This window comes from Bos taurus, chromosome 1 (genome assembly GCF_002263795.3).
Source record: "Bos taurus isolate L1 Dominette 01449 registration number 42190680 breed Hereford chromosome 1, ARS-UCD2.0, whole genome shotgun sequence".
NCBI classification, from domain to species: Eukaryota; Metazoa; Chordata; class Mammalia; order Artiodactyla; family Bovidae; genus Bos; species Bos taurus.
In genome coordinates, this window is record NC_037328.1 from 10803864 (window position 1) to 10875952 (window position 72089).

General features: G+C 41.0%; 1 protein-coding gene and 1 non-coding gene across 2 annotated transcripts; one reads left to right on the top strand and one right to left on the bottom strand.

The window, feature by feature from the left end:
- Positions 1-19473: 19473 nt before the first annotated feature.
- Positions 19474-35219, top strand: MRPL39 (mitochondrial ribosomal protein L39). Its single transcript, NM_001080730.2, has 10 exons — positions 19474-19552; positions 20322-20528; positions 22307-22446; positions 24137-24236; positions 25628-25695; positions 28489-28601; positions 29874-29939; positions 30858-31011; positions 32937-32984; positions 35117-35219. The coding sequence occupies exons 1-10, from the start codon at positions 19489-19491 to the stop codon at positions 35162-35164; spliced, it is 1008 nt and encodes a 335-aa protein (NP_001074199.1). The 5' UTR covers positions 19474-19488; the 3' UTR covers positions 35165-35219.
- A 9567-nt stretch (positions 35220-44786) lies between these two features.
- Positions 44787-44849, bottom strand: MIR155 (microRNA mir-155). Its single transcript, NR_031030.1, has one exon. It is a non-coding gene; the product is annotated as a microRNA mir-155 (primary transcript).
- Positions 44850-72089: the final 27240 nt, after the last annotated feature.

The window sequence follows — 72089 nt, forward strand, 5'->3', positions numbered from 1 at the left end:
TTTCCCAACGCCCTTTCCCATGACAAACACATTATAAACTGAACCATGCAGTATGTGATATCTTGTGATGGATGGCTTTCTTACATTTGGCATGTTTTCTAGACTTATCCATCTTATAGCACATATCAGTACTTTACTCCTTTTTACTGAGGAATAATATCTCATTGTATGAATGGACCGCATTTTGCTCTCCATCCACTATTTGATGGACACTTGGGTTGTTCCTACTTTTTGCCTATCATGAGTGATACTTCTATGAACATTCATGTAATATTTTTTGTGTCTGCATGTATGTTTTCATCTCTCTCAGTATACACCTAAGAGTTGAATTTCTGGGGTATAGGATAATGCTATAGTCAACATTTTTAGGAAATGTAAGCCTGTTTGCCAAAGCAATTATACCATTTCTTGAAAAAATGATTCTTTCCCTGTTATGTCTTGGCACATTTGTCAGAAATCAACTGATCATAAATGTAAGGGTTTGTTTCTAGACACTCAGTTTATTCTATGTCTGTGCTTATGTGACATTGTCTTGATTCTTGTAGTTTTGTAATGAGTTTTGAAATCACAAATATAAGTCCTACAACTTTGTTTTGCTTTTTCAAGATTATTTTTAAATTCTATATGAATTTTAGAAGGGGTTTGTCAGTTTCCTCAAAAGCCAGCTAGGATTTTGGTAGAGATTATGCTGGAACTGTGAATCAGCTTGAGGAGCATCACTATCTTAGCAATATTAAGTCTTCTGAACCACAAACATGGGCTGTCTTTCCATTTATTTAAGTCTTTAGTTATTTTCAGTAATGTTTTGTGATACTCAGTGTACAAGTTTTGTACTTTTTGCTAAATTGATACCTAATGTGTTCTTTTTGATGATATTATAAATGGAGTTATTTTATTAATTATATTTTCAGAATTATCATTGCTAGTCTATAGAAATAAAATTGATGTTTGTATATTGATCTTATATCCTGCAACCTTCTGGTATCTTTTATTAGTACAAATATTTCTTAGCGGATTCCTTAGGATTTTTGGTATATAAGATCATGTCATCTGCAAGTAGAGATAGTTTTACTTCCTCCTTTCTAATCTAGATGCTTTTACTTACTTTCTTGCCTAACTGCCCTAAATGTAACCACATGTTAAATAGAAGTGGAAAGAAGAGATACCCTTTTCTTTCTTGTTTCTGATTTAAGGGGAATTATTTAGTCTTTCACTGTTGTGGATAATGTTAGCTGTGGATAGTTGAGGAAGTTCCCTTCTATTTTTAATTTGTTGAGTACTTTTATCAAGACAGGGTAATGGAATAGAATAGAGAGCCCAGACATAAAACCACACACTACAGTAAACTAATCTATGGCACAGGAGGCAAGAATAAACGGTAGAGAAAAGATACTCTCTTTAATAAGTAGTGCCAGGAAAACTGGACAGTTACATATAAAAAACTGAAATTAGAAATTCACTAGCACCATATGCAAAAAATAAACTCAAAGTGGATTAAAGACCTAAGTGTAAGACCAGATCTATAAAACTCCTTGAGGCAAAGATAGGCAGAACACTCTTGGACATAAGTCACAGTAATAACTTTGACATGAATCACAGCAATAATTTTTTTGGTTATGTCTTCTTGATTAAAGGAAACATAAGCAAAAATAAACAAACGGGGCCGAATTAAACTTAAAAGCTTTTGCACAGCAAAGGAAACCATAAACAGAATGAAAAGATAACCTACAGAGTGAGAGAAATTATTTGCAAATGACGTAATTCACAAGGGCTGCATGAGGTATCACTTCACACTGTTCAGGGAGGTCATAATCAAAAAGTCCACAAATAATAAATGCTGGAGAGGGTGCAGAGAAAAAGGAACCCTCCTACACCACTGTTGGTGGGAATGTAAACTTATATATACACAAATATATGTATATATACATATATATATATATATATATAGAGAGAGAGAGAGAGAGAGAGAGAGGTGTTGTTGCTGTTAAGTTGCTAAGTTGTGTCCAATTTTCTTGCAACCCCATGGACTGTGGGGCCCCAGACTCCTCTTTACATGGGGTTCTCCAGGCAAGAATACTGGAGTGGGTTGCTAATTCCTTCTCCAGGGGATGTTCCTGACACAGGAATCGAACCCCTGTCTCCTACGCCTCTTGCATTGGCAGGCAGGTTCTTTACCACTGAGTCACCTGGGAAGCCCATGCCCCACCACCTACATATAACACAACATCGTAAAGCGACTATAAGCAACTATATCCCAAACAATATAAAAAAATTTTTTTGTAGATTATTGAATTCAATTTGCTAGTGTTTTCTTTTTAAATTTTTGCACAGATATTCCTAGGGGATATTGGCCTGCATTTTTTCTTTAGTTATCTTTTTCTGATTTTCAGAGTAATTCTGGCCTCATAAAATGAATTGGAAAGTTTTCTTGCCTCTCTTATCTTTTGGAAGAGTTTGTGAAAAATTAATATTAATTCTCCTTGAAATATTTGGCCAACTTCACTGGTAAAATCATCTGAACCTGGCATTTTATTGGTGGATCTTTTATTGGTCTTAAATTACAATGTGATCTCTTTACTTGTGATACACTTATTTTCTACTGAGTCAGTTTTGGTACTTTGTGTCTTTCTAGGAATTTGTTCCTTTCATCTAAGTTATCGAATTTGCTGACATACAGTTGTTCATAGCTTTTCTTATAATCCATTTTATTACATCATAGTTGGCAGTAATGTGCCTGCTCTCATTCCTGATTTTAGTAATTTGTGTTTTCTCTCTTTTTTTCTTGGTCAATCTAGCTAAAGTTTTGTCAATTTTGTTTATTGTTTCAAAGAACTAATATTTGGTTTCGTTGATTATCTCTATTCTGTTTTTCTGTTCTTTTTTTCATCAGTCTCCATTCTAATTTTATTATTTCCTTTTTTCTGTTGCCTTTGGTTTAGTATGCTCTTCTTATTCTATTTTCTTAAGATGTAAAGCTATTGACTTAAAATCTTTTTTAACACAGGCATTTCAGCTCAGTTCAGTTCAGTCTCTTGGTCATGTACGACTCTTTGCGACCCCATAGGCATTTAGAGCCATAAATTTACAAAAGACTGTGGACTGTATTTGGCCTGCAGAAAATACAATAGTTTGATGGAAACCTACCAATAAAACTGAATTATAATTTAGTTAATACTTGGATGTTTTAGCTTAGCCTCATTCTATGGCAGACAAACATCCAAAATGCACAGGTTATGTACATAAACTCCAGTGAGCTTTATTAATAACTCCAGTTACTGTTATTCAAAGAGTTCATAGAATTTTGAATCCTGAAGGGTGATTTACTTGATGACAATTGTGAAACATTCTCAAACCTGTCACATGCAGTAATTCTGTCTTCTGAGAAACTGTTAATGGCATTTGCAAGCGTGGCAGAAATGTAACAAATTGTCGCCAAACCATTTGCTTGTTTGAATGCCAAGGTTTCCTTCCCCACTCACATGTGGTGTGCTGCTGCCAACAGTTATCAAAATACTCCCACAGTTGTCACAGCGAGAATTGTTCAGGGAGTAACTATTTCTTTATTCTTGTTGTCCCTCTACTTCATTGCTTTTGCCACTTGTACTTGGAAAGTTACTTGAATAACTTGCATAATGTCAGTATAGAACAGTTAGACACTAAGTAAGGGATTAAAAAAAAAAAAACAAGACTATCTGAGACACAGCCATGGTGGTTTTGTCCCTAAGTCATGTCCGACTCTTGTGATCCCATGGACTGGTTGCCTGCCAGGCTGGTCTGTCAATGGGATTTTCCAGGCAAGAATACTGGAGTGAGCTGCCAGTTTCCTTCTACAGGGGATCTTCCTGACCCAGGGATCAAACCTGAGTCTCCTTCATTGCAGGCAGATTCTTTGCCACTGAGCCACCAGGGATGCCTAAGACAGTTCTAGATACATATACAGAGTGCAGCAAGATCAGGAAGGATGTTTTTCATACTTTACCCTCTATATGTTCCTAATGTTTGGATTTTTACAGACAGACTATGCTGTTTGTGTAATGTAAAGCTGCAATAAAGAAAGAAAAAGAACATAAAAATAGTTAAGAGGGAGTCTAGAGGAAAACACCAAGAAAAATCTGATTATATCAAATGATTCTAATTAAGGAGATACAGTTAGGTGGCCAAACCTTTATAATAGGATTTAGAGACACAATTCAGCCCTTTGAACCAAAGGTTGACAGAAGTTGAAACGATTGGCTCTGAGTTTGCATTTTCTTTGATGACTCCACGGAACAGGTGAATGCCTGGCCTGGTTAAAAAAGTGCTCTCATCTGAAACATAAAACGGGCAAGATTAGAGGGTATGACCTGGGACCTCAGCTGCGAATTTGAAGAGGCGGGAAAGTGTGACCCTTTACCACTGTGACAATATTTGCAACTATCATCTGGAATAAACATATCTCTGCTTCATCTTGTGTGCTAATGACTTCAGTGGACATTTTGGAAGCCCTTATCTGTCTTTCAAATGATACACGTTTGACCAAGCAGTTCTACTGCTAGGAAGCTCTTCTTCGGAATACTTACACCAGGGCACAGAGTTTTAGATACCTAGATGCTCACTGCTGCAAAATATTTCATTTCACAGTATACATCAAAGAGAGTATGGCTGTGTAAGTTATGGCCCAACTGACCCAAGGCCACAGGGCTAAGAAGTCGGGATCTGGGATCTAACTTAGGCTTTTCGTCCTCGAAATACCGAGTTTCCTGAGTTAGCCTGTGGCTGCAGGTGGCTCTGGGTGTTCATGACTCAGCTTGTGTATTCTTCCCAGGGCTGGTCAAGATTGGATGGTGGGGAGAGGAGAGAGGACAGGCAGATGTCACAGCTGAGGGATAAGGAATAAGACAGGGCAAGTCAAGACTTTCCAATAGCAATAAAGAGTGGAAAAAAGGCTATGTATAATTAAGGGAGAGCGATTCTGGGGGCAAGTATTCTGTTTCATTGAAAGAACATCATTGGGACCTCCCTGGTGTTCAGAGGCTAAGAATCTGCACTCCCAATGTAGGCTAAGATTCTGCACTCCCAATGTAGGGCACCCAGTTTGATATCTGGATGCGGGAGGCCCAGGTTCTATCCTTGGGTCTGGAAGATCCCCTGTAGAAGGGAATAGCCACCCATTCCAGCATTCTTGCCTGGGAGAATCTCATGGACAGAGGATCCTGGCCCGCTACAGTTCATGGGGTCGCAAAGAGTCGGACATGACTGAGGGACTCACACTTTCACTTTCTTTCCCAGATCCCACAACCGAGAGTTCAAACACTGCCACTAAGACCCGGCACAGACAAAATAAATGGGAAAAAAAAAGAAAAAAGAGCCTTCCCTTAGTTAACTCCCACCCCCCGCCCCCTGCCAGGAGCATGACCTATTTCCAAGTTTGTAGTGATCGTTCCCATTCTGAAATAGGATGTGAGGGGGCGGTACTGAAGGACGCGCTTACTTCTGGAGAAGCAAGCTTGTATCTGCTCCTTTTCATCAAAGAAAGTCCATATTAACATGTGTTTGAGGGATTAGTGCCTCTTTGAAACCCTAAGCAGATGGGAGAATTCTTGCAGTGTCCACCGCACTGTGAGCTGAAAACTTGGTGTGGCTATCACAGCGTGGGAGGATGCAGAACATTCTGAAGAACACATGCCCGTTTCAGGAGTCCTGACATTTTTAACATGCCCTGGTATCTCCAGTCATCCCCGAGGCTACACCCGCATTCTGTGTGACCTTGAGCCAAATACTAGCCTTTCTGTAACTCATCTTCTCTAGTTATTAAATGAGGTGGTGTGTATAATAAAAGATCCTTACTATCTCCTCAACCTCTGATTTAATTGACAGTTTTCAAAACTTTACGGAACCATTAGTATCTTAAATAAAAATTCTTTGGTATTTATTAATGAAAGTGAAAGTGTTAGTCATTCAGTCGTGTGGGATTCTTTGTGACCCTGTGGACTGTAGCCCACCAGGTTCCTCTGTCCATGGAATCCTCCAGGCAAGAATACTGGAGTGGGTTGCTGTTTCCTCCTCCGGGGGATCTTCCTAACTGAGGGATCGAACCCACACCTGCTGCACTGGCAGGTGGGTTCTTTACCACTGTGCTACCTGGGAAGCCCATTTACTAATGAGTCAGAAACAAACAGTGTTACTTAACACAGTTTATACACACACATATATACACATTTAAAAAAAAACATAAAATATTACATATGATAAACTCTATACCTTGATGATCTGTATCATTGGTTCTTTCTTTACTCTTAGGAAAAGAACTGTTAAGATTTTCTTATGGCGTAATGAGGAAATGGTGGTTTAAGGAGGAATGGCAGTGGAGGAAGTGAACTAGTGTACGCCTTTATATTCAACTGCATTTCATTTCTCCAGAAATCCATCAACGCGCACACACACACACACATACACACACACATACTCACACACCCTCCACCGCCACCTCAGCCCATTAAGGAGCTGGTAAGGAGTGATGCTGAAGTGAGGGGCTTCCCTGGTGGCTCAGTGGTCAAGAATCCACCTGCAATGCAGAAGATGAGGGTTTGATCCCTGGGTTGGGAAGATCCCCTGAAGGAGGAAAGCACAACCAGCTTCAGTAAGCTTGTCTGGAGAATTCCATGGACAGAGGCGCCTGGTGGGCTCCAGTCCATAGAGTCTCAAAGAGTCAGACATGACTGAGCAACTGAGCACACACACATACTCGATGTTGAAGTGAATCACCATTTAGCCCTGGGCTGCTTTCTCTTCTCTTGCTATTTCTCAGCAGCAGCTTGTCCATCCTCACTTGTCAGGCCAGGTGCAAGCTAGGCGTGTTAAGCCCTGATGTGAGATAATTGATAGAAACGTGTGTGTGTGTGTTTAACACATAGGAAATGTAAAATGCATAGCAAGTGCTTCTTTATTTAATTTCTTAGACACAGCTTACTTCATCTGGTTCCCAGATCTCCAAGTACAGGGGGCGTCCCTGACCGAGAGCCCCAGTTGCTGACTCTGAGACCCATGGCCTTGCTGGCAGCCGCATCATCCTCTTCCTACCAGTTGCTCCAGCCACAGACTGGGTGTGGCCGGGACACTAAGGCGGGTCCACTCCTGGGGCACTGGGACCCCGCTGATGGTGGACTTTGGCTCAAGGGTACCCCCACCCCCATGGCCTTGTGGACCCTTTTTTTAACCTCCTCTCTACCTTCCATCCTTCTCCCTTCTGTGCGGCATCAGCTTTACCCGGCTGAGTCCCCTTTTATCCTCACAGATGACCCCCCTCAGAAAACCCTTGATTGTTTCACTCTGTCTGTGGCTCTTTCCTCAGGGGACCCAGATGAACACAAACTGACTAAAAAAAAAAAAGTATAGGTTTTCAAGGCAAAGAACCATGAGTTTGCTTGGTTGCATTTTGGTTCAAAAAGGATGGAAAATAAGAACACCTACTTGAATTAGTGGACTAAGGACTCAAGAACTCTCCAGCGTAAGAAATTAATCACAGTGGTAAGATTGGTGAGATTTTGGAAAGAACCTGTGAATGGGGACAAAAGGTGAGAGGTACCTTTTCATGGTGTGTGTACTGTACAATATACATATTTTAGATTTTCCAAGTGAATAAATGTATGATCATTTGAAGACATAGAGTCAAATGTTTGGCTCAAAAAACATGTAGACCCGAGGAAAAAGAAAGCATCGGTTTTGGAGATGGATCTGAATTTGAGCTCTTCTCTTGATGGGGGAGAGTAAATGGGCTACCGGATTCCAGATTTCAGCATTCTGCTTCTGGAAGGAGATGTCTATGACCTCATTCTCTGACTCCATGGAGAAGGCAGATGCCTCCTGCTGGACACCACTGGACTTGGCTGTGGGACATGCTGGGTTAGGGGACTGGGAGGCTGAGAACCAGGTGGGTCTGAGTGGACGCTCTGTAGAGTCCTGAAAAGTCCTTGCTTTCTTTCCTCTCTGCCCCAGAAGTGCAAGTCCCAAGCAGGGACCGCTTCTGAAAGGGAGCAGGACCCTGTGGTCCCTGCCCCCAACCCCCCACCATGTCTGCTACCTGCCTTTTGTCTGTGGAAGAACTTTAGCCCAGGAATAACTTTAATCAGAGAAATGAGAAAAGGGAGAAACAAAGGAAAACAGTCAAAGGAGACCAAATAATAATTACATACTCATTAAGCATAGTCAAATGGCTATGAAAAGAAGAGAAGCGAAAGGCTAAGGAGAAAAAGAAAGATATACCAGCTTGAATGCAGAGTTCCAAAGAATAGCAAGGAGAGATAAGAAAGCCTTTCTCAGTGAGCAATGCAGAGAGATAGAGGAAAACAATAGAATGGGAAAGACTAGAGATCTCTTCAAGAAAATTAGAGATACCAAGGGAACTTTTCATGCAAAGATGGGCACAATAAAGGACAGAAATGATATGGACCTAACAGAAGCAGAAGATATTAAGAAGAGGTGGCAAGAATACACAGAAGAAGAACTGTACAAAAAAGATCTTCACAACCCAGATAATTGCGATGGTGTGATCACTCACCTAGAGCCAGACATCCTGGAATGTGAAGTCAAGTGGACCTTACAAAGCATTACTGTGAACAAAGCTAGTGGAGGTAATGAAATTCCAGTTGAGCTATTTCAAATCCTAAAAGATGATGCTGTGAAAGTGCTGCACTCAATAGGCAGCACTCAAATTTGGACAACTCAGCAGTGGCCACAGGACTGGAAAAGGTCAGTTTTCATTCCAGTCCCAAAGAAAGGCAATGCCAAAGAATGTTCAGACTATCGCACAATTGAACTCATCTCACATGCTAGCAAAGTAATGCTCAAAATTCTCCAAGCCAGGCTTCAACACTACGTGAGCTATGAATTTCCAGATATTCAAGCTGGATTTATAAAAGGCAGAGGAACCAGAGATCAAATTGCCAACATCCATTGGACCATTAAAAAAGCAAGAGAGTTCCAGAAAAACATCTGTTTCTGCTTTATTGACTATGCCAAAGCCTTTGACTGTGTGGATCACAATAAACTGGACAATTCTGAAAGAGATGGAAATACCAGACCACCTGACCTGCCTCTTGACCAATCTGTTTGCAGGTCAGGAAGCAACAGTTAGAACTGGACATGGAACAACAGACTGGTTCCAAATTGGGATAGGAGTACGTCAAGGCTGTATATTGTCACCTTGCTTATTTAACTTCTATGCAGAGTACATCATGAGAAACGCTGGGCTGGAAGAAGCACAAGCTGGAATCAAGACTGCCAGGAGAAATATCAATAACCTCAGATATACAGATGAGACAACCGTTACGGCAGAAAGTGAAGAACTAAAGAGCCTCTTGATGAAAGTGAAAGAAGAGAGTGAAAAAATTGGCTTAAAACTCAAGTAAGATCATGGCCTCTGGTCCCATCACTTCATGGCAAATAGATGGGGAAACAGTGGAAACAGTGGCAGACTTTATTTTTTTGGGCTCCAAAATCGCTGCAGATGGTGATTGCAGCCATGAAATTAAAAGACGCTTATTCCTTGGAAGAAAAGTTATGGCCAATCTAGACAGCTTATTAAAAAGCAGAGACATTGCTTTGCCAACAAAGGTCCATCTAGTCAAAACTGGTTTTTCCAGTAGTCAAGTATGGCTGTGAGAATTGGATTGTAAAGAAAGCTGAGCACCAAAGAATTGATGCCTTTTTTTTTTTTTTTTTTTAGCAATGTCATGCTATTTATTTATTTATTTTTTAATTTAATTTTATTTTTAAACTTTACAATATTGTGTTAGTTTTGCCAAATATAGAATTGATGCTTTTGAACTGTGGTGTTGGGGAAGACTCTTGAGAGTCCCTTGGACTGCAAGGAGATCCAACCAGTTCATCCTAAAGGAAATCAATCCTGACTATTCATTGGAAGGACTGATGCTGAAGCTGAAACTCCAACACTTTGGCCACCTGATGTGAAGAACTGATTCATTTGAAACGGACCCTGATGCGGGAGGAGAAGGGGACAACAGAGGATGAGATGGTTGGATAGCATCACTGACTCAATGGACATGAGTTTGAGTAAACTCCGGGAGTTGGTGATGGACAGGGAGGCCTGATGTGCTGCAGTCTGTGGGGTTGCAAAGAGTTGGACACAACTGAGGGACTGAACTGAACTGACTGAAGCGTAATCACCCTCTCAAGATGGCGCTAGTGGTAAGGAACCCACCTGCCAATGCAGGACATGGAAGAGATGCGGGTTCGATCCCTGGGTCAGGAAGGAGGAGAAAATGGCAACCCACTCCAGTATTCTTGCCTGGAAAATCCCATGGCCAGAGGAGCCTGGAAGGCTGCAGTCCATGGGGTTGCAGAGAGTCAGACATGGCTGAGCAGAGCAGCACAGGGTTTTCCATAATATTCTAAGCTATAGCCTGTGAGTCATCTTATAGATACCCAAATCCCCACCAGGTGGAGAAGTTAACTACATGATGACCAGACTGTAGCTGTGACATAAAGTTTGACGCAATTCCAAGAGTTGGCCTCCAAGAAATGCAAACTAACTGACCCTGGAACTGAAGATTAACTGTACTTAAAACAATTAATAATTGTTCAGTAATGCTGAAGAAGCTGAAGTTGAACAGTTCTATGAAGACCTACAAGACCTTTTAGAACTAACACCCAAAAAAGATGTCTTTTTCATTATAGGGGACTGGAATGCAAAAGTAGGAAGTCAAGAAACACCTGGAGTAACAGGCAAATTTGGCCTTGGAATACAGAATGAAGCAGGGCAAAGACACAGAAGAAGAACTGGACAAAAAAGATCTTCACAACCCAGATAATTGCGATGGTGTGATCACTCACCTAGAGCCAGACATCCTGGAATGTGAAGTCAAGTGGACCTTACGAGTTTTGCCAAGAAAACACACTGGTTATAGCAGACACCCTCTTCCAACAACACAAGAGAAGACTCTACACATGGACATCACCAGATGGTCAACACTGAAATCAGATTGATTATATTCTTTGCAGCCAAAGATGGAGAAGCTCTATACAGTCAGCAAAAACAAGACCGGGAGCTGACTGTGGCTCAGATCATGAACTCCTTATTGCCAAATTCAGGCTGAAATTGAAGAAAGTATGGAAAACCATTAGACCATTCAGGTATGGCCTAAATCAAATCCCTTATGATTATACAGTGGAAGTGAGAAATAGATTTAAGGGCCTAGATCGGATAGAGTGCCTGATAAACTATGGACTGAGGTTCATGACACTGTACAGGAGACAGGCATCAAGACCATCCCTATGGAAAAGAAATGCAAAAAAGCAAAATGGCTGTCTGGGGAGGCCTTACAAATAGCTGTGAAAAGAAGAGAAGTGAAAAGCAAAGGAGAAAAGGAAAGATAAAAGCATCTGAATGTAGAGTTTCAAAGAATAGCAAGAAGAGATAAGAAAGCCTTCCTCAGTGATCAATGCAAAGAAATAGGGGAAAACAAGAGAATGGGAAAGACTCTTGAAGAAAATTAGAGATACCAAGGGAACATTTCATACAAAGATGGGCTCGATAAAGGACAGAAATGGTATGGACCTAACAGAAGCAGAAGATATTAAGAACAGGTGGCAAGAACACACAGAAGAACTGTACAAAAAAGATCTTCACAACCCAGATAATTACGATGGTGTGATCACTGACCTAGAGCCAGACATCCTGGAATGTGAAGTCAAGTGGGCCCTAAAAAGCATCATTACGAACATAGCTAGTGGAGGTGATGGCATTCCAGTTGAGCTCTTTCAAATTCTGGAAGATGATGCTGTGAAAGTGCTGCACTCAATATGCCAGCAAATTTGGGAAACTCAGCAGTGGCCACAGGACTGGAAAAGGTCAGTTTTCATTCCAATCCCAAAGAAAGGCAATGCCAAAGAATGCTCAAACTACTGCACAATTGCACTCATCTCACATGCTAGTAAAGTAATGCTCAAAATTCTCCAAGCCAGACTTCAGCAATACGTGAACTGTGAACTTTCAGATGTTCAAGCTGGTTTTAGAAAAGGCAGAGGAAACAGATCAAATTGCCAACATCCGCTGGATCAAGGAAAAAGCAAGGGAGTTCCAGAAAAACATCTATTTCTGCTTTATTGACTATGCCAAAGCCTTTGACTGTGTGGATCACAATAAACTGTGGAAAATTCTGAAAGAGATGGGAATACCAGACCACCTGATCTGCCTCTTGAGAAATTTGTATGCAGGTCAGGAAGCAACAGTTAGAACTGGACATGGAACAACAGACTGGTTCCAAATAGGAAAAGGAGTTCGTCAAGGCTGTATATTGTCACCCTGCTTATTTAACTTATATGCAGAGTACATCATGAGAAACGCTGGACTGGAAGAAACACAAGCTGGAATCAAGATTGCCGGGAGAAATATCAATACCCTCAGATATGCAGATGACACCACCCTTATGGCAGAAAGTGAAGAGGAACTCAAAAGCCTCTTGATGAAAATGAAAGAGGAGAGTGAAAAAGTTGGCTTAAAGCTCAACATTCAGAAAACGAAGATCATGGCATCCGGTCCCATCACTTCATGGGAAATAGATGGGGAAACAGTAGAAACAGTGTCAGACTTTATTTTTTGGGGATCCAAAATCACTGCAGATGGTGACTGCAGCCATGAAATTAAAAGATGCTTACTCCTTGGAAAGAAAGTTATGACCAACCTAGATAGCATATTCAAAAGCAGAGACATTACTTTGCCAACAAAGGTCCATCTAGTCAAGGCTATGGTTTTTTCAGTGGTCATGTATGGATGTGAGAGTTGGACTGTGCAGAAGGCTGAGTGCCGAAGAATTGATGCTTTTGAACTGTGGTATTGGAGAAGACTCTTGAGAATCCCTTGGACTGCAAGGAGATCCAGCTAGTCCATCCTGAAAGAGATCAGCCCTGGGATTTCTCTGGAAGGAATGATGCTAAAGTTGAAACTCCAGTACTTTGGCCACCTCATGCGAAGAGTTGACTCATTGGAAAAGACTCTGATGCTAGGAGGGATTGGGGGCAGGAGGAGAAGGGGAGGACAGAGGATGAGATGGCTGGATGGCATCTCTGACTCGATGGACGTGAGTCTGAGTGAACTCCGGGAGTTGGTGATGGACAGGGAGGCCTGGCGTGCTGCGATTCATGGGGTTGCAGAGTCAGACATGACTGAGGGACTGAACTGAACTGAACTGAAAACAATTAAAATGATGCTTGGTCAGACCACCGATGACCAGTTTCAAGATGACTGTTGGAGCTGACTGTGCTGTTTCTGCATATAGACCCCTCCCTCAGCCTATAAAAGCTCTTGCCCCTTGACTGTCAGTGGGGGGATTCAGCCTTTGGAGACGAGTGCCCTGCTTCCCCCCAATCCCGAGTTGCTGGCATCTGAAATTAAGCGAACTTTCCTGTCCATCAGCCTGGCTTCTCTATTGGCTTTTGAGCGGAGAGCATCGGACCCCAGTTTCAGTAATGCTTCTACAGCTTGGAATCTGGGATAAGGTTGTCAGAGACCCCCGTGGGTGCATACCTGCTACCCCAGAAATGCAGTATGAGCAAAGCCAACTTCTGTGGTTGAAAACTACTGTGGTCACTCCCCCAACATTGTATTTGGAAAAATTTGAGAGTAAAGTTGAAAGAGCGGGACCATCAACACCTCACTTGGCCTCACCAATTGGCTGCATTTTGCTCCCACATTTGTTTAATTGCTCTTACCCCCTCTATATTTGCCGGACCATTTGAGAGTGACTAACTGGCGTAAGGATGCTGCACTCCTAAATAGTTCAACATTATATCCCAAGAAAAGGGTCTTTCTCTATCAATACAATGATCATATCCACAAATATAACATTGATACAAGAATATTATTTAGCATACAGTTCCTATTCAAATTGCTTTCATGATCCTATCCTTTGCACATTTTTTTCCTTTCTGATCCAAGATCCAAGCAAGGACCAAACAGGTATTAGTTGCATGTCTCTCTCCTCTCCTTTAATTTAAAACAGGTCCTTGACCTTTTTTGGGTCTATCTTCCATGAAAGTGGCATATATACATTTTAAAATTAATTTTTATTGGAGTAGAGTTGCTTTACAACGTTGTGTTAGTTTCTACTGTACAGCAAAGTGAATCAGCTGTACGTATGCACATACCCTTCTTTTTCTTCCCATGTACGTCACCACAAAGCATTGAGTAGAGTTCCTTGAGCTATACAGTAGGCTCTCACTACTTGTGCTTCACACATGGTATTGAAACTGTTATTTTTGAAGAGTTCAAGCGAGCTGCTTTAAAAAATGTCTCATTTTTTGAACATATCTGATTATTCTTCTTCATAATTCTTTAGATGCAGGGTCAGCATTTACAGTAGGAATACTTCATTGGTGATGTGGTTTATTTCACAACCGGCAGGCACACACAACTTTAGATTGTCTCATTTTGTGTGACGACAGGTTTGACTATTATGTTAAGGTGGTATCCACTGGGTTTCTCCATTGAAAAGTTTCCTTTATCCCTTTATATTTCGTTGGCAATCTATGGTGCAATATTTATGAGTATCTTGATCCTCAACAAGCTTTCCCCATTGGTTTTAGCATCCATGGATGATCCCTTCCGGAATGAATCATTGCACTGCTGCTTGTGGGATGGCTGATCTCCCCCCATTCTGTTATTCCTACTCTGGCATTTTTTTGTAAAGAAAACATCTTCTCCACTCTCTGCTCCCATTTATCTTTGAGTATCACTACAGGTTCACGGATTTCTAACACATATAACATTATAATCCTTCATCATTATTCTTTCTGTTATCTAAACTATCCTAAATTTGTACAATAAGAGCCCCCATTCAAACTGAATCCTGTGTTCTCAATTATGATAAAAACATATTTGGGGGGATTCTTGACCAAAGATCCATCTCAGGTAGGTCTCTCAAGTTCTCTAAAACTGCATCCCCTCTCTTAGAAAGTGAAGATTATTATGGTTATTGTTTGAGTCAGTTGTGACTGATTGGTATGTTCAACATGCCTTGCAATAGGTTGAGTATTTGTTGGACATTATCATCACCAACATCCTTCCAAACAAATTAATTTCTATGATACTTGTGACTCCCAATTACTGCTTCCAATGCAATTTATGATTAAACTTGCTTAAATTTACGTTCTTTGGCTTAAGTATTGTTCTTCTGAAGGCAACTAGATGGGGTTAAATGGGGACAAACTCTAGTAAAACAGTTTCACTAGAAAGCTTCACTAGTGAAACAAAGATCGCCAAGGGAATAACTGTACACAGATTTAAGGAGGAAGCAAAAGATACACTTCTCCCGTACATACACATCACACATATATATCGATATATGTATATTTCGTGCTTTGAAACAGAATCTTAAATGAGTAAAACTCGAACTGGGTATAAATTTAAGGTAGGACACTTAACACTTCTCCTTTAAAAACTGAAGATAATTACCCTGTGCAATGTGAGTGTAAAGTTTGGGCCAAGGAGACAGATCTTTCAAGGAACAGAGTAACTTTTTTCTTCCAGTTTTTATAGCTAATGTGCAACACTGTTTAAGGTGTACAGCATAGTGATTCAATATATGTACGTGTAACGCAAAATGATTACCACGATGTTTAGTTAACATCCATCACCTCACATAGTTTCAAAAACAAAAGTTTCCCTTGTGATGAGGACTTTAAGAATTTCCTCTTTTGGAAACTTTCAAATACACCATATAGCATTGTTGATTACAGCCGTCATGTTGTACATTACATCCCCAGTACCTACAACTTTGTACCTTGTGACCACCGCCCAATTTCCCCCACCGGAGGGAGCCTTATGGCGCCATCTGTTCCTTTGTCAGTACCGCCATCTGGTGGTGGTTTGTTTCAATAGCAAGTCAAGGAGCAGATGAGGAAAATGCGTGGCGTGAATTTGTTAGTAAAGTCAGTGCTAGTCGCTCAGTCGCTCTTTGCGACTCCATGGACTGAAGCCCACCGAGCTCTTCTGTCCATGGAATTCTCCTGGCAAGACTATGGAGCGGGTTGTTAATTTACACGATTTAAAAGAAGCCGTAGCAGTGAACAACTTTGAATAACAGCGTTTCCATACTTCATCTCCGGAAGGATTACTTCAATAGCAGCAACATCCTAGTGCGACAAAGGAATCAGACACCACGCTGAATGCAAGCGCATTCATTCATTCATCAAATATACATTGAGCACCCACTGTGTGCCACTCAGCATTCTGGGCCCTTAGGGTTCATCAGTAAACAGGAGACAAAAATTCCACCCTTTAGCATGGGTTCCTTTTACCCTGCCTTTTTACCATGCTCTCTATATAGTACAATGGCACCCCACTCCAGTACTCTTGCCTGGAAAATCCCATGGATGGAGGAGCCTGGTAGGCTGCAGTCCATGGGGTCCCGAAGACGCGAAGAGTCGGACACGACTGAGCGACTTCATTTTCACGCACTGGAGAAGGAAATGGCAACCCACTCCAGTGTTCTTGCCTGGAAAATCCCAGGGACGGGGAAGCCTGGTGGGCTGCCATCTATGGAGTCGCACAGAGTCGGACACGACTGAAGCGACTTAGCGGTATATAGTACGGGAGAAGGAAATGGCTACCCACTCCAGTGTTCTTGCCTGGAGAATGCCATGGACAGAGGAGCCTGGTGGGCTGCTGTCCATACGGCCGCACAGAGTCGGACACGACTGAAGCGACTTAGCATGCATGAATGCATTGGAGAAGGAAATGGCAACCCACTCCAGTGTTCTTGCCTGGAGAATCCCAAGGACAGAGGAGCCTGGTGGGCTGCCATTTATGGGGTCTCAGAGTCAGACACGACTGAAGTGACTTAGCAGTAGGAGCTATATAATATATAAACTAATCTAGATAATTTGTAAAGCACTCTATGGATTACAAAATTCCCTCCAAGTCAACAGGAGGTGTTTTGGGGTCTATATTACTATTGGCTAAATATAGGCAAAAGCCTTGCAGACAAAGGTCTGTATAGTCAAAGCTATGGTTCTTCCAGTTCAGTTCAGTTCAGTCGCTCAGTCGTGTCCGACTCTTTGCAACCCCATGAATCTCAGCACGCCAGGCCTCCCTGTCCATCACCAACTCCCAGAGTTCACTCAAACTCACGTCCATCGAGTCAGAGATGCCATCCAGCCATCTCATCCTCTGTCGTCCCCTTCTCCTCCTGCCCCCAATCCCTCCCAGCATCAGTCTTTTCCAATGAGTCAACTCTCCGCATGAGGTGGCCAAAGTACTGGAGTTATGCTCAAAATTCTCCAAGCCAGGCTTCAGCAATATGTGAACCGTGAACTTCCTGATGTTCAAGCTGGTTTAGGCCGAGGAACCAGAAATCAAATTGCCAACATCCGCTGGATCATGGAAAAAAGCAAGAGAGTTCCAGAAAAACATCTATTTCTGCTTTATTGACTGCCAAAGCCTTTGACTGTGTGGATCACAACAAACTGTGGAAAATTCTGAAAGAGATGGGAATACCAGACCACCTGATCTGCCTCTTGAAAAATTTGTATGCAGGTCAGGAAGCAACAGTTAGAACTGGACATGGAACAACAGACTGGTTCCAAATAGGAAAAGGAGTTTGTCAAGGCTGTATATTGTCACCATGTTTATTTAACTTATATGCAGAGTACATCATGAGAAACACTGGACTGGAAGAAGCACAAGCTGGAATCAAGATTGCCGGGAGAAATATCAATAACCTCAGATATGCAGATGATACCACCCTTATGGCAGAAAGTGAAGAGGAACTAAAAAGCCTCTTGATGAAAGTGAAAGTGGAGAGTGAAAAAGTTGGCTTAAAGCTCAACATTCAGAAAACAAAGATCATGGCATCCAATCCCACCACTTCATGGGAAATAGATGGGGAAACAGTGGAAACAGTGTCAGACTTTATTTTTCTGGGCTCCAAAATCACTACAGATGGTGACTGCAGCCATGAAATTAAAAGACGCTTACTCCTTGGAAGGAAAGTTATGACCAACCTAGATGGCATATTCAAAAGCAGAGACATTACTTTGCCAACAAGGGTTCGTCTAGTCAAGGCTATGGTTTTTCCTGTGGTCACGTATGGATGTGGAGTTGGACTGTGAAGAAGGCTGAGCACCGAAGAATTGATGCTTTTGAACTGTGGTATTGGAGAAGACTCTTGAGAGTCCCTTGGACTGCAAGGAGATCCAACCAGTCCATTCTGAAGGAGATCAGCCCTGGGATTTCTTTGGAAGGAATGATGCTAAAGCTGAAACTCCAGTACTATGGCCACCTTATGCGAAGAGTTGACTCATTGGAAAAGACTCTGATGCTGGGAGGGATTGGGGGCAGTAGGAGAAGGGGACGACAGAGGATGAGATGGCTGGATGGCATCACTGACTCGATGGACGTGAGTCTGGGTAAACTCCGGGAGTTGGTGATGGACAGGGAGGCCTGGCGTGCTGTGATTCATGGGGTGGCAAAGAGTCGGACACGACTGAGCGACTGATCTGATCTGATCAAATCATTCCTTCCAAAGAACATCCAGGGCTGATCTCCTTCAGAATGGACTGGTTGTGTGAGAGCTGGACCATAAAGCAGGCTGAGCCTTGAAGAATTGATTCTTTTGAACTGTGGTGTTGGAGAAGACTCTGGAGAGTCCCTTGGACAGCAAGGCTATCAAACAAGTCAATTCTAAGGAAATCAGCTCTGAATATTCATTAAAAGGACTGATGCTGAAGCTGCAGCTCTAATGCTTTGGCCACTTGATGCAAAGAGCCAACTCACTAGAAAAGACCCTGATGCTGGGAAATATCGAAGGTCGGAGAAGGGCACGACAGAGGACAAGATGGTTGGATGGCATCACTGACTCAAAGCACACGCGTTTAAGCAAACTCCCTGAGATGGTGAAGGACAGGGAGGCCTGGAGTGATGCACAGTTCATGGGGTCGTAAAGAGTAGGACACGACTTACCGACTGAAAACAACAAAGAGAAGCAGGGTGCAGACCTGCTCAAGTCACCCTAAAAACTAAGCCTTGCAAAACCGAGAGTTAAGCCACAGCAGAGGATGTCATTGGCGTGGTCGGCCGGGCTGCATGAAAGTAAGAGAAAACAGAAGCCACCTTTCCTCGATTTTTCTCTTCAGAAACATGTTTTGTGAGCACTAAGGGTTTCGCCAGCCAGCCAGGCTCGAACCCGCAGCGGACGGAGGGTGGCAGCACGTATCGGGCTCTGCGGCTCCAAAGGAGACGCTTGTCCCGCCTTGGGAGCCCAAGTCCTCCGAATCACCCTCCGCGCTCCCGGAACAAACCCGGATCCAGATGCCGGACCTCCGGCCACTGACTCTCAGCGAGGCTTGAGCGCGCCCCCTAGCGGCGGGTGCCGTCCGAGAGCCGGGCCCGGAACGAAACTGTCGGGCGGAACCCAGAGTGCGCGCTCGGAGTTGCCGGAGAAGAGGACGGGGAAGGACCTGCGCGCGGAGGTTCCTACCGCCGCGGAGGAGGCAATGGCGGTGGTGGTCCGGGGGATGAGGCTCTGGCGGGCCGCCCCCAGCGGCGGGGCTGCCTGGAGTGAGTTATCAGCGGCCTTGGGGACGAGGAGGGAGGCTTAGAGGACGGTGTTTGTTCAGACTGGGCCCAAGCGGGTCCTAGAGGGGAAGCCCCGCGGGGCGGAGGCGGAGGCGGGTGTTTAAATCTGCCGCCTCTCCCGGCCTTGGGGTCCAAATCTCGGGGAGCTGAAGGGAAGGGCCGCGGGAGAAGCTTGGGGCGCCCCCTGAGAGGGAGACCACATCCTGGTGCATAAGTGTCCTTGTTTTCCCATTGAACTCGTGCACGCCTTGCTAAATCCTCTGATTTGGGGTTTCGGAAAAAAAACCAGAACAGCCTTTCTCCCTCTAGATACGGAGCGATTTGGCGTGGGACCTTCAGTCTCTTGGAGCTTTCTTGTCCCCAGGACCTTTTCAAAGCGACAAACTTTGCTCAACTTTGCCTTGACTGGTCTGGTTTTTGACTCCACTTCCTAGTTACCTTTTTCTTGCTCCTTATTGTTTGTAAAGCACAGATTGAAATTCGACGGAGCAAACTGGTGAGAAGTGGAGATCTGATGGTCAAAGCAAAGTGGAAGTAAAGGCGTGGATCCGGGCAGGCTGCGATTCTCTTCCGTTGGCGTTTTAGTTAATGTTAGAAAGTGGACCTCTGAGCTCATTTCGGCGAATAGCGTTGAAAACTCCGTTGCCTCCTGTTCTTTCCCGGCTGGAGGGCGAAGGCGGGAATGGAACAGGGCGGTTGCGAATGTTCATCTCTTTTGTCAGTATTCCCATTTATTGTAACTTTCCCACAGGGTCTGTGGTCACATCACCTGCCTCTCAGCTGTCACCGACCGAACTGATAGAAATGCAGAATGATCTCTTTAACAAAGAGAAAAACAGGCAGCTGTCACTAACTCCCCGAACTGAGAAGATTGAAGTGAAACACGTTGGTAAAACTGACCCTGGCACTATCTTTGTGTTGAATAAAAACGTTTCCACTCCTTATAGCTGTGCCATGCGTAAGTAATGGATCATGGTCCCATTTTGATGGTTTTAAATAAGGGGAAAAACCGGTGCAGAGGAGGCAAGATGTTGTAATTGCTCCCTGAACTGCCCAGTATCTAGCATGTTACTGTGTGTTCACTGTTGACTTAGCTGTTGAGAATACTAGGGGTCGGGTAAGGTGGGTATTGTAATGCACAGGTTGTCCTGGGACTTGCTTGAATCTGGCTGAGTTTAGAGTGCTGTCATAGTGGCAGACCTGAAAGTGTAACTACTCTTGTGCTTGCCCTTTTTCGAGACACTCTTGGTGTAATGGGGGTAGTCCCCATTGAGCCCCGTTAGAGGGTTTTGAGACAGAGGGACTGCCTGCCCTCAGATGATCAGCTCTTTTTTTGGCCTTCTTTTCCTTTCCTGCTCTTTTATATCTAACTTAACCCTTTTATCTGCTCACTGCTTGCCTTGTGTGTGTGTTGTGTTTTTATTTGTAGTAAATGTGTGAGTGCATGGCGTGAGTGTGATTGGGGTAAAAATACTTCCTATGTTCATGTATTAAAGAAGATAATAATGCCTTGTGTGTGATCTGGTTTGGAAATGAAGGGAGCAGGGCCTCTGTATTATTTTCGATCAAAATTCTTCTGTGGTAACTTTGATAGAACTGGTAATGTTTAAATTCCGAAAGAACAAAAAGTCGATTTTTAAGTTTTGCATGCTCATTCGAATGTGACTAGCTAGCTGCATTGTTCAGGCTTTTGGAAAACTTAGTGATGATTCCATTTGAGTAATTAACGTTAGTTAAAAGCTTAAGGTGACTTACAGAGTGTGTACTCTCAGTCTTCCCTTACTTTGGCACTTGAATTAGTACTTACAGTTGCTTCCTTGTTTGGGGAGCATTTCTTGAACCTCTGCTGTAGGGTAGGTATTAGGAATACAGAGGAGGCTAAGACAAGGCCCTTAAGTGGTTTTACACATTTCACGTGTAGAGATGGAGCCTCTGAACACACCCAGCATAACCCCTGCCCTCAGACTTGCTTCTCTCTCATACTGTGAGTCGTTCCGTACCTGTTTTTTTTTTCTTAATCTTTTTTTTTTTTTTTCTTTATTGACTACCTGTTATATTTCAGGCCTGGTGCTAGGCTCTAGATAAAGTGAGTGAGCAAAAATAGGCATGATCCCTGTCTTAGGGAGCTTATTTAGACCCTATGGTTGGACCACTTCTGTGAATATCTTTGTACTCAAAAAACATCTAATCAGGGATGAAGTTGCATTCTGGAGTCATATAACAGACCAGAGCTGATCTGCTTATGTGTGAATTCATACTGATTACTAAAAACTGATAACTATTATATTTAACTTAAGAGTCCATGTTAGGGAAGTAAGAGATGATTTGGAAGGAAGGCCCCAAACCCCTCTAGAACAGACTTACTGTGGATGTATATTTTTATATTTTCCTTTCTAAGTTGTGTGTGCATATATCCAGATATATCCATGATGCTGCTGTCTGAATATTTAAGTGTAGCTCTTGGCAGATTATTTTATTACTTAATTAACAGATTAATTTCACGTTAGACTTAGCCTTAATGATATTTGTTTGGGTAATTTTGTTAATAATTAACAATACACTGAATGTGTTGGAAGTTATTTTTTATTAGCCACAAATATTTTTTTCCCCCTCATAAAAGACAGCTTGCCAAATCTTGCCTTTCTGTCTTTTTATTTCTTAATGTAGCACTTAAACATGGAACTTTTCACTTGGGTTTTGTTAGAGTTAAATCTTCAATCTGTTCTAAATTCCTAGATTTAAGTGAGTGGTACTGCAGGAAGTCTATTCTGGCTCTTGTGGACGGACAGCCTTGGGACATGTATAAACCTTTGACCAAGTCCTGTGAAATTAAATTTCTAACTTTCAAAGATGATGATCCAGGAGAAGTCAATAAGGTATTTCTGCCTCTGCATTCTTTTTTCCTCTTCCCCCCAGTTTTTCTTCCCCCTTTTATTAAAATCTGTTTACTTTGGAGTGTGCTTGTGCTGTGCTATGTTGCTTCAGTTCTGTCCGACTCTTTGTGACCCCATGGACTGTAGCCCACCAGACTCCTCTGTCCACAGGATTTTCCAAGCAAGTGTAGTGGAATGGGTTGCCATGCCCTTCTCCAGGGCATCTTCCTGACCCAGGGATCAAACCCAAATATCTTGCCTTGCTGGCGGATTCTTTACTGCTAAACCACTGGGGAAGCCCCTGTGGAGTGATACAAATATGGCCAAAGTCAAATGTTGTACTGTACTAATCAGGGTTTTAATTGGTAGATAAGACATTTTCATAGTTCAAAAATCCTCAGTGGCATTCATGTCTGTATTTTGGTTTGAGAAAACTATATGATGTGTCTTTCACATTAATATCTTTGTTCAGCTTACCTTTATTAATCACCCTGTATATTGTAGTAATTTCTTTCTTGCCTTTGACCATCTGTTCTATATTATTTCAATAACTTTTTAACTTCTCTCCCTCCCTCCCTTTTTTATCTGAAAGTCTTCCTTAATAGTCTTGCAAAAATTTTGTTGGATGATGTGACTAATCCCTAAAGTACTTGCCTACATGATAACCTTTCATGTAACTTTCCTGGCCTTGCATGGACCCTTCTCTGACCCCCACCTGCTCTTTGAACTTTAGTTTTCACAGCATCTTTCCACTTCCTCTCTGCTCCAGCCACACTGGAGGACTTGGTCAATAATGGTTTCTGCTCTGTTGTCCTCCTTGCTTTGAGTATTCTCTTTCCTCCCTGTTAAAATCCTGTTTATCTTTTATAGTTAAGTTGAAATGTAATCTGCTCTGTGGAACCTTCTCAGTGTCTTCTTGTCAGATGAATCCCTCTTCTGGGTCTCAAAACATTTGTGTAGTGTCTCTCGACACAATATTTTGATTTTCCCTTGTAATATGAGCTGTTGAATGCTTTGGATTCTTGGCTCTGTAAAGACAGGGATCATGACCCTTATTGGATCTTGTCCTTGACTTACATACAGTAGGTGTTTAATAAGTATTTGTTGAAATGAAATTTAAAGAAGGAAATGATAAACATGATAATTAAAGTAGCTAACATCAAACATTTATTGTCTATCAGACCCTGTTTTAGGTGATTCACAGGTATTAACTCATTTAATCCTCATTTTAAAAAAAAAATCCCATAAAATGTACTGTTATCCCCATTTTAGAGATAAATAAACTGAGGCAAAGAGAGATGCAATAGCTTGACCAAGGTTACCAGTTTAGGAAGTGGCTGAGCCTGGATTTGAACCTAGGCGTTGATTCTGAATTCCTCAGACATTAGAAACAATAAACTCAGGTAGATGAAAAAGTGCATCTTGTTGGCCTTCAAGGCCTGAATTTGTGTCTGTTTTAGTGTATCTCTGTGATTGTGTAGAGCACATTCTGGAGTCTGTGAGCCCACTCTGGTCCTCAGGTGGGAAGAGCTTAGGAAAGTCACGTGCCCGCTTATAGTAGTGCCAGTGCAGAGCTTCAGACGGGCAGGTGGGCTGCAGTACTGGCGTTTCTCTTTCTGACTCTGTGATGGTTATTTTGAAGAAACAGTAAATCTTAGTATTTATTATGTTTGTGTATATTTTATTTTTCTAGGCTTATTGGCGTTCTTGTGCCATGATAATGGGCTGTGTGATAGAGAGGGCATTCAAAGAGGAATATGTGGTCCATTTGGTCAGAGCCCCAGAAGTTCCAGGTGATGTATACATAGAAGCAAATAAACATACAGGTCTACTTTGTGTATCTGAATATTTTGGTATGTATGTTTGATGTCGTATAGAAAGTGATGCTTAGTCGTGTCTGACTCTTTGTGACCCCATGGATTGTAGCCCATGGAATTTCTCAGGCAAGAGTACTGGAGTGGGTTGCTGTTTCCTTTCCCAGGGGATCTTCCTGACCCAGGGGTCAAACCTGGGTCTCCTGCATTGCAGGCAGAGGCTTTTACCTCTGGACCACCAGGGGAGCCACCAGGGAAGCCCGTTTTATAGAACTTACTTCTCATTTAATCTGGGATTCCCTGGTGGCTCAGATGATAATCCTCCTGCAATGCAGGAGACCCAGGTTTGATTCCTGGGTCGGGAAGATTCTCTGGAGAAGGAAATGGCAACCTACTCCAGTATTCTTGCCTGGAGAATTCCACGGACAGAGGAGCCTGGTTGGCCACATTTCATAGGGTCACAGAGTCGGACATGATTGAGCAACTGACACTTTGATTTTTTCTAATTTAATCTAATGTAAATTACCATCATACATACATTCCATTCATTATAGGTAACAGAATTCATCTTATTGTTGTCATATTCCATTTAATTATTAGAAGTCAATGATTAACAGAACTAGAGGAGATTGTTTCTCTTGAATATGCATTTCATGGTACTATACTGTGTCAATATTTATTTATTATCATTTAAAGTATTTATTTCCAAACAATGTGTGGAGGAGGAGATGTGAGTATAAATAGACTTCTAAAACTCTGTTTAGGTGGCACCATTTCACCAGGAATGGCCCTCACACTGGAGAGGAACACCATTTTTGAAAGGTGGAAGAGTTCATATTCTTTCTAAAACCAGGATTTTACAACAGTATATGTAGTAGGATCACATTTGTATTTTTCTTTAAAGGTAGAAGTTTATATGCTAAGAAGTATTTGATTTGGCAATAAATGATTCTAAGAAAAACAAAACAACAAAAAACTAATCTTTATTAGAAGATACTAAAAAATTAAACATTTCATGTCCATTTAGTTATTCACCTACTTGTTAAATATTTTATTCTTTAGGAATTTTTATGTCTAGTAACTGTTTTGGTCATCAGAGAAATCTCTGTGGTGATAATATACCTGAAGAAAATGTGAATGGTTAAAAAATCCTGGTGATGTTGGGTTAACAAACAGGTGCGGTAATTCGATGTCAGAGTTGGTAGAGGTCTAACAGGCAGCTGGAGTAATGGTAACAGTTTTATAATTTGTAATGTTGGGAGAGATTGTTCACTCTTCACTTTAGGGTCTAAATATTCATTTGTGTTAAGTTAGTAACTTCATACTGTAACAGATTTAACTTGGCTTTTTTATTTTGGTTGGATTTACAGTAATCGCTGGAGCCTTCTGCTATGACGTTGTTTTGGATAAGAGACTTGATGAGTGGATGCCAACAAAAGTAAGCCTGCTCTCTTTAGAGTATTAGAGTCTGTGCCTTTCTTTGTTAGAATGATTCCTGTGTTAGTATTGTTGAATGATACTCCGTGTTGAGAATATTTAAAAGAATCAGTCATTCAGTCTTTTTTTTTTTTTAGTGTATTTAAGACAGAGCTATATGGTTGAGGGTATTCACCGCAGTGTGGTGCCCAGAATATAAAACACAGAAGCTTAACTATCTTGGATCCCCAGAGCACACTTTGAAAATTACTACCCTAAACCGGTTAAAGCCTATTGCATGCCGAGTCCTTCCAATAAACAAGGATTACATTGAGAGTGGTGGTGGTGGTTGGGGAGGGGGTGTGAATTAAAAAACATCAGACTTTGAGAAAGCTAACCCAAAAAGCAGCAGACTACACAGCAACAGACTAGCCTGTCCTGGAATGGTCTGCCTTCTTAATGAGGGCAACAATGCCTTGTTGCTCTGGGACTCGGGTACCAGCAGGAACCTGGCTAACAAAAGTGGATCTGCGTCAGATGCTGGCGGTGCCAATGGCTTTTGAAAGTTAAACCCAGTGACTTAGTTATGACTGGGGAGAACGGACAGATGCCTAATTAAGCAAGACTGTATGTCCTACATTGGGAGTTTGGAAGTCAGAAAACGGGAGGCAGTGTAGTGTACCACTTTATCAATTTCACTATGTCCATTTTTTTCACACTTTAATATCTCTGAAACAAATATGTCTTTTGTTTGTTTCTATAACGTTTCTTAAACTTTTTTAGTTGAAGAAAATTATAGATACCTGTGGAGTTGCCTGGTAGCTCAGCTGGTAAAGGCAAAGCAATGCAGGAGACCCTGGTTCAATTTCTTGGTGGGAAAGTTCCCCTGGAGAAGGGATAGGCTACCCATGCTGGTATTCTTGGGCTTCCCTGGGCGCTCAGACAGTAAAGAATCCGCCTGCAATGTGGGACACCTAGATTCGATCCCTGGGTTGGAAGGATCCCCTGGAGCAGGGCCTGGCAACCCACTCCAGTATTCTTGCCTGGAGAATCCCCATGGACAGAGGAGCCTGGTGGGCTACAGTCCATGGAGTCACAAGGAGTCGGACATGACTGAACGACTAAGCACAGCAGCAGTGGAGTTGTAGGTAATAATATATGGAGGTTCCATGTTCCCTTTACTCCCTCTTCCCCAGTCTGTCACCTTGTAGACCACAATACCATGTGACCACAACCAGGATATTGGCACCGATAGAGCCAAGACACAGAACATTTCTGTCACTGCCAGAATTTCTCTTTAGTCTCTGTCCTCCCCATCCTTAAACTGTGGCAACCACTTATCTGTTCTCTGTTTGTATAATCTTATCAATTCAAGAATGTTATGTAAATGAAGTTCAGTATGTAACATTGGGGGATTGACTTTTTTCACTCTGTAATTCTCTGGAGCAAATGTGACTTAACAGTAGATAGCATCTTATGATTATCACTGGTAATGTCTTTTCTCAGTGGTGCATCTTATATTTAGTGAAATAGTTTCTAAAAGCAAGAATTTCAGAGTTGCTGACTCCAAGTGTTGGCTTTAAAAGTTATTTCTTAAATAATCTTGCCCTTATTGCTTAATATCAGAAGGGAGAGAGGAAGGAAACGGGAAGGAAGAAAGAGAGAGGGAAGAAAGGTGCTGGGAGAGAGGGGAGAGGGTCAGGGAAGGGTAAGAACGGTTTCTTCTTCATCTGTGGACTCGTGTCAGTATATTTCTTTTTTCCAAGTCTGTCAATCAGTATATTTCTTTTTTCCAAGCCTGTCAAGATTCTTCCTTAACTGAAGTTAAGTAAAAACTAAGGCGGTCAAAATTTAACTCTCATTGTCTGTGAAACTTGCTGCTACTTTTTTCCTTTTTTTTCCAAGATAAAACGTTAAAAAAGAAATGTACTAGTTCATCGGAGGCACTGTGGGGTTTGGCGGAAGGCTTTGAGAAAGTGGGGGAGAGTTACATTCAAGTAACAGCCATATTAAACCATGAATGTGTATTTGCATGAAATTATCTCTTTAAGAATGAGAAGAGTCATTTCATTCAAAACAGTCTAATAGGAGGTTTATGGAAAGAATTTTATTACAAAAATTATTTGCGTAATAGTGCTTGATCTTTTATTAGTAATGATTTATAGTGTGAAAACTCAATTATAGTTTTTATTAAAAATCTCATAAACATTGTTAATGTGTGTTATTAATCATTTCGATTGTATTAAATAGACATTTACATTAAACAAGTTTCTAGCATTGAATTTTATGCTATGTTTTGGACATGGCCAGTGATGACATTTACTACTGAAACTTTCTGAATCACATAAACAATGTTTTTACTCATGGATTTAATTAAAGAACTTAGTTTTACTCATAGTGTAAACAAATTTTTGTATCTTACTATTTACTTATTAGCATTTCTACTTCTTGCACCATTACTTTAATAAACATTGACGAGGCTATATAAATGAAATGTTCATTAAAATTTCTTTGTAGAATTATCCTTAATAATTATTTCTAATACAGGCTGATATTTAGTTACAAGTTAATTATAAGTTTTATAGTTTGTAGAGTTGGGAGAAATTGCTAATCATACATCTCATGGTTCAAGTATTCAGTTGTTGCAAATTAATGCTTCCTTTCCTAGCCAGTTGGCTTTTGCTTTTTGTTGTAGTTGGATTTATAATATTAAGCATGCAATTTTATCTGCCTTATAGAGAAATGTTTTTAAGTAAATTGTTACAAAAGATTAGTACTTTTCTTTCATTAATACTTTCTGTTCTCCATTTTTAAGGAGAACCTGCGTTCTTTCACAAAAGATGCTCGTGCTTTAATTTATAAAGATCTTCCATTTGAAACACTGGAAGTTGAAGCAAAAGTGGCATTAGAAATATTTCAGCACAATAAGTAAGTGTTGGCTTCCTCTAAAACAAAATTTAACCTCTCAAAGTTGTATATAATGAAGAAAATTCAGCTCTTTAAGAACTTTGATATTTGATGTACATAGGACACCTTTTACTTTTTAGCTTTTACATTTGTTCAGCTTATTATTTCCCTGAGAAGAAGTGACCCCCTCCCCAGCTTCTGATTCTTTTCTTCCTTTGTTCTACTGTCTTTTTTTTTTTTTTGCCAGTTCTCTTTATGTTACCATCGCGGTGTGTTCCCCTTGTTTCCTTTCATTGTGAAGGGGGTAGCCTGTGTTACACTGTATTATTTTGAATTTAAACTTAAATTTATTTAAGCTGTATTGCATTTGGCAACCTTTCCTTCCCATCTTTCCACTTGTCAAATGAAAAGGGTAAGACAGCGAATGCCAGCTGTTCAGAAGTGGCTAACAGCTGAAGGAGAACGTTCACATGGCCAGATCTTAGTCTTCCCTGTGGGAATTATTCATTTGATGGATTTTCTTTGCCAACATTTTTAATTGTGCCTGGCTTCTCAATTCCCTTTCTCACTCAGAAAACCTCCAATTTGTCTTCTACTAATTATGAGAACATAAACTAAATTGTAGTATTAATCTTAACCAGAATCCGTTAGAAAGGGACATCTCAGAATTTTTTCACTTAGACATGTCGGTGGTTGATGTTGTCATTTACTAAGCTAGGGGATTCAGGAATGAGTTTGGTGAGAAGACGTGGTACGTTTTGTTCAGTTTGAGTATTTGGGGATGTAAGATGCTTGTCGAACACCCTGGTGAAGTCCAGGTGTTTTGCTTATACAGTTCAGGGCTCAGGAGCAGTATGTGGATGAGAAGCAGAGGTGTAGTAGAGAAAAGCACAGGGTGGCAGTTACAGCTGTGCACACCAGGGGACCAGCCCAGAGAGGACGCTTTGAGTAAAGAGAGCTGAGGGACAGAACTTGCAGGGCAGGGAGAGAAGGGTGACCAGAGAGTCACAGTACCAAGAGAAGCCTTCAGAAGTGGAGGTGAGCAGTGGAAATGAGGACCTAGCCTGGCACCAAGGAGGCACCTGTGGGTACTGGGAGAACGCTATGGTGGAGTTGTGAGGCTGTGGCCAGACCGAAAGAGGTGAGATGTGAAAGGGAGGCGGGAGGGGGAGGCGCCTAGTCTAACCCTCCCTTTCAAGCACTTTGGCTGAAGAGGAAGAGAGAGGGAAGTGGCTTTAAACACCTTTTTGTACATTTAGAATTAAAACTTTCTTTTTTTTTGCTGCTCTTTAGGTACAAAGTAGATTTCATAGAAGAGAAGGCATCTCAGAACCCTGAGAGAATAGTCAAGCTACACAGGTAAATAAAGATTAAAAAATTGACGTCTATGCTAATTGAATGGAAGGTTTAGTTTTATTGTTACCTGACTAGTATAGTTTGTACCTTTATTTGTTGTTCTTTTATCTTATTTTCTGTTGCTTTGTTTAGTTTTTTGATATGGTGGTGATTGGAAGCTCTGTTATCTTCAGGAAGGGTTGCGGTTTCTGTTCCTCATTTTGTTGTTTTTTACTTTTATATTTGTATTTTACGAGTTGGAAAGCATTGTTAAAAAATGTAATTTTTAGAGTTAATTTTGAAAATGGGTGAAATATTCTTTATTATTGATCATAAATTGATCATGAATTGATCATAATTCATATGAAGTCTATATTCATATGTGTATATAGAAATGTGATTACTGACTAATTAGTTACTACTTGTGTTACATGTAAGGAAGTCATATCACAGTGTGCTTTCTGATGCACAGATGAGAGAGGTAAGACAGGGCATTAGCAAAAATGGCTTCTTGGTCTGTATCTGTTTTTTCAACTTAATGTTTTCTTGACTCAGACTCAACTTTTTTCCTCTAGGAAGTTGCTCTTAGGGCACTACCTGGCCTACATACTAAAACTCAAAATTCTATTGCATTAGTTGTTACAAGGTTATAGGTTATCAGATTTAGACATTGGATCCATTTGATGGCATAATATGTTCAGTGATCTTAAAAATCTTCAAAATTGTAGGAAGAAAAAGTTTCACCAATTTTAATTTTCAAAATTTTAGTCTCTTCACTTGAGATGGCTGTGTCATGGTTTACTCCAAACCAAATTGATCCATAGGCATTGTTCTTGATCAGGGATGTAGCAGCAAATAGAATGGATAAACTTTTTTTTTTTCAAACTATTGTAAGTGATGTGATTTTATGATCTAATTTGTTTATTTTTAAAATCAAATCAGATTTGGTGACTTCATTGATGTGAGTGAGGGCCCTCTTATTCCAAGAACAAGTATTTGTTTCCAGTATGAAGTGTCAGTGGTTCACAATCTTCAAGCCACCCAGTCGAGTCTTGTACGAAGATTCCAGGGTCTCTCTCTACCTGTGCACTTAAGAGTAAGTAAAGCCAAAAATTTCAGGTTATTCAGTTTGGTTGTGAGTGTGATTCCAGTCTTGATTTTTATACCAATTGGAAGGACATATATTTTAATTTTCATTAAATTGTGTAACACTAATATTTTGTCAGCTTGGGTTTATGATTAAAAAGAATTTTAGCCAGGATGTAGACAGATAATTTACGAAAGAAATATTAGTTGAAAAAATTAACTCAAATTGAGATAGTATTTTTAATGTTTTAAATTCATTTAGAAGAGGGTGCAGTGGGGAGCAGTGGGGCACGTATTGATGGGACCTTCTGGAGTGCCCTGTAGCCTTATATTTGGCCTATTCTCCCTAATTTTGAGGATCTGTGTCACCCCCTTCTCCTCCTGCCCTCAGTCTTTCCCAGCATCAGGGTCTTGGGGTACATAGTATATCTTTTCATTTATTTAAATCTTCCTTCATCAGCATTTTGTAATTTTTACCATACGTGTCCTTTATGTGTTTGATTTTTTTTCTCCACATGCCTTCCTTTCCTAGCTCTCTCCATTTCAGTAAATGAACTGTCAGCTACCTGGCTGTTTGAGGTAACCCTTGGTTCTCTGGTTCCCTCACAGCCAGGCCCCCTCCCATCCATCAGGAAGTTGACTCTTTAAAACATATCGTGAGTGCATCCACTGCCAGCAGCGCATCTACTACTGCTCCCCACATCCTGTCCCTCTTTCTCCCCATTCTCCTCCTTTGCTTTTCATTCTTGCCTCCAAAGCATATTCTCTAATGAGTAGCCAGAGTGATCCTTTTAATATACACATCAGATCATGTAATTCCTATGCCCCAAACTTTGCAGTGGCTTCTCATGAACAAATGCCGACCCTTCGCCCTGTCTCACAGAGCCCAACATTGTGCGATTCCTGCTTTCTCTGACTTCATCTCATACCACTTTCTCCAGCACACATTATATTCCACTCAAACCGTAAAGTCTCTCACTGTAGCTCATTCTGCCTGAGCCAGGTATGGTTTTCCCTTTAAATATACCACTCTTTGCTCTTTTTTCCAGAAGGGTTTATGTGTACGTATTTAGTAATTTTACCTTTTATCATAGATTTTACCAGCTCATCCAGTTTGAAATAGTCCCTGACCCACCCACATCCCTCAGTATCACCTTCAGCTGATTTTGTAAACACTGATGTGGTCATTTTGCACTTTGCAGTTTTCATTCATGCATTCTGAAAATTCTCTGCTGCATATGATTGTTAGTTTTTAAGGAAATTGGTTCTATAACATTACTGTTCTCTTTGTCAGTTTTTACTTGTTCTGTAGAGTAATCTGCTAAATCTTCCAGGTCTGCTCTTCTGATGTGAGATGTCGCAATTGATTCTTTGTGTGTGTGTGTTAAATTTTTATTAGAGTATAGCTGATTTACAGTGTCATGTTAGTTTCTGCTGTATAGCAAAGTGTATCAGTTATACATACACACATATCCATTCCTTTAAAGATCCTTTTCCCATACAATAGAGTTCATTATGGAGAACTGAGAAGAATTCGTAATGAACCTTTCCTTGTAATTACTTATGATTTGAACAATGACCAGTAGCATGTTGAAATTGGCTATTTAAGGAAGGAATTAGGGGTTAGTGGGAGAGACTTTTGCTTCCCATTAGAAGGAGTGCTTTCTATGGTGGTGCTGATTAAGAAGGACAAAGAGTGGCATGCTCAGTCCTAAGTCTCCTTTTCTTAGATGCTAAGCAGAGCAGTCCTGTATAGCGTGCACCTTTTTCCCTACTCAGACTCACTTTTGTGACCTCGTAGCCTCAGTAGTAGTGCCTAACTTTCCATGTATTTGTTTTCTGTATTTGTTTTGTTTAAACCTATATAAAGACTCAGCCTCTTTGATTTTAACTTTGCTGCTTTATTTAATTCATAGTAAATCTTTTCTTTTCAAGGCACATTTTACGATATGGAATAAATTATTGGAAAGGTCTCGGAAAATGGTAAGTGTTTTTGATAGCATGTGAGTACATTTCTATGAAGAAATTTTCCTTGAAATTAAGCAACCACCACCACTACAACAACAAAATAATAAAGAAAAAGAAAAGGAAAGAAATTGGTTGTCTCATTAGCTAAAGCAGTATTGTGGTTGTTGACCTCGTTAGTATTTTGGCAAAAGAAAAGTTGTTATTTGGCAATTCTGTTTTTATTTGCTAATAATATGACAGTGATACTGTAGGAACTTGAAGAAAAATAAAACTTACTGTTGTATAGCAATAACAATTCTTTATGGCTGTAATGGTGTTAATTAAGTCTGTGCTATATTTTCTTGTGAACTTAGTGAATATTTAAGATTTTCCAGGTATGTTTTAAAGCTGCCTTGACAGTAGACACTTTAATATATAAATGTCCTGAAAAACCATTACCCAGTTAAATATTTATTATTTTGCATGATGATGTGTACAGCTAGCCTTTAGTAATGACCTTACAGGTAGAGTTTGCTATTTAGGCACTTAGCCATAATGTTCTTGTGCACAGATGTAATTTTCTTTTTCTCATGAGAAGAAAGTGTTTTTGAATAGATGGAATAACTTTGTCTCTTTGGTTGGTAACAATGACCATTTTAGATTAAGATACTAGAGAAGAAATAAATATATAAGAAATGTAGGAAGTAGTAGAGATAGTAGCCTGGAGTGTCTAGTGGAAATCAGTGAGTAGCTGTTTTTACAATATTTATTTTGGTTCACTTTCCTCTTCCACTGTTTATTTTGCTTGTACAAAGGGAGTAGCTTAAACATATGGTTCATTGATTTAACTACATAGCCTTGTTATATGCCAGGGACTGTAGGTGCAGTAATGAACAAGATCTACTTGCTTTCCTCAAGGAAGTTACTTGAACAGCATAACTAGTCCTGCAAAGCTGCTAAGTTGCCTCAGTCGTGTCTGACCTTGCGACCCCATGGACGGCAGCCCACCAGGCTCCCCCGTCCCTGAGATTCTCCAGGCAAGAACACTGGAGTCGGTTGCCATTTCCTTCTCCAATAACTAGTCCTATAAGCAGACAATTCAGGTGTACATGTGGGGCTCTGGCATAAAGAAAAGGACCCAAGCCAAACCACTGGTTGGTTAAGGAGCGTTCCCAATCATTATTTCTTAAACTGGTTTTAAAGGGTGAATGGAAGTGGGCCAGGCAGATGATTTGCTTGCAGATGGGTTTATCCCAGCAGAAGCTGCTTGTCTAAGAGGCTGGTGGAATCGAATGCATGGTGAATGTGAGAGGAATCCGAATGCACACTCACGTGTGGGATGGGTGATGAGTCTGTTGGAAATAGAATATGAGGGGTTTGTCTTCTGTGATGTGGAATTTGCATGCCCCTCCATAAGATGATTGGAGGTAACTGGAGAATTTGAGTAAGGAAGTGACCTATTGATAAACTCTTCCTGTTTACAAACTCATTCTGGGGCCAGCATGGAAGATAACTGTGACTTAAGTCAGCAGCCCTCTCAGGGGTAGCAGATAGGTAACAAGACCCTGAAGTTCAAGCAGGGCAGTGAGAATGGCTGTGAGAGTTACGTAGGTGGAATTAATAGGACTGTTGATCACGTATGCAGGTGAGAAATATGGATTCTCTCATGCCTGGCTCAGGTGTCTGAGTGGAGCCCTTCACTGAGATAGATGACACAGGAAGTAGAGCAGGTTGTAAGGTTATGAGGAATGCTGTTTAGCTCTGTTTCCTGAGTGACATATAACAAATATTAATATACAGATATCTATTCTACTAAACCTGTAGTATACTGTGTTCAAAATAGAATTACTGATTTTTTTCAACAAAATTGATTGATTTAAAATACTTTGTTGATTTCATTTTATAGATGAAAAATACAATGACAAACTTGAGAAGCCTAGATACATGCCTCAGATTATATTTTTAGTGGAATTGTACTTTACTTGATAATTTATATTGGGAGCTTGGTTGTGTAACTTTTCGTCTCTTTCTACTTAACTTTCTATAATAATTACTATTGAAAAAGAAAGGCAAAGGATTATTGAAAAACAAAGACTGCAGTAATTTTAAACGGCGAGTGAAGGGTAAAAGTGTTTATTAGAAAAATAAAGCTATTTATGTTTTTACAGGTAACTGAAGATCAAACTAAGCCTACAGAGAAGAGTGCATCTACCTAGTAACTTCCTCAAATTTAAATATGTATAGTAAATTAAAATAAAACTTTTCTATGTAGTGTTTGTGCATGCTTATAAAATGAACTGTCTTTTTTTCCCTGAGGTTTATACTGGTTTACTGTCTCCTTTCTCTGAAGGGTAAAACAATAAGAATTTTACATAGAAACAAGCCTGCCCCTTCTATCTGGATGCAACATTTTGGCATGTTTTCCACTTGCAGGGCTTTTTTGTACATATATAAACATCTTTGTTGTTGTTTAGTTGTTAAGTTGTAACCGATTCTTCTGGCCCCATGGACTGTAGCTGCCAGGCTCCTCTGTCCACGGGATTTCCCAGGCAAGAATACTGGAGTGGGTTGCCCTGCCATCCTTCAGGGGATCTTCCTGACCCAGGGATTGAACCTGCGTATCCTGCATTGGTAGGTGGATTTTTCACTGCTGAGCACCAGGGAAGCCCCATAAACATATATGCACAGATAGAAAGTTAATCTTTTACAAACATAAATAGGATCTTACTAGTTTCCATTTTTCACTGTTTTAAACAGTGATGCAGTAAACATCTTTGTAAAATGTTTGCAAAATGGCATGCGTTTTTTGGATAGATAGATTAATTGCTACTGAGTAACTGAGTGTTTCCCATAAACCGGTCCTTGTGCTCTACTGAGTAACTGAGTGTTTCCCATAAACCGGTCCTTGTGCTAAGCTTTTCATATGGAATCTCGTATTTAATTTTCAGAACAGCTTGTTAATAAGGTTTCCAGTTTGCGAGTGAGGAAACTGGAAACTGGCAAGTATTAATAGCAAAGCTGGAAATTGGATCCAGGTGCTTTCACTCCCATGCCTTATCTCTTATGTACTGTGCTCTTGTTCGTGTTTAACAGGTGCATATGAATTTGTGAATCTTTCAGAAGATACTGATGGAGTTATATATTCATTTGTTCCTTTATTTCCTAGGCTGTGAATGATCTCCTTCCTCTGGAGTCAGATTTTTTGCTTATCTCAATCTTTCATGTTTCGGGTTCCCCCTAACCATTCCCCACCCCCAAATCTAGTGACTGTTGGTTGTTAGTTTTAATTGAGAATGCGGCTAAGGGAAGGAGATTGAGTGGTAGCGCTGTGGTATGGGTGAGGTTTGGCTTCTCTAAGGATGAGTAGGTGAAGCTGGCTGTTAGGATGGGGGTTTTCTAGTGCTAAAATGAAGAACTTGTCAGTTTTGGTGACTAGTTTCTGTGGTGATTCTTCCGATTCTCTCTCGACTCTTCTTTAACTTATTTTATGAGATCCTGCCAATATTTTACCTGTGGACCGATGTTAGACTCAGGCCTTGCTGTATTTGGCAGTAGTGGGTGGGGGGCAGAGAACAACTGGTTTGTATACAGGCCTTTGTATATAGGCTTTTGCTGAGCCCATTCTTTTCAGTCCCTTTTCTGTCTTCCACCATCTTTGAGGTTCTCTGGCCAGCTGGGCAGGTCGGCTCCCTCTTCTGCTGGACTCCCTCGCATATTCTGGGTGGTGACATCCTCCACCGTTGAACTGGTCACTTCACTGTTATCTTTTAGCAACTGGGTGAGATTTCTTGTCTGCTGCTGCTTTCCTCTCCCATACCCTTTGTTGTTTGTGGGTTTATGCTTTGAATTCTTTTAAAAAATTGTGAAATGTCTTCAGGTTACAAAATATAATTTAACACACCCTTATTTGGGTGGCCATTTTTCATGCTTTTGGGGCACCTCGTCCTCTTGAACATCCACTCTTTGGGGACTTCACCCTTTATGTATCCTGTCTTACCCAGTGGAGAGTAAAACTTAATCTCTAAGCTTTCCTCGCAATAAGAGCCTGGACAGGTGTCCTGGGCTCACTGGTTAGACACACCTGTCTGAAATTTGAAAGCAGTGCTGTGAAGACAATGGCATGTGAGTTTCATTTCGCCCAGGGGGGCAGTGACGTCGTGACTTTCGAGGTGGCGGCAACAGCAGCGGCCGAGGTCTCGTCTGGTGGGAGGTGGGCTGAGCCTAGTTGTTTTCCCCCTGCAACTGCCCTGTGCTGTGACAGCGGGCATTTCTTTGGGTCCTGTAACCTGGTCTCTGAGCCTGAGCCTTGTGAACCATTTGTTTTTTGCTTAAATGAATAGATCCTGTTGTTTGCAACCAAGAATGTTAACCTATAGCCACTACTCAAATTAACCATCATTAATCTTTTTTCTTATCAGATCCTTTTGTTTTTAAATCAAGGAGAAGCTGCCTATCCATTGACAGTTTTCTTCACATTATTTCTTTCTAAGAACTCCTGTCCTTTGGTGCATATCCTTACCATTCATGATTTGCAGTGTATATTATTCTTTGTATGTTATACTGAACATAATTGGTTTCATGATACTCATGTTCTTTTGAAATTTGCTTCCATTGCTCAGCATTGTGTATTCACATTTAACATGTTGATACATGTAGAGCTTGTGTGTGTGCTGAGCTGGTTAATGCATGCAGGTGTATGTAGTATCCCACTGTATGATTAATCCCATGATTAATTCATTTTCTTATTGATGACCATCGAGGACGGTCTTGAGTTTTTAGTATTATAAATAGTACTGCAGAAAATACTCTGCTTATGTTTCTTTGTGTATACATTTGACAGTATCTGGGGTGGAACGTGAATCTTCAACTACTCAATACGTCAGCCACTGCAGCAGTGGTACCAGTTTACTCCCTATCAGCAGTCTGATAGTCCCTGTTTCCCCACTCCCTCACAAACACTTGTCATTGTCAGACAGTCAAATATTTGGTCAGGTGGATACACATGATCTAATACTGAGCATGTAGTGACAATGAACGTCTCTTCATTTGTTTCGTAGCCAATAAGACTTCTTTGAGTTATCAGTTTACAGACTTTACCCATGTAATTTATTTATTTTTATTGGATCCTTGGTCCTTTTAATAGGAGTTTTTTTATATGTTCAGAAAGTTAAACCTTTGTCATTGCAAATCTCTAGTCTGACTTACTTTGTTGATGCTATGTCTTACGTGGTCAGAATTACTCATCTTTTTCCTTTATGATTTATATGCGTTTTGGAAATTTTAAAAAAGCCACCCCTAACTTGAAGTTAATAAGGCATTCTTCTTATAAGAAGGTTATAAGGTATTTTTTAATATTTTAAAGGCTTTTCATATTTAATTGCTTCATTTATTTGACATATGAATGTGAATGTGAAGTTGCTCAGTCACGTCCGACTCTTTGCGACCCCATGGACTGTAGCCTATCAGGCTCCTCCGTCCATGGAATTTTCCAGGCAAGAGTACTGGAGTGGGTTGCCATTTCCTTCTCCAGGGGATCTTCCCGACCCAGGGATCGAACCCAGGTGTCCCACATTGCAGGCAGACGCTTTACATTTAATTTTGCATTTAGAGTGAGGGAAGGCATCTAATTTTGAATCCTTTCTAACCCCACATGGATCATCAGTTATTCTACATCATTATTTCCTCCCTCATCTTCTGAGGTTACCACGTAATATATCAGATTCCTTTACATGCCTGAGTCCTCACTGATCGTTTGTCTATCCCTGTACTACTGTCACAGTGTTTTAATTCTAACTTTGTAACATGTTTTGATTTATGGTATGGTGAGTTCTTCTTATTTTTTTTCCCCAAAATTTTCATGATTGTTGGATCAGCTTGTCAACTTCTGAGTGGCTAGTGTGAAAAGCTGTTTTTCTGATAAAACAGCTTTTCTACAGATATTTCTACATGAGCTTCTTTAGGTTAGTGGTAAATAGTTTTCATTCCTTTTAACTTTTTATGTCATTATGTTTTAGGTTTTCTCTTTAAAAAAGCATATAGGAATCTTTTTTCTTCTTAAATCCATTCTCCTACAGCGATTGTGGATTTGACATTTTATATTTGCCTATTTTATTTAGAGACTGTTAGCACTGTGTATTCCAGTTTGGAATTGTTATAATGTGGTGGCAAATTGTTTCCTTTTTATCACTAGATAAGGATCCTCTGTACCCCTAATAATGCTTTCTGCCCTTAATCTGGTTTCCTCAATCTATTTTTTCTTTAATCTGGTTCTATTTTCACATTACATTTTTATTAGTGTTTACATAGTATACATTTTTCTGTCCCTTTTCAACTTTTAAAAAATGTTGTTATGTTTTAAGTCTGTTTTTCATAAATAGCATAGTATCATTGAACTTTCTTTTAAAATCCAGTCTTGGAATTACTGTCTTTTAAGAAGTATGTTTTAATTCATATACCCCTTCTTGTGATTACTACTTTGCATTCTTTCCTTTCTTGCTAAACACTGGATTTTGATCCAGTTTCCTTTTCTTCCTATTTTATTTTTTTAAATTTATTTTTTATTGAAGGATAATTGCTTTACAAAATTTTGTTGTTTTCTGTCAAACCTCAACATGAATCAGCCATAGGTATACATATATTCCTGCCCATTTTGAACCTCCCTCCTGAGTAATATTCCATATTACTCATTCCATAAAAAGGAATGCATTTGAGTGAGTTCTCATGAGGTGGGTGAACCTAGAACCTATCATACAGAGTGAAGTGAGTTAGAGAAAGATGAAAATCATATTATGCACATATATGGAATCTAGAGAAATGGTACTGAAGAATTTACAGGGCAGCAGTGGAGAAGCAGACACAGAATAGACTTTTCTTCCTATTTTAGAATTTACATATTCTATTTCCATTCTTTCAGCCTATAGAATTCTATTTGTACTAAATATTCCATTTGTGTTAAATAAAGGTGTACCATTGTTAAGTTAGAACCCTGTTGATGGTTGACTTTACATTTTTGTTTTTAAAATAACGCTTCAACTGATAACCTTGTACATATGCTACTCCACATGTGCTGGTAGTTCTATAATATAAATTCTTAATAGGTAATCCTCTAGGTCAAAGGGTTATGTGTATTTTAAGTTTTAATAGGTAACATCCTTTTGAAGATTATTGTTAGATTTTAGATTTGATAAATATATTAAAGGTAAAATACTTATTTTTAGGGAAAGCTACTCCTGCAATGTTATTTCTAAGGGATCTCAAAGTTGGGTGTTACATCAAGCCTGCCTGGAGGGAGAAAAAGGACAAATTTTTGTATATATACTTTGGGTGATGGAATTTCTTAAAATGAATATGGAGACTGCCCTCTTGAGCTGCAGAATTTAGGAAGAGCCAAACTGGTGCTCAAGTTGAGCCCATGCACGTTTATTGAAAAAGAGTCCCTCAGGTCTGAGAATACAGATATGCCAGGTACAGACAGTCTCCAGCATCAGAACAAGTTGTATTTCCAGAGTCAGTGGAGACTTGGATACGTTTTCCCATTCCACTTAAGCAGCTGTGAGCAAGGCCCTGGGTTGAGTGGAATACAGAAAAGTTTACAGTGATATTTCTTCCCTGCAGGAGCTCACGATCTCGAGGAGAGGACAGTGTGTATGCAGTGAGGACAACGCAGGGCACAGCGGGATACTCCTTTACAGGAGAGCTGCAGACTGCTTGGGGGGAACGGGAGAAGGATCCCTTTTGGGTGCAGCCCTCTTCAGGGCTCTTTGCCTGTGTTCTCAGCATGGGCAAACGGGTCAGAAATTGCTGAGCTGTCAGCATTTCGGAAAGGGTAGGATTTTCCTAAGTGGAGACTGGGTATGAAGGTTGGTGAAGCCTTGACAGCCTAGGAGTGTGAGAGAGAGATAGGATGGCAGTGACATTTCACACTTGTTTCTTTAGTCAGCCCACCCTTTTGGCAGGAACTGGCATCTAGTCCCTTCTTGACCCTTCCTAACTACTGTTCTAAGCTGATCGGTTAGGCCTACATAGTGTCAACACAAGGTCACTGACTGGTTACAGTTGGTGGCAGCTGGTTTTAGTGGGCAGCTTTCAAGTCAGGTGGGTTTGTTGGAGATGGTTAGGGTGTTTTGAGCAGGGAAGGATAATGGGACCTGAAATTTAATTGCTGCTTATCCCCCGAAGAGGTCAAGGATAACTACATCTCACCACTGAGCCTTCATGGCAGAACTGGTTACACAGAGAATGGTGTGTAAACAGACATTACACCTGTATGTTGCAGGATTTCTGCTGACCACCATTCCTAGTTGCCATGTCAACAATGGGCTTCCCAGGTGGCACTAACTGGTAAAGAACCTGCCTGCCAACGCAGGAGACATAAGAGACGGGTTTGATCCCTGGGTTGGGAAGATCACGTGGAGACGGGTATGGCAGCCCATTCCAGTATTCTTGCCTGGAGAGTCCCATGGACAGAGGAGCTTGGTGGGCTGTAGTCCATAGGGTCTCAAAGAGTGGGACATGACTGACGTGACTTAGCATGCATGCATGTCAACAGTACTCCTGGATAGAAACTACTGTTCTTTAGAGTCAGTTTATGAACCACTTGTATCTGGATCACTTGGTTAGCTTGGTAGAAAAGTAGTTTCCTTAGTTTTATTACAGAATCATATATATATATATATATATTTTTTTTTTTTTTTAGTGGGGAGTGGGTGGGTGCATCTGCGAACCTGCCCCTTGATAAGTTTCCCAGGTAAGAATCACTGCCCTAGCTCTTCAGTTACATATAGAACTTCCCAGTCATTTGTTTGCTATAATGAACTTTTATTTACCGCAAATCACCTCTTTGAGCCTATCAGTATAAAGTGAAATGTTCACTGTATTTACACTAGTTTCTGTTTTCACAGTTGGACTTGGAATGATGGTGTAATTAAGTCAGTAAACAGTGAGTGGGATGTGGAAATGCAGGATGGAAGATGGGCCATCAGGGGTACTGCTTCCTCTAGTGCAGTCATCCACACACCAGAACAAATTAGGATTCAGTGTGTGAAGTGCTGGTGATCCAGCAAACCCCTGAGCTTTGCAAAGCAGGGTGGAAGAGTCATCCAAGAACAAGACATCATTGGGATGATAGTTGAGAAATGCACCTAACAAAATCGTTACTTAAATGGTTAGGAATATATATGTGTTAACCCAGGTGGCGCTAGTGGTAAAGAACCCGCCTGCAAATGCAGGAGAGGTTAAGAGACGTGAATTTGATCCCTGGGTCGGGAATATCCCCTGGAGGAAGGCAGGGCAACCCACTCCAGTATTCTTGCCTGGAGAAATCTCATGGACAGAAGAACCTGGGGGACTGGTCCATAGGGTCGCAAATAGTCAGATACGACTGAAGCGACTTACCACGCACGCATGTGTTAGTCAGCTGAAGATTAACACTGAAGACTTGGATTAGTTAAAACACACATTCACTTTTCTCCTTAATTGGTCTACATTTTTCCCTTTATTTTTAATCTAATGGGTCTATCTGGCTGCCAACAGTGAATAGGAAAGGACTGGTCTTTAGCAAGTTTCTGGAAAAGAGTCAGATCCTAGACAACCCTCTTGACATACTTCAGTGTTTTAAAATAAGAAATTAGGTCCTGCATAATGTAGTGCTTCATTCAGTTCAGTTATTCTGTGTACAAAATTGGGTTCCTTTTCCCTTGGCCTTCCTTTTTCCAGAACTCTCCTTTACTTCAGCCACGTTTGGTTTGCCACTTTAACACACACACACACACACACCCTTCCTCCAACTCAAATGCACACCCAGTCTTACTCATGCTCCAAGAATTTTTGAAATGACTGACTATATTGATCTGATCCATCTGAGACCAGGAGATCAGGAACTAGAAGTCTAAGAGGTTAGGCTAAGAGGAAACCCAGTGGCCCTTGCAGTATCTAGGTTCTCTGAGTGTTCATCATAAGGTTACAGTTAAACTGAAGTTACTCTGTCCTTGGGGAGATCTGTGATGGTAGATCACTCACTTTAGAGACTGAAATTTAAATGTCTTAAAGCTAGTGTTTATTTAACACTTAATGCATAGTAGACACCATACAAACACTTTGATTTAAGCCTGTCATCCTTATGAATGTAGTTGTCATTTTACTGATGAGGCTAAAGCTTAGATTAAGTCACTCCCCTTAGTTTCATCTACTCTAGTGCTTTTCAAATGAAGCATTTCACAGCATGGTTTTAAAATCTGCCTTTTTGATGTTTGTAGTGTTTCATCATAACAGCAGAAAGGTAATACTAGCTACTGTATCCCAGGCCTTAACACTCTGGGTCTTGGTGGCTGTAGGTAGCAAGCAGGGTTCTGAAGAATTGGGAATCAAAACAAGGACTCCTCTTGTAGCCAAGCAGTGCAGATGAGATGAATAGTCCCAAGAAACACCCTTCAGTGCGACCTACCTATGTAGGGGCTCCATGGAGTCCAATGTTCACTCCAGGGGTTAAGAGGAGAAGTTTATCTTGGCAGCAGATAGCTTGAACAGAAATGGGGGACAGGCCAAGGGGATGCCCTCAGATGAGAATACTGTGTCCTAGGAGGCAGGAATGTTCCCCTTAGTATTCTCATAATTTTTTCCCATTGTCTTTTCTTGTGTAAATAGCTTCTGAAATTACAGTTTGTATTGCAAAAGAAAAAAAGACTATAACAAAATTATTTTAAATCAACTGAAGACTCAAGAGATTTATTTGGTTAGAGTGCATAACCCATTTGACAAAAATGTTGAAAAGAGTTGCTTAATACAAATACACATTAAATATGCTAACAATTATAATTAGCTACATATATGTAAGAGATGTAGTCCTATAATTATGGAGAAAAGTTGCATAGGAATCTGAACCTGAAAAATTCTCGAGATCAAATCATTAGCTTTTCACTAACAAAGGAGGATTAGTTCTTGGATTAATTTTACTATAACATTAACGTACGCTATATTTTACACTCTATATTTTACAAACGAGTTCTCTATCTCATGTAAGCCTCATACCAACATTTTAAAGTATTAGCCCAATTCTGTGGAAGGAGAAACAGGCTGAGAGGAAAAGTGGATTCTCTTACCCCACAATGTTATTATGAGGCCGAGCTGTTGAATTTGAAGCTACATTTGGGACTTAATTTCACGTACGAAGTTTTTGATTAAATCTTCATGTCTTGTAGGGAAAAACAGAGGTTAGCTCTCAGATGTCATTTACCTTACTAATTTTAAAAAATATTTCATTTTTAAAAAACAAATTGTCATAGCCTGTCAGTTTCCCCGTAAGATTCAAAATATCCATTTTACAGTAAAGTTATCTAATGGAGTTATTACACGGGGGAAAACATCGATTTCTAAATCTTTAAAACACATTTCTGGACAATCCATGATGTAACCAGTGGATAATAGTAGTCCTAATTTTCAATTACAAAGATATTCTGGAAGCTTGTTTCAGAATGTGTTTAGTCCATATTTCTTCCAGTGGAATTGTTGAAAGTGTTTATGAACAGTTTCATAACCAGAACGAACAAACCATAACTTTAAAATTTAAAATAACACGAATACATGTTCCACTAAAGATACAGATGTGGGCCTGAGGATTAAAGTAAAATTACTGGCATTCAGGCTATGGCTGATAAGTCTTTAAAATGACCTTACTCTTACAACTCAATTTAAGGTGGAACATCCCAGTGACCAGATAAAGATTAACAGAAAATAATAAAGCCTACAGTCAGAGTTGATCCAGCAGGGTGACTCACACTTCTTTGTCACCGTCCCACAGCAGCAGTTGGTTCCATGTGAACGCGTGTAACAGGCACTGTGCCCTGTTAATGCTAACATGTAGGAGTCAGTCCGAGGTAAAAACCCCTATCACGATTAGCATTAACAGCACACAGCCCACAGCAAGCCTCCAGCACTCGGAGGATGAGACATAGAGGACTTAAACCACAGATGTCCCCTTCCTGGTTTGCGCCACCTGCAAGAGAGAGAAAAATGATCGTGTACACACATGCAGTTATAAAGCTGGAGTTTCAGAATATCAATCTGAAAGTAAAAAGTTTTTTTTTTTAAGGGAAATAATTTATTAAATCCTAGTTATTTGTGGAAAAGGGTAGAGAAATTGGCAACTAAAGGATGATATTTTTACCTTTAAGTGTATTTGAAGACTATCTTAAAATTTGTTTAAAATTCTAATGTAGTTTTGAAGTATTCACACGTATGTATCATTTTCTTTATAACAAAAGCGAAAGCACTCTTCAAAGTCCAAAATGCTGAAATGCAAAGGGGAGACCTTGCTTCCTGACGTAGTACTATCTTTTCTGATTTATCTCTCTCCTAGGAAGTAGGTAATTTAAGTAGAAGGCCAAAATATTAAAAATAGTACTCAGTGATTTATAAAGACTAAAACTGAGTTAACTTGTTTTATAGAGGTAGATTTTGGGCTAGATTTTCATTCTGTAATAGTGTTGTGGTTTTACCTCTTTTCTTTTTTTCTTTCTTTTTTCAGGAGATATAACACAGGCAGTGTAGGTGTTGTCTAGAAATGAATTCACCATAAGATGGCCCCCTCTTCTATTTAGAGATTCCTTAGGGGAAAGCACTACCAGTGGCTTTGGTTTTGATCTACGTAAAGGAAGTATGACTTACAGAGCGCTGGGTTTCAGACTACTTGCCTTCAGCAGAGTGGATTAAAAAAAGAAAAAGATGAATTTGCTCCTTCCTGTCAGGGACTGATTTTACTCTCTGAGATACAGTGACATTTCTCCCACAAGCTTCTGGTTTCGGTGTTACTACAGCAGAACCTAGAAGTTAGAGTATCATTCAAGTGTGTGGTTGCCTTCAGCACAAGAGGGGAATCACCTTCTCTTTTATTTAATCATGAAACCAGCTAGATGTGAAATTGTGATTAAGTTCAAAAGAAGTGTATAAAGTTAAAAATTCCCCAATGAATATATTTTGACAGGGCAGAATATCGTGGTTTGGAAATTTCCAGACCAAGGAAATTTGTCATTCTTACTGATAGTTCTTTTTTCTCTTGAACTTTGCTGTTTTCTGAGATGAATTAATGATGAAGAACTTTGAATTCAGTGATGTCAGTTCAGGATTTTAGTTTTGTTTTTTTTTTTTTACAGATTTTCAGTCAATAAAGGTTGTAAAGATAAGGACTTTTTCCCCTCCTTCACAGAGCCTTGGACTCAGTAAATGCACATTAATATCCCAACGTTACTTCCTCCGGCCAATACAATTCAACCTTCTTTTAAAGAACTGTGTCTAATTTGTTTTTAAAGTAAACTGCTTGCATACTGTTCTTCCAATAAATTTTACTCCTGGTCTTTAAAATGACATCTGAGCATAGGTATGAAACGAAATATATTTAGTATAATAATCAGAGTCTTTTTCTCTTTCATCTTGTTTCACAATTGCCTGGTGTGAGTGTTCAGAAAAGTGGCAGTGGTTTTCACAATATTGTATTACAAATTCTAGTAGCTTTTTTTTTTTTTTTTTTTTAACCACACAGCATAGCATATGGCACCTTAGTTCTCTGACCAGGGATCCAACCCATGCACCCTGCAGTGGGAAGGAAGTGTGGAGTCTTAACCACTGGACCGCCAGGGAAGTCCTTTAACAACTTGTATTTTTTTTATTGGTTCAAGCACTAAAGGTATGCTGAAATAAAAGTGTCCCACGGGTCTCCTTTTGTTCTCAGTACTCAGACGGAAACTGTGGTACTGTGTTATCAGACAGACCCCTCAGGCACGATGAATTCCTAAGTCGTGTCTGACTCGTTGTGATCCTGTGGACTGTAGCCCGCCTCAGGCTCCTTTGTCCATGGGGATTCTCCAAGGAAGAATACTGGAGTGGGTTGCCCTGCCTTCCTCCAGGGGATCTTCCCCATCCAGGGATCTAATCCAAGTCCCCTGCATTGTAGACCGATTCTTTACTGTCTGAGCCACCAGGGAAGCCCCCAAATATGCTACACAATTTTAAATATCACTTAAAACATAATGAGAGATGAAAAGCATTAATCCCAATAAACCACATACAGAAGAATTATCCCAGGATAGTATTTTTAAAAGTATAGTCAGCAGACTTTGAGACATTAGAGTGACCAGCAGGTCACTCACCCAGCAGTGTCAAACTGCTCACTTTCACTGTTTTCACCTGGGCTTGCAAGGAGAACCCAACGACAGAACTGCTATGCGTCTGAGTGGAAATTAGTGATAACAGACAACAAAGCCTAGTCAGTTAGCCAAGGCATTGGGCACAGGATGATGTCAGGAGGTATTAAAAAACGAAGTGGTGTTATTCTGGAATTAGAATAGCCACCCAGCTGGTAGAGTGGCAGAGGAAGAATTACAGACCCAGCAATCAATAGCTACAGAGGCTAACCATTTGAAAAGACTGTAACCAGCGTGATGTGCAGTATAGATCAACACCGAGAAATTTATATAGATTACACAATATGAATTAGAGTGAAGGTCTTGACTGGGATTCTTCTAAAGATCTACTTCAAACCCCTTGCTCCACAATACTTTTAGGCCTACAGTATGAAATGTCCATTGTGAGTATAAACTTGACTCTAGCATAGTTCTTTTCAGGAGCTGAAGATGCCAGCATGCTAAGTTGCTTCAGTTGTGTCCAACTCTGCGACAGACACCATGAACTGTAACCCGCCAGGCTCCTCTATCCATGGGTGTCTCCAGGGAAGAATACTGGAGTGGGTTGCCATTTCCTCCTCCAGGGAATCTTCCCGACTCAGGGATTGGGTCCGCAGTCTCTTATATCTCCTGCATTGGCAGGTGGGTTTTTTTAACCACTGTCAAAGACAGGTTCCAAGTTAAATATAGTACCTGAGAGTATTTATTATTTAGTAGACAGAGAAGAAAAAGTCACTCAGTCATGTCCGAATCTTTGCGACCCCATGGACTGTAGCCTACCAGGCTCCTCTGTACATGGGATTTTCCAGGCAATAGTACTGGAATGGATTGCCATTTCCTTCTCCAATTATTTAGTAATTGAGTGTCAAAACTACTCCTTCTTATCTTGAGTTAAAATCTGCCAAAATGCAGTAGTACCTGCACTAGATACATAACTACAATAGACATCCTTCATTATATGACAAACCTGTTTCCTCTGGTAGTCAGATCTAACCTGAAGACAGCACTCTGGGGAAAGTTCCCTTAAGGTATGCTTTACTGAAGGATTTTGTGTTTTTTTTTTTAGGGGAGCATATGATTTCAACATATCCTTTTATTCTTACCTTACTGATTTGCCAGGAATGACATTAGCTGTATATTCAGAGTAGAATATGTTTTAGACTTGTTACTAAGGATCTCTTCACACATGAATTATAAGTTAGATCCTTCCACAACTTTATATATCTCTGTGTTTTCTTATTTTGCTTATTTTCAGCACCAACCACTTAATATTTGCATACCAAAACAACTGCATGCTATAAAGTTTTCTTTAAAAAGAAAAGTCACAGTGATTGACTCTCATAACCAAGCCATCAGGGACAGCTCTCACTTTACTCAGCATGAAAGGTACAGATATTTTGATACTATTAATTTGCTGTTACAAAGTGAATATACACTTATTTCTACTAAAAGGCATGATCCTATATTGATGTAGTCATACAAATTCTAGTTCCAAAACCATTTTAATAGGTGAAAAATAATGAAATTACACTTTTGAAAATTAAAATGATTAAGTTTAGACAACTTCCTTGAACTATTTCCCCATTTTTATTTAATTTTCTTATATACCAGTAAAAAACATAACCATTAAAATGAAATTCAATGTTGATTCTTATTTGGATCTACTCACTGAAAGTGACTAGCATATATAAGTGTATAAGAAAGCATATATTTTCTTTCCCACCAGAACTTACCCTATGTTTTGAAGTCACTGTTTTAAGTCATAAAACTAAGTGGTGAAGTATGTAAAAAATCAAGATCCCAAGAAAGTCTATACTTGCCATTGTTCATCTTTGGAAGAATAATCTCTTGATTAACTTTTGACTTAGGGTGCTTGCACACATGATGCTCCAAGGCCCTGCCCTCTAAAAATTCTACATCATAATGTTTCCCTTCCCTTTTACTTTGTCTGAATTTCTTACCATGAGAACCATTGCCTTTGGTAGAAGAACCAAGATGGCAGGTAAGGTTTCAGTTAAAAAGTCCTTGAAATACAAGTCAGTTATTTGGAGAAGGAGAAGAAAGGTGGCGTAGAAGCCCCTGCATGGACACGTCGACACAGACTTGCTTATTAGGTTAGTTAGCTGCTGCTGCTGCTCCTGCTGAGGGTGATTTACAGGAAAGATACACTCTCAATTATCTGAGAGCTCCTCCTTTCCAAGTCCAGCCTAAAAGAGTCACAGATTCAGTACTGAAAACAGTATCACCTGAGATTTACTTCAGTCCTCTGTGTTTCAACCTCTGTGTATTATAAAACTGCAAAAAAGTGTTCGATTTCTCAATAATTCTTCATAAAAACCTTCGATATTTGGTGACAAAAAGAAATATTCAAGTGACTGGCTTTCTAAAGTGTGTATCTTTGTGTGAAGTTTTTTTTAAAATCACTTTGTGTAGAAAATGAGTATTCCGTGTTACATTTCAGTAACTGATTTTAGAGTTAAGTCAACTTCTGTGGTGTCAGGAAATGGGGCAAAGAGGATTATGTTCCCCTTGAGTTCACATGCATTCCATCATTAAAGAGGGATCGATGCCCAAGGAGTATGTTGCTTTCTCTGTTTAAAAAAAGTTACAAATGAAAATCTTAAAGTTAAGAGGAATTGATGATGTGACCTGCTACCAAATGAGATGGTATCTAACTAGGGACATGTCTAATAAAGCACACAAATGCATCTTCTAAAAGTAAAATGGATTGTTCTGCAGAAATTACCCATATCATGACCTCTTGATGAATAATAAATTTACTTTTCATATCATTAAGTTTACATTTAAGGAAAATTCCCTGTATAAGCCATTGTTGGGGAACAATTACAAACTATGTCATGATATTTTCTTTCATTTACTTCTATAAAAATCTAACATCACTTTTTTTGAGTTCTAATTAAGAATTCTTTAATGAAAATACCTGCTTTTTCTCAATTAAGAGCTCTTGACTAAAAAGACTGGTTTGCACATGAAACAGCTTTACTAGAACATACCTATGTGTCTTTTGAAATTCAGAAAATGAGTGTTTTTAAAGATATATGCCAATAATGATTTTAACACATAAAACTAAGTATTTCATACTTTCGAACTGTCTCAGAAGAAAGCCAAGATGGATACACAGTATCACCGTGGAAACATTATACTGAGGGACCATTTAATTGTAAATGTGCACAAGAGGAAGAATACTAGTCTTAAGAGTATTATTCTGCTTTTCCCAACTTTAAAACCAGGAAGTTTTCACTGAAACTCCTTTGGAACTTACTTACAGGCTAAGTAACCTTTCCAGTAGTTCTGTTATGGACAGTGATTAATACTTTCAGATAAGATGGTGGGGGGAAAAAAAAAAAAGGTTAGATATATTTGCCCCTGGAGTCATTCTGTGGAGGAAGCAGGAGGAGTAGGTTGAGTGTTCACAGAGGGGGCTTCCTCCACGCCCTGACCTCAGGCTGGCTCAGCTTTAGGGCTGAAACTTCTGGAAAATGTTATCAAACCAACACGATAAAGACCAGGGGTGAGAAGGAGAGAACTCAGTGAGGATGCATTCTACTGCTGAAAGTCATAGCCCTGAATCCTTCCTTCCTATGGACACACGAGGTTTCCCACATACCTGACAACTTCAACTTTAAAGGATCCTATGTCCAGAAGAGAATCTGAATCATAAATTTTCTCTTTTTCACTTATGGCTAATTTTCAATGTCTTTTCTCTTTCCTTCCCTCCACCTCCCCCAGCTCAGGGAAAAGGAAAGGGGGTGGCGGTTTTCAGCACTGGATGTTTGCCATCCTTTTGGGGTCACCTTTTCCAGAAGGCCTCCTCTGTGCATCTGAGTTTACAGGGCTTATTGTCAACACTGAATTTCAGCAAAAAGCCTCCTTTAACACTTCCTATGGGTAGGGTCCCCTAGGTCTGCCATTATAGGAAAAATCAGCTTTTTTATTTCTATGAGCCACAGTTCATAAACTTCTATCTCTATACACCATCAGGGCAAGGAAAATTTTGTGTACCGAGAAGCTACAGTTTGTGAGACAAACTGAGCAAGTTCTGGGAACTGTTTAGTTTTGCCCATTTAAAAATTTATTTTTCTTAAGATGTGACAAGTATAGGATACCCTGGGTTACAAGGCAAACACAATACCAGTTACTTCTACGCTCATAGCATTTTACTCAGAGCCTTAACATACCGAGCGAGTGTGTTACATGTGCTGCTCCACACGAAGTGGTCTCTAGACACACCCTCATACACACTCTCAGGCTCCAGACAGTCCTATTTCAATTGCTCAAGGATAGATTTGTCCACCTTGCCTTCTTTCTCTGGCAGAGCGGAAACTCCTGGAGGCTGGGTTCTCTGTCTTCTGCTGTGACCCTCCCTGCTGTTTACCCCAAGGCTGTCAGTCCTCTCTGCGGACTCAGAGAGAGTACTCACCACACTGCACCGTGGTGATTATTTTATTCCTTTATTTCATTCCTTAGTGCTGACTGCGCCTGAGGGCAGGGACTGGCTCTTACTCTGGGGCCTGCTGTGTTGCTTGGTAACTCAGTAACTGCTTTAAAGGCTCAATCTGAATCCTCCAAAGGCATTTCAGTCTGCCCATCTGGCTTGGCTGTGACATGGGAGCGTTTCAGTAAGATCTAACTAATAAGCAGGTTCTTGGAGAGTTAGGGTAGTAGAAGCTTATAAATGTGAAAATAGATCAGTGAGGTTTGTTGGTTTTCCAGATGAGTAAGGACCACAGCTCCAATAATTTGGCCACCTGATGCGAAAACCCGACTCACTGGAAAAGACCCTGATGCTAGGAAAGACTGAAGGCAGGAGAAGGGGACATCAGAGGATGAGAGGGTTGGAGGGCATCACCAACTCAATGGACATGAGTTTGAGCAAGCTCTGGGAGATGGTGAGGACAGAGAAGCCTGCTGTGCTGCAGTCCATGGGGTTGCAGAGTTGGACACGACTGAGTGACTGAACAACAAAGGACCATTTACATTGAGAAGATCCTAGGCTTGGACCTCAGTCTACAAAGTATAATCATTAATGGATAAAGCTGGAGAATTCTACCAGATATGATCATCTGAAGTTGTAGATAAAAATTAGGTTCTATTCCTGTTTTTTGGAACCACACTTGGATGCCATAATCTTGTTTTATTTTCCTCATTCTTAGGAGATAACATGCCAAAACATTTAGAAGTGAGATGCTAGGTCTGCTTATAGGTACGGACATACAGAGAGAGGCGGAGAGGGACAGAGAAATAACGCAGACGTGGCAGATGCTAACCATGACTGAATCTCAGTGAAAGGTCTGCTGTTTTCAACCTGCCTGGGTTCCACCCCTGACCCCAGCAATGTGACTAGCTGTGTGCTACTTGGCAGTTGAATTGAGCTCTTTAAGTTTTAGCTGCTGTGTAGATGAAGTGACAAGATGAACGTGAAGCATTTGTCGGGTGCTAGGCTCATCGTCACAGCGGATGCAAGAGCCACGGTACTAACATCAGTCATGAATACTTGCTGAGTGCCCATAAGTCTCTGTACATTTATTACATGTTGCACTTGTTTTAAAAGTACAAGTCAAGATACATTTACTACTGTATACCCGAATCATTATACAAATTAGAGGTTATCAAAAAACCTGTTAAGACAGCTAGGAACCTATACTGTATATAGAACATTCTCATTTATGAAGTCATGACAAAAAACGTCATTATCTGTCATTGTCCTTATTCAAGCATCAGCTTCACAATTTCATAAAATTAGCTGTTTGATAGACTTCAGTAATCTTTTCTTCTGCCAGTTCTTTAACCTTATGGACCCACGCTAATTTTTTAGCATTAAAATAGATGTATTCATAGCCTATGCCCCCTGACCGATGTTAAGCCTCATTTTCCGGCTAGTGTGTCATCTTGCCTAAGGGAACTGTGCCTTTTGGTTCAAAGTGCTTTTCTACTTTGCTGTGAGTCCTGGAGTTGTGAGTGAGGAGGCTGAACTGCTCAGATGTGTGGCGTGTTCATTTGAGGAGAGATGCACTTTTGGGGTGGTTATGCTTGAAGCCCTGAGTGTTGTAAGCCCAAAGACAAGACTGATGGACACAGCCTAAGTGTTTCATGGCAGGAGAGAATTATATAGCAGTGATCAAATTTAAAACACTGCATTTCCTTAAGAGTCAGAGATAAAGCAATATATATATATAGAAAGAATAAAGTAATACATGTATGTGTGCGTGCTCAGTTGTGACTCTTTGCAGTCCCATGGACTGTATAGCCCACCAGGCTCCTCTGTCCATGGAATTTCCAGGCAAGAATACTGGAGTGGGTTGGTATTTCCTACTCCAGGGGATCTTCTGCATTGACAGGCAGATTCTTTACCATTGCATCACCTGGGGAGCCCAATACATACATATATATGATGTAGTGAAAAGGTAGGATAAAGAGAAGCTTTTAAAGTTTTAATATTTTTCCTTGAGAAAGAAATGTTTGACGATTTTCTTATTCTATCCAATTTCAGCCAACATGTGACAGTTTTGAAGAAGTAAGATCAGTGAAAGGCAAACATACATTCTCTAGTTAGTTACACTGGTACTTACTCTCTTTAGATACAGAGGCTATGAATCCACTGAATCCAGCTGTGTCTTAGGAGCTATATGGAAGTGAAAAGGTACTCACACTGGAATCAGAGAATTTCATCAGCTTAGGAGACTTTGGCAACGACTTTCATCCCAGCCACTCATTCATTATAGAGATGAAAAGAATGAGGCTTAGGAATTTGCACAGAGCCGGGACTTAGAAACCTGCCATGATTCCCAGGTTGGTGCTCTTTCCATACCAGGTTTCTGCCCTGTGAGGCAGAAGGCCTCATATGAAAACAACAAAGGTGTTAAAATCAATACCTTCATCTAGGCAGTGGCCAGTGACCTCACAAAACTGTAGAGATGCCAACTTGTCAAGACAGAGGTGCTCAATCCAGGAGCAAGGAGGAGTTCTCCTACCAGTCTCTATCACTCAAGTTATTTAGTCCTTCTAGGTCTAAAAGAGATTATGAAACTCCACCCGCAGGAGGGTCATGGCTGAGATTCAAGGACGCCTGGAGCCTCCTGACACTGAATGTAAAATTCGGTGTGAGCACGCACATTAAAAAAGAAAAAAAATCTGGGAAAAGCATACATAACCTCCATGAGATTTGACACAGGAAAAAATAATGTTAACTATTTCTTTGATATGAAAAATTTCCTTTCAATTGAACGGTAGATCTTAGTCATGACATAAAACAGCTGATGAAAAAACTTTTCAAAAGTTAAAACTTAGAACTTTTTCTTGGGTGGCTTTTTTGATTCACAGAAGACTGATCTGATGACAGAAGCAGAAAGATGAAGGTTATTAATTTTCCATGTTTGTGACTGGAAAGCCCAGAATGATAAAATTCACAGCACATTCTACCTAGTTATGCTACTGCAGTTGAACTGCATGCATAGCAGTGGCATTCAGGGATTTGGGATTTTCTAAGACCAAGAAGTTACACTTCTTACACATGATTAGTTAGGTAAAAACCAGACTAGAAATTTGGGCAAATGTCACTGTTCTGCCTTGAAACAGTGTAGGTATCAGTCAGTGATCAGGTTTCTCTTTCTCAAGAGGTGTGGTTAGGAAGCTTGGTTCTGTGGCTGTGGCAGCTGACCCACTGTATGAGGGAACCCGGTTACTACCAGCCATTACTGACTAGTCAGTGCAGTAGAACTAACTCCTTAATGTGCTTTGGTTCCCTGAAAGGGAGACAGCAAGTAAAAGGGACCTAAACATAAACGGAGGTGAAATTCTCCTGGTTCCCCGCCTCCCCTGCCGCCAACATCCCACATCCATACCTGAAAACAGGCTTTATATCTTTACATTAAGGACCTAGTGATCTTACCAGAGAAAATATAAGCTCTCAGAGCCACGGGTCCTCATGGGCAAAGTGGGGACGCCACCATCCACCCTGCCGAATTCCTATCACTGTGACTTATCAAACTAGATAATAGGAAATTGCCTCGACAACTTTATAACTTATATACTCTTCCCGCAGATAGACAAATACTTTACACATATCCATTTTTAAAAGCTCAGTCCCATGCTTATTAAAAGTTTAGCTGCCTTAGTCAGTTACACGACTTATTATGTTAAAGCCATATATCAGAGGCACTACTTCAGAGGGATGAATAGAGAGAGTAACTTCAGCTTTATGTCAACTTTACATGAGGTCATATGAAAAGTATGCCTCTACTTTACCTCACCTATCTGACACAAAATATAAGCTAAATTGTGAGCATCATTAGATACCCCTAGCCTCTTCCAGTCGCTTGGGATCCTGGATTTGCTGTGTAATGTTGGAAAAGTAACTTCACCTCTCTGGTCCTCAGTTCTCTCCTTCTGAAAGACTGGATTCTAACATATCTTTGTCAGTTGTCAACTTCAGTAATTCCAGGTTCCATTTTATTCGTAACCATCCCATATGCGTATTTTAGATGACAGAACATTCATAGACCTGGTCACCCTTGGGAGCTGTAATACATGGAGGGCGGACACACACGGGTTTTTTTTTTTTTTTGGAAGGGGGCTAGGAATAAAGAAAGCTAACCAACGTACTCTGCCCAAGTGCACTTTGCCACGATGGAAGCAAAGAAAAAAACAAAAAGCTCCCGAAACGCCTTCTCCTCGGTCCTCACGTCTATTAAATGAGGACACTGATACCTACGACGCTGTGATTCAAACTTGTATAAAATGAAGGTATATTAGTAGTTATTTTTCACAAGAAAATAGAAAAGGCGCCTGTCTTGAAGGCAGTCCCTTCTGAGCCAAGCCACCCTGCCCCTCAAGCCTGTCCTGCACACTTGTCCGGCCGCCCCATTAGCTAAGCTCGCCCAGGGCCACGTCTCCGGAGGCATCTCTCCTACCAACTCAGGGAACTTTGGCGAGAAGCCGAGGGCCGGGTCTCTCGCACCCCTCCTTCCCGTCGCCCCTTCCCCCCATCAGGAATCCATCTCCAGCCCCCTGATGACCGGGCAAGGTCCCCGGGACGGCGCCCCTCGGACGGCCGCCGGCGGGCGCGCGGGGCCGGGCGGGGCGCCAGGTGGTGGCCACGTGCGCGCCGCCCCCGCCCCCGGCGCCCGGCGCGGGGACCCGGGAGCCTCCGGCGGCCCTCCCGCCCGCCCGCCCGCCGCGTTCTGGCGCGTCCCAGCCCGGGGCAAAGCCGGCGTTACCTTCCTTCCTTCCCCGCGTCGCGTGATCGCCGCTGAGCTGGGCTGCGCCGGCGTCCCCGAGGCCGGAGGCGGCCCGACGGGACTGTGGCGCTGCGCCCCGGCTCGGCCGCGCACAGGAAGCCCGCGCCTGCGAACGTGCGACCCTTTTATAACCCACTTGTGACTCATAACCGACCAGGCGCCTTTTCTGTAAACCCCCCCACTTCCCCGCCTTGCCCCCCTCCCTCCTGTTCTTGGAACCTACAGCGCGAAAAACTTTTTTTCTTTTTAAAGGAAAAGTCGAAAAAGCCCAGCGCGGGATTGGTGTTTTCCCCTTTCCCTTTCTCGTGGGTCATTGTCTCTCTCTCTCTCTCTGTCTCTCTCTGTGTGTGTGTACGGGTGTGTGTGTGTGTGTGTGTGTGTGTGTTTGCTCTCGACACACGTCGTGTACTTTCCGGCCCAGGCGCTGCAAGGCTCGGACTCCCAACCTTTGTTCTGAATGAAAAGGAAACGCATTCAAATGAGCGTTTCAGTCCGCCGCCGAGGGGAAGTTGCTGGGTGGCCTGGCTGTCTGTACACTATCCTGGCAGATGAGAAGGACGCGGGAGCAAGTGGAAGACTTCTCTTCCCCCAAACAGAACACCTGGAGGCCAGCGGGTCCCTAACAGGAAAAAGGGTCAAGTGATTTCTGCGTGTGACCCCTCCCCTTCAGGATTGTTCTCCTGGGAATGTTCTCCTGGGGTTTAAGTACTGTCGTGCCTTGCCCGGTACCCGCATGTATATATACTTCAGGATATCCCCCCTTCTTTAAACTTGACCTCACCGACATTTTTTCCCTTGCCGTCTCCACCTCCCTTTCACTCTAAGGTCACATTCCTGGAGCAGAAAGGAACTTCACTTTTAATTTTGCTTTCATTGCCTCTCTCATTCTTTCCCATCCTACGGTTGGGGCGGGGGTGCATTTTCCTGGAGCGGGTCGTTTGACACATTGGATGGAAATGAATACAGTCATTCTAACACATGGCACGTGTATACTGTAAGCCTAGTTGAGTAACTCATTTTTGAGCCTCGATTCAATGATCTCTTCGACCTTAAGAAGGAAGGTGAAAGACATCTGAGGGGGAGGGAGGAGGTGGAGAGGAGGAGGGGAAAGTCAGGAATGGACTCCCCGCCCCCCTCCCCAGACACGTGACTCATACTTTTTTGTGGCTAAGACAGCAGCCAGGGTTGGATTTCAGCGCAAGTCTCCTATAGTTGGATCTCTATCCCAGAGTGGGGCAGGAGACATTTTAGAATAGTTTGTATTAAGCTAATGTTAGAAAGTTAGTCTGTAGGGTGCCTGATGATGTGGAAGCTAGAAATGACATAGTCCTTAATTTACAGATGGCCCAGGTTGGTTAAGGAACTTGGGGGCACTTTAAAACCCTCTATTCTTTAAAAAAAAAAAAAAAAGTTTTTGGCTGCCCTGTGAGACGTGCAGGATCTTAGTTCCCTGACCAGAGATTGAACCAGTGCCCTCTGTAGTGGAAGTGTAGGATCTTAACCAATTGGCCTGCCGTGGAAGCCCCCAAAACCTCTATTCTTAAGGCTTTTTCTTAAACTTTATTCTTGAGCCTTATTCTTTTTTTTTTTTTTTTTTTTTTGAGCCTTATTCTTAAGGCTATTCTTAAGGCATTTTCCCTATTTCTTGTAATTCAGAAAAGAATGATTATAATAATAATGGATGTGAGAGTTGGACCATAAAGAAGGCTGAGTGCTGAAGAATTGTTACTTTTGAACTGCAGCGTTGGAGAAGACTCTTGAGAGTCCCTTGGCAGCCAGGAGATCAAACCAGTTAATCCTAAAGGAAATCAATCTTGAATATTCATAGGTAGGAATGATGCTGAAGCTGAAGCTCCAGTACTTTGGCCACCTCATGTGAAGAAATGACTCACTGGAAAAGACCCTGATATGGGAAAGATTGAAGGCAAAAGGAGAAGGGGATGAGATGGCTGGATGGCATCACCGACTCAATGGACATGCATTTGAGCAAACTCCAGGAGGTGGTGAAAGACAGGGAAGCCTGGCATGCTGTAGTCCATGGGGTCACAGAGGGTCAGACACAACTTAGTGACTGAATAGAACATTTATAAAGCATTCACTATATGCCAGGCCCAGTTCTAAAACTCCATACGCATATTAATTCTTCCAGTCCTCACTGTGGTTGTTAGAGGGAGGGATATTGAGGCACAGAATAATTACACCCTTTGCCTTGCATCAGAGTAAGAAGTCAAAAAGAGATTCAAACTCAGCTCTGTCCCAGGTGTATGTCTCCACAATCCTGTCTCCCTGCTTGCCAGATCCACGTTGGTCCAGGAGCTGGAGAAGAGATGTAAAGTGTGTTGAGGGGAAAGAAATCAGGACCCCAATCAGGACAGAGTGGGTCTGCCTCTCTGCTTGTTGTAGATGTCTGCAAAGACTGTCCAAATCCCCTTTTCTCTTATTAGGTTGGAGTTTGAGATACACAGTAATGGTAGATCGATGTTTTTTTTTTCAATCAACCTGACTGACGTTTTACACTGGTTCTAGCTGTGGGAGCTAGGATTTCACTCCTCTGTGCCTCAGTTTCTTCATTTGTAAAATGAAGATAATAATGTCCTCCGTTAAGGATTGCTATAGAATGAATTGGGCTTCCCAGGTGGCTCAGTAGTAAAAGAATCCGCCTGCAATGCAGGAGACGCAGGTTCCATCCCTGAGCCAGGAAGATCCCTTGGAGAAGGAAACTGGCAACACACTCCAGTATTCTTGCCTGGGAAACTCCATGAACAGTGCACCCATGGAGTCACAGAAGAGTCAGACACGACTGAGCGACTAAACAATGTTAAACCACCTGGCTTCACTGGGCCCTTGTCCATTGTTAATTCTAAACGTTTTGTTTCTCTCCCTTGCCCATTTCTTCAAAGACCAGGGTAAGTTCAAGTTAATATTTTTTGAGAACCAGAAGCCCTTTGGAAATACCAGCTAATGGTAAATAATAGTGGACACGGTTGTGCCTCTCTCAGTGTTTTCTACAGTCCATGGGGTTGCAAAGGGTCAGACACAACTTAGCCACTAAACATAGCAACAACAAATGGAATGAATTGTGTATCCCCCACCATGCCCCAGATCCATGTGTTGAATCCTTAAGTCCTAATGTGACTGTATTAGGAAGAAGGGCCTGTGAGGAGATGATAACAGTTAAATGAGGTCATCAAAGTGGGATCATAATCTGAAATGGCTGTTTTTATGAGAAGAGGAAGAGACCCCAGAGCTCTGTTTCTCCACACCCACTCCAAGAAAAGGTCATGGGAGCACACAGTGTGATGATGGCCACCTACAAGCCAGGAAGAGTCTTCACTGGACACCAGATCCTGCTTGACGTTGATCTCGGGCTGTCCAGCTTTCATATCTGAGAACATGTATGTCTATGGTATTTTGTAATGGCAGCCTTAGCAAATCAAGACAGGGGTGCAATTATTCAAAATGATGGATGTGTAGTGCCTGTTTCAAACCAGAGCTTCAGAAAGTAGGAGCCACTCACTGGCACAAGTGTTGTCACCTGGATGTTGTTATGGGTTGAATTGTGTCTCCCCCGAACTTGTACATTGACATCCTAACCCCCAGTACCGTAGAATGTGACTTTACTTGGAAATAGAGGTCCGTTGCAATGTAGTTAGTTAAGATGAAGTCTTAAGCTGGGTTCCTAGTCCAAGAGGACTAGTGTCCTTAAGAAAAATTGCCATGTATAGAGAAAAAGATACACATAGACGGAAGATGATGTAAAGTGACACAGAAAGAATACGGCCATCTACACACCAGTGACAGAGGACTGGACAAGATCTGATCCTTCTCTCGCGTGCGGAAGGAACCAACCTTGCCAGTACCTTCATTTTGGACCTCCTGCCTCCAGAAGTGTGTAAGACCATAAAGTTCTTATGAGTGAGAGAGTCAGTTCCTAGGCAGGTTGATAAGAAGTCTGGATGTTCCCTAGGAGAGAGCGGTCTGGAATTCTCAAGGAGGAGGAAAGGACAGACTCCACCCACCCCCCCAGCCCCCCATTCCTTAGGATTGTATAACAATAATGTATCCTGCTTGAAGACAGTCTCTGGAAAAAACCTTCTGGCTAATCCTGTTATCTTAAAATGTAAATTATGGGAGTGGGTCTAGTAAGGTCTTTACAACCTCACAATAAACTGTGGAAAATTCTGAAAGAGATGGGAATACCAGACCACCTGACCTGCCTCTTGAGAAACCTGTATGCAGGTCAGGAAGCAACAGTTAGAACTGGACATAGAACAACAGACTTGTTCCAAATAGGAAAAGGAGTACGTCAAGGCTGTATATTGTCACTCTGCTTATTTAACTTCTATGCAGAGTACATCATGAGAAATGCTGGGCTGGAGGAAGCACAAGCTGGAATCAAGATTGCCGGGAGAAATATCAATAATCTCAGATATGCAAATGACACCACCCTTATGGCAGAAAGTGAAGAGGAACTAAAAAGTCTCTTGATGAAAGAGGAGAGTGAAAAGTTAGCTTAAAGCTCAACATTCAGAAAACTAAGATTATGGCATCTGGTCCCATCACTTCATGGCAAATAGATGGGAAAACTGTGGAAACAATGGCTGACTTTATTTTTCTGGGCTCCAAAATCACTGCAGATGGTGACTGTAGCCATGAAATTAAAAGATGCTTACTCCTTGGAAGGAAAGTTATTACCAACATAGACAGCATGTTAAAAAGCAGAGGTATTACTTTGTCAACAAAGGTCCATCTAGTCAAGGCTATAGTTTTACCAGTGGTCATGTATGGATGTGAGAGTTGGGTTATAAAGAAAGCTGAGCACCGAAGAATTGATGCTTTTGAACTGTGGTGTTAGAGAAGACTCTTGAGAGTCCCTTAGACTGCAAGGAGATCCAACCAGTTCATCCTAAAGGAAATCAGTCCTGGGTGTTCATTGGAAGGACTGATGTTGAAGCTGAAACTCCAATACTTTGGCCACCTGATGCGAAGAGCTGACTCTTTTGAAAAGACTCTGATATTGGGAAAGATTGAAGGCAGGAGGAGAAGGAGAAGACAGAGGATGAGATGGTAGGATGGCATCACTGACTCAATGGACATGAGTTTGGGTAAACTCTGGGAGTTGGTGATGGACAGGGAGGCCTGGCGTGCTGCACTCCATGGGGTTGCAAAGAATCAGACACGACTGAGTGACTGAACTGAACTGAATAAGTAATTAAAAAGTATATAACTCCATTGCTAACACTAATGAGGGGGTACTCTTTCTGCCCCCTTCTGATGTTTATGTCAGAAGCTTTCTCTATCCCTTTTGTACTTTAATAAAACTCTATTACACAAAAGCTCTGAGCAATCAAGCCTTGTCTCTGGCCTCGAATTTAATTCTTCTTCTCCAGAGGCCAAGAATCCCAACGTCTTTCGTGGTTCAGCAGCAACATTTCAGTGAGGACACCTCATTTATGCTACTATGTTATGGCAGAATAATCCCTTTGTGTGTCCAGGACTTATCTGGCTGGCATCCTTGTCCCTTCTTATGACTGCTCATACCCATCAGAGGCTGAGCAAACCAATGACCTCTCAGATCACAGTGGTACTTGTTGATATTACTTATTATAGTTGATGATGAATAGATGGTGACAACTGGCACAACTACACACCAGTGGGGAAGTCTTGCTAAACACACCATAAGTTTGTGAAATTCTGCAAAAACCACAATAATCACAGGGAATGATTACTAACCAGGTTACAACCTCTCCCCTTAAAAATTAATGATGGAAAAATTTTTAAATAATTCCTGGAGGCTTAGTGTTAAACTCCTCTTGAAGCTCAGCCCTTAAGGGTACAAGAGAGAGATTTGTTACAGTGGATCATATTTTTCACATGGTGGGTGAAGAAATAGTCCAACATTTCAGGCTTGGCAGTTTATTTAGTGTAGCACAAGGTTTCAGTTGAATAGTAAAATGGAGATAATTCATTACTCCATGAACTTGTGGATGCTTTCTGTCCCTGGGGATGAAATGAGTTGAACTGACTTCCTCTAGACTGCATCAGTGATGCAACCATAATTAATGCCCAAGGCTAAAAATCTTGCCTCCATAAGATGTTCAGACTTAATAAATGATGTTTATTTTTCATACACGGAGCATCAGAAGTTAGTTTTTTTCCTATGATAATTTAACATTTATTCCTTTCACTGTTGTAATGTCTTGGAAGTTCAAATCTGTAGTCTGTATTTTCTCATCCACATTTCCTCTGTAAATAGATTTCTGGTTAAGAGTGTTTTATGATATTCTTAAATGCTGGGGTGCCTGCCTTCCCCTTTAGAAGATAAAGGCACCTCTCTCTTTTAAAAATTTCTTTCATTTAAAGAGATGAAGTTTACAGATTATAGATAATTAACCTTTTAACTTGATCTTTCCCATTCACCTCTTTCCAAAAGCACAAGGAAATGAAGTCAGACCTCTAAATAAGAGAGTATGTTTATTGCAGAGTTACAGGCTCTAACTAGCTATAACATCATTGTCAATCATTTGGATGCACCAATGGCCTCATGAGAATCCTTTTGTCTGCATGTTTGCTGCCTGCCTTCTGTAGATAACTTATTTTATAACCTTAATGTTTAAACTTTATGGTAATGGCTTTCTGCTCTGGGCCAGTTTCTCCTTTTTTGTGTTTTGTGGAGCCAGGTTGTCATCATCTGTTGGAAAGTTTCATGTCATGGAGGAAGAGTGAGGGTCTTGGGGTTGAATGGAGATTCGAAAAATCTTCTGGTTTATGAACAACCCTGGCAGGGAACCATCCTGTTCCCAGCTACTATCATCACATATAAAGAAGACTCCGCCAGCCGCCTCCCACCCCTCGTGGCTCTCCCATCACTCAGTATCTGACCCCAGCCATGCTCTTATCTCTGCTGGCCTGGCCCAGGATTCTCAGCTTCAGTTGGTGAATTGATGACTCACTCACAGTAAATCACTCTCCACTGTCGTTTTTTTTTTTTTTCCTTTCTTTCTTCTTCTCTGAAATGATAGGGAGACACTCTAATAGAGCACCAGCACTGTCTATTCTTGTGTTTTATTTCTTCTTGAAGACCAAGGTGTACAAACCAGGCTCCTGGAACCTTCCTTCAAACTCAGTGGTACTTTGATTGCTCAATTAGTTGGCATGGGCTGCCGTAATCAGTTCTAGTAAGGTGGTTGTACCTAGAGCCTGTTATTCAGAGTGAAGTCAAAAGGAGAAAAACAAAATATCGTATATTAATGCATGTGTGTGGAATCTAGAAAAATGGTATTGATGAACCCATTTGAAGGGAGGAATGGAGACAGATATGTACAGAATGGACTTGGGGACACAGTGGGGGAAGGAGAGAGTGGGATGAATGGAGAAAATAGCATCAGCAGGTATACACTACTGTGGTTAAAATGGACAGCTGGTGAGAAGCTGCTCTATAAACACCGGGAGACAAGCCTGGAGCTCTGTGATGACCTAGAGGGATGGGATTGTTGGATCATGTGATAACTCTATTTTTAGTTTTTTAAGGAACCTCCATACTATTCTCCATAGTGTCTGGACTAATTTACATTCTCACCAACAGTGTAGGAGAGTTTCCTTTTCTCCACACCCTCCTCCGCATTTATTAATTGTAGACTTTTTGATAATGGACATTCTGACCGGAGTAAGATGATACCTCATTGTAGTTTTGATTTGCTTTTCTCTAATAATTAGAGATGTTGAGCATCTTTTCATGTGTTATTGGCCCTCTGTCTGTCTTCTTTGGAGAAATGTCTATTTAGGTCTTCTGCTCATTTTTTGATTGGGTTGTTGTTTGTTTTTTTGGTATTAAGATGTATGAACTGTTTGTATATTTTGGAAATTAAGCCTTTGTTGGTCACGTTGTTTGCAAGTATTTTTTTCCAGTCTGTAGGTTGTCTTTTTTGTTTTGCTTATGGTTTCCTTTGCTTTGAGAAAGCTCAAAAATTTGATTTGGTCCCATCCATAAATTTTTGCTTTTATTTCTATTGCCTTGGGAGACTGATCTATGAAAATTTTGCTGTGATTTATGTCACAGAATATTTTGCCTCTCTTATGTTCTGTTCTAGGAGTTTCATGGTATTATGTCTTATATTTAAATCTTTAAGTCATTTTGAGTTAATTTTTCTGTGTGGTGTGAGGGAGTCATCTGACTTTAGTTGTATGTGGCTGTATAACTTTCCAGATACCACTTACTGAAGAGACTGACAGCCTTAAATTTTAAAATCTTTTGTTCTATACTTGTTTCCTCTCACCATTAAATGGTTACTTTTGCATTTACATGCTGTCTTTACCACTCTACTGGAAATTGTATTCACAAATTATACTGAGAAGCAATGTAAAAGAATTTGGGAAGTTCTACCTCCGCTGGGTCAATTTGTAGAAAACATTCACTAAAGAATCTGCCTGCAGTGCAGGAGACCCTGGTTCAATTCCTGGGTTGGGAAGATCCCCTGGAGAAGGAAATGGCAGCCCACTCCAGTATTCTTACCTGGAGAATACCATGGACAGAGGAGCCTGGCAAGCTGCAGTTCATGGGATTGCAAGAGTTGGATGTGACTTAGTGACTAGAGAGAGAGAGAGAGAGAGAGAGAGAGAAGATTCCCACATCATATGGAGAAAAAGTGTTTATATTTAGTCTGTAAATAACATTGGCCTCCTTGGAGTAATAAATTGTGTGCAAACACTGATACAATCTTTTAGGGAGTTAACTATGTTGGGATCATGTAGCTACTAGGCTAGTGTCTGAAGATGAACAAGAGAATTCAGGACAAGTTGCATATTCTTTTTTTTTAAAAAAGACTTTATTTGCTTAAGACTAGTTTTAGGGAAACAGCAAAATCAAGAAGGTACAGAGATTTTCCATATACCAGCTGCCCCTCTACATGCTTAGCCTCCTCCATTATCAACATTCCCCACCACAGTGGTGTATTTGCTACAATTGATGAACTTGCACTGACAAATCATAATCACCTCACATCCACCGTTTACCTTACAGTCCACTCTTAGTGTTTTCCATTCTATGGGTTTGTACAAAAATATAAAGATATGTATCTGCCATTATGGTACCATTCAGATTTTTTAATTGCCCTAATAATTCTCTGTTTAGGCTACTCATCCCTGCCTCACACTCCAACCCCTGGCAACCACTGATCTTTTTACTGTCCCTATGGTTTTAGATTTTCCAGAATGTCATATAGAAAATATCCTTTTAGATTGGCTACTTTCTCTAAGCAATATTCACTTAAGGTTCCTCCGTGTTTTTTCATGGCTTGATAGCTCATTTCTTTTAAGTTCTGAATAACGTCCGATTGTCTTGATATACGGCTTCCCAGGTGGCTCAGTGGTGAAGAACCTGCCTGCCAATGCAGGAGACATAAGAGATGTGGGTTTGATCCCTGGGTTGGGAAGTTCCCCTGGAGAAGAGGGTGACAACCCACTTCAGTATTCTTGCCTGAAGAATCCCATGGACAGAGGCGCCTAGAAAGCTACAGTCCATGGGGTCACAAAGAGTCAGATCAACCGAGAGACTGAGCACACACGCACGCGTGCATGTCTGGGTATACTACAGTTTATTCATTGACCTACTGAAGGACACCTTGGTTGTTTCCGAGTTTGACAATTATGAATAAAGCTGCTATAAACATCTGTGTGTAGGTTTTTGTGCGGCCAGTAATTAGGTTTTAGATTTTTAGGTAAATATCAAGGAGCCGATTTCTGGGTTGTATGGCAAAAGAATGCTTCATTTTGTAAGAAAATGTAAACTGTCTTCCAAAATGACTGTACCATTTTGCATTCCTCCAGGAATGAATGAGGATTCGTGTTGCTCCACATTCTCTTGAGCATTTGATGTTGTCAGTGTTCTGGATTTTGGACATTTTAATGTGGGTAGTGGTACAGTGGCTCAAACAGTAAAGAACCTGCTCTCAGTGCAGGAAACCCAGGTTAGATCCTTGGGTCAGGAAGCTCCCCTGGAGAAGGAAATGGCAACCCACTCCAGTATTCTTGCCTGGAGAATCCCATGGACAGAGGAAGCTGGGGGACTATAGCTACAGGGGTTGCAAAGAGTTGGACACAACTGAGTGACTAACACTTTCACTGCAGTGGTATCTCAGTGTTGTTTTAATTTGCATTTTCCTGCTGACGTATGATGCAGAGCATCTTTTGATATGCTTACTTGCCATCTGTCTGCTTTCTTTGGTGAGGTATCTAACAGCTATTTGACCCACTTTATTATCAGGTTGTTTATTTCTTTTCATTGAGTTTTAATAGTCCTTTGTATATTTTGGATAACAGTTTTTCAACAGATAACTTTTTTGCAAATACTTTCTCCCAGTCTGTGATTTGTCTTCTCATTTTCTTGACTTTGTCTTTCACAGGAAAGGAGATTTTAATTTTAAAGACATTCACCTTATCAATGATCTCTTTCATGGATCATGCCTACGGTGTTGTAACTAAAAAGTCATCACTACACCTGAGGTCTTCTTGGTCTTCTATGTTTTCTTCTAGGAGTTGTATAGTTTTACATTTAGGTCCACTGTGAATTTTTTTTCATGCTACATATTTTTAAATTAAAAAAAATCTGTTATGCAACAGGCAAACTTAGCTCTAGATATAGCTACCTGTGTAACTAATTATGAGGCTTTTTGGGATTTAAGAAGCCCAGTACCATGAGGGTAGTAAGGTCATTTTTGTGTCATCCCAGTAAGAGAAGCTGCAAGTGGCCCATTCTTGCTGTGACTACTCATCCATTCAGTTACTGTTCCTGTCCCTCTAGGTTGTGAGAACGTGAGTTCTGGATGCAGTGTAGGTTTCCTGTCAGTGTTCTTTTCTTTTCTCCATTACTATGCACTTGTGCATTTGTGCATTACTGCATTTGTGCGTTTTGTCACAAAACTTTTGCTTTAATTCCCTGAGGTGTTAAGTACCTTCATTTACTCATATCAAAATTGTCTTAATGGAGCAGATTCCAACCATTTTGGTTGGCCATAATTGCTTGTTTTAAGCTCTAATTGCTTTCCAAGGAGAAAATAGTTTAATAGCACCAAAGCCTCTGGATTAGTGTTCACTGGGAAAATTCATGAGCCCATGGGCAGCAGCAGCCGTAAAGGTTCCTTGCTGCTGTTCACACTATTGAGGCAGGTCACAGTGACCTGATAGGGCAAGATGTTAGATTTTAGGAGAGTGAAACTGACACGTGGGCCGTGTGGCTTTAAGCATCATGATTAGGGAAGTACTTGCCTTTCTCCTGATGTGATCAGGGGGCCAGGGTCCCAAACTTATGGTTGTAGCTATACAATATAACAAGCTAGTGATATAATCCTGGCAGGTCCAGATAGGGTGGTTTAGTAAGCCGAACAATGGCCTTCTCAGAGTTGTCCTTGTTTTCATCCCTGGATCCTGTGATTACATTACATGGCAAGTGAGAATTGTTGGTATTGTTCAGTCACTAAGACATTTTGGGCTCTTTGCAACCCCATGGACTGCAGCATGCCAGGCTTCCCTGCCCTTCATTATTTCCCAGAGTTTGGTCAAACTCACATCTGTTGTGTCGGTGATGCCATCCAACACAATGATTGTCATCCTCTGTCATCCCCTTCTCCTGCCCTCAATCTTTTCCAGCATCAAGGGCTTTTCCAATGAATTGGCTCTTCAAATCAGGTGGCCAAAGTATTGGTGCTTTTAGCTTCAGCATCAGTCCTTCCAATAAATATTCAGGGTTGATTTTCTTTAGGATTGACTGGTTTGATCTCCTTGCAGTACACCAGACTCTCAAGAGTGAGAATTAAGTTTTTATTTATGTTATTTATTTGGCCGTATTGGATCTTAGTTGTGGCATGCTAACTCTTAGTTGAGGCATATGGGATCTAGTTCTCTGCCCAGGGTTTGAACCCAGGCACCCCTGCATTGGGAGCACAGAGTCTTAGCCACTGGACCACCAGGGAGGTCCTGAGAATTAAGGTTGTAGATGGAATTAAGTTTGCCAATCAGCTGACCTTAAAATTAGATTAAACTGAATTCTTCAGATGGACCCAATTTGATCACAAGGGTTGTTTTAATGTAAAAAAAGGAAGTAAGAAAGTTAGTATCAGAGTATAACTCAATGTGAAAAAGACTAGACTGGCCATCACTGGCTTTGCATATGGAAAAAGGCCATGAGCCAAGGAACGCGAACAACTTCTAGAAGTTGGAAAATGTGGGAAAACAGATTCTCCATTAGCGCTTTCCAAAGGAATGCAGCTCTGCTCACCCATTTTACAGTTGTGCTTTTCAGAACTGTTAATAGCCAATCTATATTGTTTTAAGGCATTCAGCTTGTGGGGGTCTGTTACAACAGCATAGAAAACTAATACAGAAGGAGTTGTTGGGTCTAAGCATCAAGCTTGGCCAGGACTGATGGCCTTAGGTGGCTGGGTTGTAGCCACTTGTTACACAGCTTCACAAAGGCTAGGTCTTTCTCCTTGCAGGTAGCCATTCTTGGACAAGTTAACCCTTATCTTACCTCTCACTACTATTTCTAATTCAAATGTAAAACTACATGGTTTAAATTTACTTTGATGTCACAACTGTATCTCTTCTCTTCCACCCCAATTATCCTGGCTTCCAGCAACATCAACCTTACTGCTTATCCGGCTACACACAAGGCATCCCTGGTGACAGGGAGAAACACCTGGGTTCCAGGAGAGGGTTGACTGTTTCTCTTCAGTCTCTTGTTTTTAGTGTCTGTCTACCATCTGATGTATCAAGTATAGCATTTCTGAGTCTTACCAGCAGACCAGTAGGCATCTCCCACCGGTACAGTCTCTGTGTGTGCGTGTTCTAGGCTGCACCTTCCTATGTTCTGCATCATCAGTATATTCCTTCTCATGCTCTGTGTCTTCCAGACAGTTATTGAATTCCTTATTTACTGATAGTTATCATCCTGTTCTCTCTGCTGTGGGTTTACTATGCTGCCAGTGCAGGAGAAATGGATTTGATCCCTGGGTCAGGAAGATCCCCTGGAGAAGGAAATGGTAACCTGCTCCAGTATTCTTGCCTGGGAAATCCTATGGACAGAGGAGCCTGGTGGACTGTAGTCTGTGGGCTCGCAAAAAGAGTTGGACACAACTTGGTGACTAAACAGCAGACAACAGACAGGGCCTTAGGAGATAGAGAAAATTAATGTACTCAACTGCTCCTTGAACCCAGAGCCTTATGAAGCTTTACTCTCCTTACCACCCAACCCATAGTTTAGTAGATGAGTCAGCTTTAGTTGCATATGCTTTTAGAATTTTTTTTCAGTATTTCTAAGAAAACCCACTTTCAAAGTGAAAACCTCATTTGTTTATATCTTATTTTGAAAGACATTCAGCATCCATTTTATCTCATTTCTGTCTTCAAGAAATCCTCCTTGTTTCTGTCCAAGCCTCCCTGATTTTCCTGCATGTATATATTAATACATATTTTTATATTGCATTGCTGCTGCTAAGTCGCATCAGTCATGTCTGACTCTGTGCGACTCCATAGACAGCAGCCCACCAGGCTCCGCCATCCCTGGGATTCTCCAGGCAAGAACACTGGAGTGGGTTGCCATTACCTTCTCCAATGCATGAAAGTGAAAAGTGAAAGTGAAGTCACTCGTCATGTCCGACTCTTCGTGACCCCATGGACTGCAGCCAACCAGGCTCTTCCATCCATGGGATTTTCCAGGCAAGAGTACTGGAGTGGGTTGCCATTGCATTATTTCAACATAAATTTCAGAGAGATTTGTGGTGGGGAGAAAAGGAAATGTGTATGCTTAGTCAACCATCTTCAACTTGAAGGCAGAACTTTCAAATTTTTAAATTATATAATTCAATAGCCTTTTCTCTTTTCATTAAAGTCTTATAGTCTATAAATCTGAAAGCTTTCAGAAAAAGCAGCCTAAAAGTGTGATTATGAAAACACATTTAGAGAAGTTCCTAGTTAACTTCTCTTTAAAAATATTTGATCCTGAAGGCATAATCTAGGACTTCTTATCAATTGCATTCTATTTTTGACTTACTTTCTTCTCACAAGATATATATTCTTATCTGTCCCTTCCTCTTTTGGTTGAGTATTTAACTCCTTCATACTGTATGACTCAAAACCTTCCCATATTTCTTTGAAATTTTACTGTATTTTAAGTTCTTCTCTTACATGACTCTTTTGCAAAAGATCACTGATACTTCAGGTGAACCAGAAGCCACTGAAATTATAAGAAATATTCTGTGTATTACGTTATTTAAACTGAAAGGAAAATCTGGTATTTTGCTGAATATTCTCAAATCTGTATATATCCATGAATTAATCCTGTAAGAGATTTTTTGAATGCATACAATTGGCCAGACATGTTTTAGGCTCTAAAAGTGACCAAGTGGTGACCAAGACAGAAAAATCATGATGTTTACATTCTGATAGGAAACAGTCAATAAGATCAACAGGTAAAAGACATGTGTATTAGTGCTCTTAGAGAGGTGGAGCCAATAAGATATATAAACATAAAGAGATTTATTTTAAAGAATTGGCTCATGCAGTTATGGAAGCTGGCAAGACTCTAGATCTGCAGAGTGTGCTGACAAGCTGGAGACCCAGGAATCTCGTTCTAGTCTGGGTGCTAAGGCCTGAGAACCAGGAGAGCCAAAGACAGAGTTCCATTGCAAAAGCTGCAGGTCTGAGACTCAGGAAAAGCCTGTGTTTCAGTTTGAGTTTGAAAGCAAGAAAAAGGACAATGTTCCTACTCCAAGATGGCCAAGCAGAAGGAGTTCCTTTCTGTGCAGGAGGATCCGTCTTTTGTCTGGCCTTCTATTAACTGGACAAACCCCACCCATATTAGGGAGTACAATCTGCTTTGCTCAGTCTACCTATTAAAACAAAAGTGTTATTCTCTCAGTTGTGTCTGACTCTTTGTGACTCCATGGACTGTAACCCTCCTGGCTCCTTTGTCCATGAAATTCTTTTGGCAAGAATACCAGAGTGGGTTGACATTCCCTTCTCCAAGAGATCTTCCCGACCCAGGGATTGAACCTGGGTCCTCCTGCATTACAGGCAGATTCTTTACTGTCTGAGCCACTGGAAAAGTCCTTATTAATATGGGAATCTTAAAAATAAAAACAAGTTAGAGATGAAACTGACCCTGTGACTTGGAGCATATTCTACTCCTGCAGTCATAATGTATACTCAAGGAACTGACTATGGAATCGTGGAGATTCATAATGAAAGACTGCAGCGCAAATGTGATGGTGGAAGGTCCTGGAACTGTGTTTGTTTAAAGCATTCAAGTATGATGGGCTGTGGTACGCAGTGTCTCTTGAAGTGAATGGCAACTATACCATTTTGTTTCTAGACCAAGTTCACCCTGCAACAGGCACAGACCCAGGGGCTCTGAAAACCTTAAACCTGGAGAGTCAACCATGTGTTTTTTGGTGGTCATATCTGCCAGCAAGGCATAAGGTGTGGAAGATCCCCTAAGTTAGTAATGATTTCAGGGGTTGTATGGATTCCACTTATTTGAGTGGGTAGGAGATCCCTTTCAGTAGCAAACCAAGAAACTAGGTACACATTGAATAATCAATGGATGTATCATCTCTTGGGTGCTTATGAGCAGCTATAGAAAGAAGAGTGCTTAAGTAATACTTGCCAGGATGGAAGCATTTGCAATTCATCACCTACTGGAGGTTCTTATTGCAAATACA

What these genes read in the sequence shown, in the direction of transcription:
- MRPL39 (NM_001080730.2), top strand. Translation starts at nt 19,489, where the DNA reads ATGGCGGTGGTGGTCCGGGGGATGAGGCTCTGGCGGGCCGCCCCCAGC. An exon ending in CAGAGCCCCAGAAGTTCCAG is followed by an intron (nt 24,237 to 25,627) that starts GTGATGTATACA and finishes TTGGATTTACAG; the next exon opens with TAATCGCTGGAGCCTTCTGC. An exon ending in TGGAAAGGTCTCGGAAAATG is followed by an intron (nt 32,985 to 35,116) that starts GTAAGTGTTTTT and finishes ATGTTTTTACAG; the next exon opens with GTAACTGAAGATCAAACTAA.